We start from the raw sequence: 61,480 nt of genomic DNA, 5'->3' as shown, positions 1-61,480 counted from the left end.
AAGCTGGAGAAGCCACTGAGGTCACTGCAAGCATTGATATTTTGCTCTGAAGATCTGAGGGCAAGATGGCGGCGCTTGTGTTCACGTCACCTCTTTTGTCCTGTGTACCCACTGTACAATGCTATGGAATATGGCGCTATAAAAAACAATAAATAACATGAATGGCTAAAGGCTGGGTTAGCAGGAAGGATGTAAAGATGACTAGAATGTTTAATACAACAATGCTTTGGGGGGTAATTCACTAAATTGGCACATTTGCCAAGCAGTATGGGCTGAGCTGTCTCTGTACAGTGCATAATGAAATGAGAAGACTGGAGAAAACTCACATGTCTGACTATACATTATACAGGGCCAGCCATGCATTTCTTGCAGCAGAACCTCAATGAAGTTGGATCTTCTAATACATAGTGAAGTAAAGGAGATGAAACACAACTGTCTCTTTAGTGTGGTGTTTTTTTCAAAACAAAATGATTCCATGTACCACAACTTTTGAGTTCGCAAGCAAACTGCAATGACATCATCAATTTAAATTTTCATAGTAACCATTTGCTGGGTCTGCCCAACCAGCCTAAGAATGTCCCTGTCTCCATCAAGCAGATCGGTAAATCATGTAGGTCCTCCCCTGTCAACTACCTTTTTACCTTGTCTGGTGATCATTTTCCAGCCTTGAGTATTACACAGTATGATTCACTAAGCAAGCATTGCAGAAGCTGTTTTCCTGTGAGTATCCAGCCTCTGGGTGATGAGCAGCTTACTCATAAACCCCTCCTGTCCAGGGAGGCGCCTGCATTACAGAATAGAGCTTAGTTAGATGCATTTGCTGAACAGAGAAGCTGCTGCTTACACACTGCAGCCTGCACCCTGTAGCTCATCTCCCCAGTGTTACCTACTATACAGCTGTGCACATCAAATAAGAAACATGTGTTTCAATGGATTTCGAACTTTTAAGTGATTCTGTGGAAAAGGATACTATAATAATTTTTCTAGCTGAAATCTACACATGGGTTTCAAAGCCTAAAACTCATCTCATCAAAGAGAAGCTGGGTCAAGTTGAATGCTGCTGAAGGACATCAAGCCACCAAGGACCTGGAAAGATCAATTACCAAATACACTGGTGGGTTTGGACTACATGCTCATAATATACTCTGCAGATGAGTGTACGGGTGTGATGGTCATCAACAGAGGATTTGAAGTATATTTGTGAATAAAAGGAGCATCTCTGAGAGGCAAGATGTCAGTCCAGATTTACTCCCTGCTTCTCCAGTTTGCCATCATTGGTTTTGGTGTCACAGCTTATCCTGCCACAGAGGATCTCTTACACACTGCAGAGGTAAGGCTGACTCATGGGTATAATTGAGTACTTTTACTGATTACATTATTATTATTATTAATGTTTAATAATTATTAAGTACCTGCCTCTCATCACCAACACTGGTGAACAGTGTAAGGTCCATAAAACAGCCATATAAAGCTGTTGGGAGTTAATCAGTTTGGTGATAAAACATAGAGGGCGAGTCAAGAGCTAAAATGGGGTGTTGAGAAGAGTTGAAGTGTACTAGGGTGAAAGTGGGGCAAGGAATGTATCTTAACTGCATGAAGATGCTGTGTGTGTGAACTCTCAGGCTTTCTGCCCCAGTCTCAGGGTGAATGAGCAAATTCTCATGGACATACAGTCATGATAACAGCATTTAAAGGGTTGAAATTTCTACTTGTATGCAGGTGATTCAATTTGGAAATTGTTACCTTCTGCCAAGTTATAATAGTTTACATAAGCACCCTTACTAGAAGCACTGGGTTTTTAAAATTAGCAAGCCATTAACAGCAGGGTCTTTGCAATGAACTATTAAGTAGTTAATTTTTAGTGTATCAGGATCAGCGCATTCCAAAATTTCCAAGATACAGACTATATGATTGGAAAGGGATTCATTTTTAACCAGCACCAAGTTTGCCTTATTTTCCAGAATCTATATAAAAAGTAACATTATGTTTTGCTAATACCGTAATTCCTGTTTTCATATTAAAGATTGTGCCAACAAGTATAATGCATTTGGCTACATATGTATACACTTCTAACAAAATATAGTGCTTTTCCTGGAATTTTGGGTATAATTTATGGATTTTACCATATATTCTAGACAAAGCAGATGTGTGTAGAATCTATCAGAGGTTGGGTGTGACTGATTTCCAGCTGTTTGAGTTAAAGTTACAATGTACACAATTTTCATTGAAACATTCCTGTGCTGCGGATTATGCTGAGAGCCAGCAATGCAAACCCGCAATCCGCATTCTACGATAACAATGGCATTAAGTGCAACCTCCTGTTACTGTCCAGCGTGGCTTTTTAGCTTAAGGCTTTATTCAAATAACAAGGCACTTTGGGGGTAGGGTTTCCAAGGGTCTTGTTCTTGTAACATCTAAGTCCATCTTGAATAAAAGGTAAGCTTTACAGTCATGAAAAGAAAGTAGAGTAATTGGGCAAAGCGACTTTAAAAAAAAAAATACAATGTTCCGTAGAATCCAACTGATTTTTTTTAACATTATTGTTTTTAAAAATCTTGACTTTTAAGTATTTTCAAATGCTAGCAAGTGACATAAAAGAGTTGACGTCCTTTAGTAAAGAAACGTGCTGACCATGCCATATATTCAATAAGAATATGTTTTAATGTGTAAGACCCCATCATAGCATCCTCTCTTCTCCCAGTGTCTCCGTGTTATAGTAGAGCCCTCCAGCTCTCATGATACCCATCTTGAAAACAATGCAGCAGTATTCAAGGTAGGGAAGGGGGACGCACATCACTGTGCAATTGTTGAAGCCCCCAGGGCCCTTCCAGATGCAAGAAGTACCCACTCGATGGCAGGCCTGTTAAATCCTTTTCCTAAGCTAAAATTATATTATATTGGTGATCCTCACATAACTGGATCCTTTGTGTGTCCATTCTTTAGGTTCTACTTCCCTTCTGGAAATATATGTTGGACAGAGCTGGACAGTGTCCATATTGTATGTGGCCACCTGCAAAATGTTAGTTGATGACTTTAGTTGGACAATTTATTGAGTTTGTCCTTCAGCCTGCAAGTTGCTAGCTCTACCCTGTCTTTAGCATTCGAACATCCTAGATTTCAGATTTTGTCAGATGTTATTACCTTAATGAATTTCGCCAATATCCATGCATATCTGTACTTTAAATCTGACACGTGAGTGTAATATACTGGGAAAATCATTTTAGTAGTCCTAGAATTTGTCCAGAGCAGCCATTTTATCTCCTGTGGGCGTACCTGAAGATTTGTTACCATTTCATGTAGACATCAATATGCACATAGTTTAGTCCAGCAAAGCTTCCGTGCAGACTAATGAGCTTTACAAACAAGTCATTATAATGTACAAAACAGGAAATGGGTACAATTGTATGGGAAATATGCTGATTATTCCTCTCAGCACAGTGAAGTCCTTTATTACGGAGTGGAAGAGGCATCACTCCATACAGATATTACCCAAACAAAGCAGGAAACCAGTCCAGGATGTCTGAATCCAACAATGACATTTATAAAATCTGTAAAGATTTTGAGTCACACATCAGACAAAGCCATGCATGAGTGTTCATGCGTACAAAAGACTTTATGAAAGAATAAAGGAAACATTTAAACGGGACAGGGTATTTTTGGCAGACGCACATATACATGCTTATACCAACATACACTTATTCACTCACACGCAGCAACGTTATTGCTGAGGAGCTCTACAATACATTACTAGTAAACAGTCTGTTTCTTAAACAAGAAAACTGGGGTTCAGTTGAATGATTTGGGTCTCAAGGAAGCTTTTTTGCAGGTTAATTTACTGGTACTGAATACCCTAAGCTATTTCAACATTATAATACAAAGTATATACTTATTATGATCTTCTCTCTTCTTTATACTGCATAGGTTGCATTACAATGTTGAGGTTATGTTGCAAGGGTGAATTGTAAGCTAACGGTGTACAAGAGAGGACAGGTAGCTGTGATCTGCAAAGGCTTATATGAATACATAGGGATCTGACCAATATAAAAAATACAATGAAATCCCCCTATTTCCCCCATACTCTAGACAATACATACAACACCAATGCTATTTGAAATTGGCAGGATGTAGTTATAGATAGCAAGGTATATGTATGTATATAAACCTACCTCCCAAGTGTTCCTGTTAAGGAGGGACAATTCATCATAAAATGCTAATCCTAAAACCACAATAAAAGCAAGAAATGTGTTATATTTAAATTGGGTTAATTTACCGGTAATACTTGATTCTTCTTCCAAGTATGTGTATACTGCTACACTTATCAATTGGTCACATTGTCACATAAAAAGTATTCGGAAAGCTCTCCTCTCTCAACACACCCCGACCTAAACACCACTTTGACAATTTCAAATGTTGGACAAATGACTGCATTTGCTACAAGACGGTTTTACTTCATGGCATTTCTCATTCTGTATAGTCTCCAGGTCATCTTACAAGGAGACAGAAGGGATTGTCTCTACAGACGTTCTAGAGAACAATTATTCATGGGAAAGGAGTAATATTTCCACAGATGCCACTGTGTGTGGAACATAATTCCATGCATGCAGCTGTCCAAAACAATATTTTCTGGAACTGACATAAATGAATTAAAAGTGTTGTTCTGTTAGCCGATTGCTACTATAACTATACATTCTCTCACAAGTCCAAATGTGGTCTGCATATGAATTATAAGAAAACAATAAATAATAGCCAAAATCCACAGTATTCACTGGGTACTCAGTGATTTGAGAAGCTGAAACCTGATGAAGCTGAGAGGAAACTTGTGTAGGACTACTGAGCTCACCCAAGATGACCCTCTTATTGTGTTCTCTACAGCTCAAATCAGATGAGCTCTAGTGTTGAGTTGGTGGTAAGTTCAGCTGCTTGGGGCAACTTTCCATGAACATGCAGCTGAACACAACCAGTTCCCCTGGGCAAACCCATCTGGTTTACTACTCAATTCCCTGGTAGATGGACACAGTTTAAAATTAGTGAACATTTCAGCTACATTGTGGGAGCTACAGTTTGACAAAGTGACTTATTAATGCTGAATATTAATGCATAATAAGATTATCTAGTAAAGCACATATGCAGATAAAGTACGGTGAAGACAGAAAAAAAAAAAGTATCCATGATGTTATTTTACGGCCCTCAGTGTGAAACATAACGCAGTTTTGTACTATAGTTAGTATAAGTAAAAAAAAAAAGTGACTCTAGTACAATGGCTTGTGCAATATTCAACTTGTTGCTATAGTGATATGACCACTTTTTAAACTTTGCATCAGAATCACTTTATCCACAACCCCCTGTGAATCTATTCAACGATACATCTAATGCATAAACTTTACAATTCTGTGTGGTTTGTGGCTTTGAGAACATTGGACATAAATGGTGTAGTGCTTTGTTCCCAAAGTAAAAAAATAATAATATGCCTTAAGCATTTACAGCGGTCTCAATTTATATATACTTTTTATCAGTGAAGACAGATTTATTTTTACATGTATTGGTTGCACTCATTGGAAGCAGGATAGTGTGAAATAAATCAGCTGGGAGCTTCTATTTTTCTGTTCATTGATAACATTCACGCTGTGCTTTATATCCTATCCACACAGTCCGGTACTAATCTGCCCCCTCGTTGTATAGCAGAAAGGAATCCTTTCATGTTATGAATCAGTTTGGCATGGATTAAGGATCCTCTACTGCTGCCTTTTCGTTCCTACGAAGAAAGGAATATGAATCATTCCTCTGTTTTCAGCATTGAATACAGAGGCTGGTTGCATGCGGGGTTTCAGCGACATCACTTACTAAGCCATTGTATTCAGTTGTGTATCATCACAGCAGTATATGCAGTATATGTGATGGACAGAGGGACACTAGATTTAGGGAGTATGGTTAGAGGCGTCCCAAGGGGCCGGAGCTTCACAAAGACTTTTTATGTGACTGTGATCTACTGATAACCATCTCTGAGGCATTTAAAAGAATAATGTGTGGTGTATGCACAATTGAATATATAAACACATTATTTGTTGGTTTTTGACATGTTTTTGTGGCTTTTAGGGTTGTAGAGCAACGTGATTCATTCATACCCAGCAAACATTCTGCATACCAACCAGCATTTCCCATTGCCGAAAGATCACTCTTAATTTAGGAGTGTGGTTAGAGCTGTGGTTTGGGCTTGGGGTTATCACCACTTTTTACTTATTGTTGCGACCAATCTATGCCGACTTATGAGACGTTTCTAGGAGATGTAATGTATGTTTCTTAAAATGAAAACGATTTTGGTACTTTTCCAAGTAGCTCTACCATGCATGGTACATACTGGCAGCTGACTAGGAACCCCAGGTGTGCCTGGATATCTGACGCCACGTGTAAATGGTTTTTAAAACACACTATGTTTCTACTAAGTTTTCAAATTTCCATATATGTATGTCTGGGAAATTAAGAAATGGCTTATGTTGAGAGACATTGAGAGCCATCAAGCACAGATTGGTACAACATTGCAAGCCTCTTCTTGCATAAACCTGAAATAAAAGTACATGCTAACAGTGTAGATCACTGTGATAAACTCATACCCAGCAAACGCTATGACCTAATATTAGCCTCATGTGGGAAGAAGACTAACTGGTGTGCTATAGACATGCCTGAGAACTTGCAGGGTGGGGTGGAATGACATCACACTAAACAACCTGGCCAAACATGTCTTTTACCCATCCTAGTGGAGAGACTCTGGGAAAAACCTGTCGAGATCCCAGGTATGCATACATACACACCACTGAATACTGTTGGCCTGTATTCAATTGCCATTGACGCTCTATAAAATAGAATTTTTTTTCTAGAAGCCGGATGCCCACGTAGTCCTCTGAAGCTGAACCTCATCCTCGTCTTCTAAAGTTTCTATTGTATTTCAGTGTATCATGTATGTGTATCACATGTGTATGTAAATGGTCCTTGTCAATATCAAAAATCAGAGCGTGCGATAAGATGACTAACTAAGGTTTTGTAAAAATACATATGAGACCTGGTTTCCAGAGGAAATTCTTTCCTTTGTTTCACTTAAATAGCAAAACAAGAAAATTATATTGAATTGTTTTTTTAGCCCCTTGATTACTCGTCTCTCCATCTCACAGGAAAGGTCTTATTTCCTCTGTCTCTACCAATATCCTGATATGTGGTTGGCAAGACTACTGTGGTCAACAGGGTTTATAATACAGATCTGACAAATATAAACCCTTTGCATTTACTATTTATCTCTTTATCAGAAACAACATAAGAAAAATATTTGGAGTGTAGTAGAAGTGGTGGGGAACCTGTGCTTGGTAGAAGTCCTTTTGTGGTGAACAATGCCCCATAGGTACAGAAGACAAACCTTGTCACAAACATTGACACCCCCAAGAGGACACCCAAATATGGTTGTGTATAATTTCATATCAACTTTGGTTGATACCTACAAACATTTGATGTGTCTATGTGAAGATGGACACCCTTGTTTTAGGGGGTGTGGGTGTGGTTAGAGGTGTGGCCAGGGGGTTGGACGTTTTGACCAATTGACAGCTCTTTAATGCAACTGAGTAAAGGATTTAGTTTAAGCCCAGTTCTTCTGTTTCTACAAACGCTGAGTTCCTCAAAAAATCTGGCATTAGGTAAAAAGGACTAAAGAGGGACTGTCCTTAAAGAGGTATGATTGTGAAAAAAAGATGTCAGACGAGCTAATGCCAGAAGCAAAGTTGGCTGTAGGATCCATTTAGTTGCTTTGGGCAGACAGTTCATAACACTTGTTCTAGAACGTGTGGTACTACCTCTCTTTACTAAATTATTAGATCTTCTGTTCTGATTTGTATATTTGTAATAACATGACTTGACTTTGGACAATTAAATAAAACACAATTTATACATCTATATAGTAAGAAAATATATACTTTATAATTATCTTTTCCTCTGTTTAATACATGTTCTAGGTGTTTCTGGAGAAGTATGGCTACATTAAAGAAGAAAAAAAGGATGCAAGTAAGGCAGAACTTGCTGTAGCATTAAGGTAATGACATCATGTTTTTATATTATGTAAATGAATTTCATAAATTAAATGTTTGTTTTCTGTTTATATATAAATTTTCAGCCCACCATAAGCAGCATAAAGAATCATTGGCGGCACATCAAAAATTAAAAAACAAAATTATATGAATAAAACAAAAACTAATAATAAAATTGTTTGCGGGCAGTGGCGTCCTCCAGTTCAATAGTTCAGCATACAGGTTTTTTTCTTACAGCTTTTTCCCATTTATTGGCTTCTGCAGAGCGCAGGGGTTGGCCGTTGCTGGTCTACCTAAGTCTTCTGACAGTAAGCAGAACCGATTCCTGCTTGGATCGCGTATACTTGTCTTTTAAAATTTAGCGCTAGATTTTTACCAACAGTTTACTTGTCATATTGCGTCAATGAGTTGCGTCATAATGGTTAAGGTCATTGAAATTATCAAGTGCAGCTTTAACTCTGAGGAACCCTGATAATCCCCCCCCTGTACTAATTACCAAAATTCCCATGGTGGCATTACTCCCCCCCCCCACTACTCCACACTATGAGCTACTATCTGAAATATAACGACTTTGTTAATCATTGCTGCGAATACATCCATCCATCATTTACATTCCTCTGGACTGAGCATGGGATCCGCTTCACATTACTTCACGGCCATTATCTGTTTCTTCCAATCAGTCCTGTCCTATCAGTTCTCTATGTCTTTGAGGCTAGTCTGTCTCTTCTGTTTATACTGCGCTCTGAATTCCAGTCTTTAATTCTCCTGGTCTCAAGCATCTCAGACTCCATTTTGTAGACACCTTTGTTATTTTTTTTCATAGTTGTAATTTTTTTTCTTCTGGTGTCAATAAAATGAAGAAAGAATCATTTGGAAACATGTGTAACAGTTTACGACATTTTGCCAGCTCTGGTAATTGCATATATTCTAGTGGTTATTATATTATTTATTTTGACAAAAATGGGGAGCTAAAAATTAAATTATGGGTTAATTTTACCTTTTTATTTATTTTTTTTGCAATTGTACCATTATATCATTTGATGTTTGCTTTGAACTAGGCGTACATGGATAGCCTGTACTAAAAAATATAGATTTCCCTCGCTTAACGGCCGACCAGCATTTCAAAAGGATTCCACATGCTTTAGAGCTTTAATTACTAAGTGCAGTATTAGAAACCTAATTCCTAGTATGGTTGAATGGCCAAACCCTTCCCAGAAATAATTATTTAATCATGTAAAATATTGCCTCAGTCAGAACTTTAGCCTGGAATACTTGTCATGTGACACTGATCAGTTGTCGCCATGGAAACGCAAAAAGCTTCTTAAAAGTTTCTGTGTTGGTTTTCTTTCAGAAGAAAGAATACAATGCCAGACCTGCTATGGTAGATTAGTTTAGCACACTAGAGCGTGGTTAATGGAACAAGACTCACTTTTATAAAGTTCTCTTGAATAAACGCATACATGGCAAACTGTAGCATATATATTTTAATTAAAGAACTAAATGTAAGGGTGATATATGGAAAATAGGAGAGGATGCCATGTACTATGAATATGATCAATGAACAATAAAGTACTATGCACACCCTTTGTAGAAAACAAAATTACTTATTGCTTACAGAATGCCAGCATTTTAACATGCCTAAGAGACATGCCTGCGCCTATCATTTTGTTGTTGGCCCCGATGAAGAACTTTTGGTCAAAACGTTGGCATTATGTAAATGATACAAAATTTAGTATTTTTGTTTTACGTATAACAGTTTGTGTTCGTTGTATTTATATTTTTACTGGATTTCAATAGAGGTTAATCATCAGCTTGGTGCATCTCTGCCTTACTAGTTTTTGGTGTGCTTACCCCTATTTTCTCCTTGCCTATATAAATATGAACCAGTCTGAAGTTGTGAAATAAAGCAGGACTAACATTATTTAAAATATATATATATATATATATATATATACTAAAGTTCCTACAAGAAGATTTATGCTTTGTCCAGAGTTAAACCTTAGATCTTAGAGAAGACATACATCTGTCAGAATAAAGGTGCTTTTCAATCAGCAGCTGGTGGTGTGTGTGGGCAGACAGAGGAGATATTTAATAAGGGTTCATGTACTGATAAGGTAATATCTTCACAGAATTTCCCTGTATTTAGTGCCATCCATCATTCCTTCAATCCTGACCAGTTTCCCAGTCCCTGCTGATGAAAAACATCCCTACAACAATATGCTGCAACCCCCATGCTTCACTGTGTGGATGGTGTTCTCGGGTCATGAGCGTTGTTCAGACATTGCGTTTTACTTGATTGCCAAAAAGTTCAATTTTAGTCTCATCTGACCAGAGTACATTCTTCCATATGTTTGGGGAGTCTCCCACATGTCGTTTGGAGAACAGCAAACATGTTTGCTTATTTTTTGTAAAGCAATGGCTTTTTTCTGGCCACTTTTCCATAAAGCCCGGCACTGTCGAGTGTACAGATTAAATTGGTCATATGGACAGATACTCCAATCTCCGCTATGGAGCTTTGCAGTTCCTTCAGAGTTATCTTTGGACTCTTTCTTGCCTCTCTGATTAATGCCCTTCTTGCCTGGCCTGTGAGTTTTGGTGGGTGGCCTTCTCTTGGCAGGTTTTTTGTGGTGTCATATTCTTTCATTTCTTAATAATGGATTTAATGGTGCTCAGTGGGATGTTCAAAATAGTTTTATAACCTATTCCTGATCTGTACTTGGTCTGCTCAGTGGACTGTATATTGTTTCAAAGAAAGAAGAAAACAAACTAACTATAGGGACATTTATTATTTAAAACTAACTTTAAGACATAGGACCTTAAAACTCCAATTTCAAGTTATGTTTTGCCAGGTAGAGCATTGTATCTTAAAAGGGAAAGTGAGAATGATTAGGTTTCCTACATAATGCCCAAAAGCTTATGGTAGATTGTGAATTGTGAACATCCTTTCCTTTTTCACCATGGTATTGTATAGAATATCTAAATTGGCTCAGACAAAGTGTGAAATTATAAAAATATGTGGGCAAAAGGTTTATAACCCATAGAAAAGTTGGTGGTGTGCAAAAAAAAAAATTTTTAGCTTTGTTTTGATTTAGTGTAGAAATGCATACTTTTTTAAAGAAAAATCTACTTTTTTATTAGATTAAAAATATGATTTGTTTTTAAATAACTTTAATGCAAACTGTAGATCACCAGCTGGAAGCTACCTTATGTCTAGCTCTTTATTTACTTTATATTACCATTCAAGCCAACCATCTATAAACTTACAATTGGTAGCATAGGTGGTGGAACTGATATGGGACTTTCCTCCAGGGCCACCAAGCTCCTGAAATGTCTAATTTATTTTCTTCTCTTTAATCTGTACAATTAGCGCTGTAGATACTTAATTACTCTCACATTTTTCCCATTTTCCAAAATTCATATAACTTCAGAATTTACTTTACTGTTGAATTTTAGAGATTTCCAGAGGTTGTCTAACCTTCCAGTCAGTGGGGATCTAGATGCCACCACATTATTTCAGATGACTGTCCCACGTTGTGGTATGAAGGATACAGGCCACATGCAATGGATGGACCAATTCAACAGACCCCTTTCCGTTCAACAACGCAGTAGACGGTACACAAGCAAAAGTAAGTGAGTAACATTCAGTGCCCCTCAGCAAATAAAGGTAGACAATTATATTATGGATATGTATTCTAAGCATCACTAGGAATGACATGTACAGCTTTACAAGATTATTTCTTGATAAGTACTTGGTAGAAGTATGTCTTTAAGCATAAGTATAAGGAATGAGAATGTAGCTTTATTGGTCCAAGAGAAGAAGGAGTCTCTAGTTGTGAAGGGGATTAATATAAAGTAATAACGAATAGGAAGTATGGATACAGGAGACTCACTGGGACACTGGGTTATTTGACCCAAGGTGAGTGTAACCAAATTAATAGTGGATCTTATTACAAAAGTTTGTACTGTGTTTTAAAACCACAATCTTGGTTTGTTGAAGATATTGATATATTTCAATTTCTTGTTTTTTGGGGTCAAGTGTGTTTATGTCACCCTTTACAATTAATACACTGCAGGAGATGTGTTTGGCCAACTACTGAGCAATAGTGCACATACAAAATTCCAGCCTGGCTCGAGCAAGGGTTTTTTCAATAGCATCACTTTCTTGCCGGTGATCAGCAGCCTCAAGTAGTTTTGGCCAGTAAAAGAATGCATATTAAAGTATTTGTAATGGTTGGGTTGTATGGGACATTAGACTATCCCTTTAAATAATTTGGCTTATTCCAAGATATAACGCCTACCCCTTGTATCATTGGCAAAAGACATGCCTTTCCTTTGAGACTTTGTAATTTATATAACACAAATATTATATGGATCCAGTACAGATCCCTGAGGTACCTTGCTACTACCAAGACTTTCCTCAAAATATTTATCATTAACTATATTTTAATTATTTTATCATCCAATTCATTTTTTAATCTACCTTCCAGCCTGGTAAAGTCTGTTAGTTACTTAGTAAAGAAAAAAATACTGTTTAGGATATTGCATTTAACATTTCGTTTCCTTCAACATGGATTCCATTAGTTTTTCACCTGCTGACAAAAGTCTTACTAGTATGTATGTAGTTGAAGGTTTGCAAACTACTCCTTTCAATAGTGACTGGTTAAATAATTATATTAACTGTTTTATCAGAGGACACCTAAGACCTTTAATAAAGTTGCATGTTTTTCTTTTTTTTTTCTTTTGGGGGGGATACACCCACAGTTATCGGGCCCAATATGATGCTTCTTAATGGCTAATAATAATAATCAGGGTAGACTTGGTTGATTGGGCTTTGCCAACAAGCAAAAATACAAGCAGGCCAGATGTAGTTAACTAGGGCTCCATTCTGCTGGTTGATTACGAATTAAATTCTAACTACAATTAAGACTCTGGTGTCCATATGTTGGAAGCCCTGGTCTCAATATCCTAAGAATATTGAAATGACTAGGAAAATCAAATGTTTTAGATGGAGGTCCATGACGTTTCTTGCTTTCAGAAAAAAAAATGGAATAGAACATAAAAAAAAGTCTTTACAGAGACCAACATATGTCCATGGCACATCCAGTGTATTTTCATAACCTTTTTAACATGTGTTTGGTGGGTTGACAGGAAACACATATATGTCTGTTAAAGAAGAACAGTGCTTGTTTCAGCATAATACTCAATGACCCAAAGCCAGCAATGTCATAAATGGTCAAATAGCAACACGCATTCAAGCTATTAGAGTGCCACAGAACAGGTTCCCAAGGGACTTTATTTAAACCAGGTTTCCATCTGTCATCCAGATAGCATTGCACACTTCTGCAACATGTTGTCTTTGTAGCTTCTTAAGGCACTGTTTCTTTTTAAAAGTAGCAGTGCTAGACTAAAAGTTCAGGGCACACAGTATTTCACAGATGGTCTATGTTACAGTTCTAAACAGTCATAGGCATCTATTGATAAGAACAATTCTGATGCAAAGTGCTAAATGTGAGGCAGTCCTCTTAAGCATTCCATTGATTTCCATGGTGAATGCTTTTTAGAAATATGAATCATTGGCGTTTTGTAACTTTGCTGTTAAAGAAAATGAAATAAAATTTGTAAACATAGAAACATAGAAAGTGATGGCAGATAAGAACCATTAGGCCCATCCAGTCTGCCCAACCTCTGAGTACTTTCCTTGGTCCCTGTCCTTATCCTATATCTAGCTTAGCCTTATGCTTGCTTAAAGGTGTTCACTGTACTAACATCTACCACTTCTGCTGGAAGGTTATTCCATACATCCACTACCCTTTCCGTAAAGTAATATTCCCTTTTGTTACCTTTAAACCGTTGCCCCTCTAGCTTGGTGAGCTTCTTACACCAAGTCTTCTATGTGGCACAGTGTCAAAGGCCTTACTGAAATCCAGATACGTAATGTCTACTGCACCACCTTGATCGATTACTTTAGTCACCCAATCAAAAAAATCAATAAGGTTCGTTTGGCATGATCTTCCTGAGGAAAACCCATGTTGTTTTTGATCTTGAAACCCATGTGACTTCAGATGTTCAACAATCCTGTCCTTTAACATAGTTTCCATTAATTTCCCCCCTACAGATGTAAGACTAACTGGCCTGTAGTTGCCCGACTCCTCCCTACTGCCTTTTTGTGAATGGGCACAACATTCGCTAATTTCCAATCCCCTGGGACGACTCCCGTTACCAATGATTTGTTAAATAAATCTGTTAACCGTTTTGCTAGTACACTACCAAAGCTCTTTTAATAACTAGGGGTGTATCCCATCAGGCCCCATCGACTTATTTGTCTTTACCCTAGACAACTGAAGTAGAACCTCTGTGACTCACATGTGACTCATTTTTTCCTGAGGTCCCTTTCCCTCATTTTCATCTGTAAAAACTGAACAGAAATTCATTGAGGCAGTCAGCTAAACCTTTATCCTCTTCTACATACATTCCTTCTTTTGTTTTTAATCTAACTAATCATTGTTTTACTTTCCTTTTCTCATTTATATATCTAAAAGATGTTTTATCTCCCTTTTTTACTGACAGGGCAATTCTCTCTTCTGCATGTGATTTGGCAGCTCTTATAACTTCCTTTGCTTCTTTCTGGCTTATCTTATAGATCTGCTATCTTCAATAATACAACTTTTAAATAATCACATTTCTCTTGGACTCCATTTAAATTGCCCCAGTCTGATAATGACTCCTCTACACATATTCTCATTTTAGAAAAGTCAGCTTAGATCCCAAACTTTCACCTACAGAAATATCTGTTAACAAATCTCCATTTGTGAACACTAAATCCAATATGGCCTCCTTATGAGTTGGTTCCTCAACTACTTGTTTTAAAGATAATCCTCCGGGCACAACCAGCTACTTTGGTTTCCCAGTTCACATCAGGAAGATTAAAGTCACCCATCTAGTTATTCTACTTGTCCAGGGCGTCCTACCCGAGTTAATTTACTTTTGCCAAATTGTAATGTAACCCAAACTGACTCTATGCTCTCCTCACCAACTTGTGTTAAATTTGATTATATGTTATTTTTCTCATATAGGGCCACCCCTACCCATTCTTGCCCTTTCTGCTTTTCTATATAAAGAGTACCCCGTTATTGATATGTCCCAGTCATTTTTCTCATTATACAATGTCTCAGTAACATTCTCAGTTGCCACTACTGTTACAAGTTCGTGTATCTTATTCCCTAAACTGCGAGCATTTGCATGCATGACCTTTAGCTTGTCATTTAACAAGCTGCAATCGATTTCTGTCCTTGTTTTGTGGGGCAAAATATATGCTTCTCCCTATTATCTGTATAGACCAAGCCCCCAGATCCACCCACCTGGTTAAATCGCCTTCCCTTTCTATACTGTCTAGCCCGGTATTTATTCCCCCCCCATTCCTAGTTTAACATCTCCTTCAACCGTGTAGCCATTCTTTCCCCAAGCACATTGGGCCCTCTTGCATTCAGGTGCAATTCATCGTGACTATCGTACCCCAAAGCAAAATCAGCCCAGTGCTCTAAAAACCCAAAGCCCTCCTTCTTACACCAAAACTTCAGCCATGCATTTAGCTGCCTAATCTCCCGCTGCCTTTCTGGTGTAGCGCATGGCACAGGTAGTATCTCTGAGAATACTATCTTGGAGGTCAGTGGAGACAGTAGGGAGAATCAGCCAGCACAGACTGACCTGGTGCACCCCTGCTATTCAGAGCACTGTGGTATGGTGCAGCCAGTGCACCTGCCTAGGCTTGGCTCTTGTTGTAGATGCAGTTACCGCTGCAGATCTCATGTGGGCCACACCTCGATATCCGGCAGGCCACATTTGGCCGTGGGCTGTATGTTGGATGCCCCTAGATTAAGAGATTTAGAAGAAGGGTATTTTATTTTCATAATGGTGTTCTAGGCACATGCTATTCTGTTTCTATACACTTTTAGGGCTGTAGAACACTGTAATACACTCATACCCTGCAAATATTTTCATCTCCTAGAAGAGAAGGGCATCGGGGGGGGGGGGGTGGAAGTATTTCAATGCAAAAGAAGAACTGTCTTAATAAGGACACTTGGAAGGCATGTGCTGGCAGGGGAGAAAAAAAGGTAACAATTGCCCTGATTTGCATGCAATAAATTGCAAGAATCTGTCTTTAGTGTACAAAACATATATATGAGAATATAAAAACATTTTTTTTTGGCCAGAAACAGCTTAAAATATGTGTATTTTCCGTTTGCATTTACTGTGTTATTTTGGCCTCGCACCACACCTGCTTTTAGACCTGGATAACACTTCCCACACCCTAAGGCTTGGCAGCTCACAAAAATGCCAAGAATTTTATCTGAAGGCCTCTGAAGATCCCAGGTGTCTGTGGTGATGAATGTACAGTAATCATTATCTCAGTGTGAGGAAATGGGTGGATTCAGTTATTGCATTCATCTGCTTGTTATTCCTGCTCAGTAAAGGATTTTACATATGATATGAAAGCAATTTGAAGTAGATTCTAATTACACATTGGTTCTAGGCTCCCCAAAAATTACCCTATGCAATAAAAGGAAACACATTTTGAAAGGGGCTGATACTTTAGCTGAGAAATATGGCTTTTTGTTTGACTTTGGTTGGGGTTCTGTCACCTGTGCTTTTTCAGATCAGCTTATACAAGACAAAAGGACTTCTTATCTCCATATCTTTAATTCTCTCTGGTATTTCTTTCCATTTAACGTAGACTAATTCTTTTTGTTTTGTTAGCTAAAAACAACTTCAAAGTAAAGAACACATAATTATATCTCTTTCTATAAACTGAAGAATGAGCGTATCTGAAATCATTTTGTGAAGGTGGAATGTTGTTCATGTGGCCTCAGTGAACTAATTGAGATACTTGGTTAAGTGGTCTTGCTTCTCCAAGCCTTGTGCGCTTTGGGGCTGTTCTATTACTGTTACTCGCCCTTCTGAAGCAAACTTAAAGCGTAAAGAAGCTTGAGAATACTCAAGCTTCTTTTGGAAGATCTGAGCAGTTGGTTGCCTGAGCTTGTTTTGACATGATTTCTAATTGTCAAGTTATTCACCTAAAATAACACAATGGTTATACTGAGTCAGACATTTTTTTATATTCCTTTGCTGTGCTATGTTACAACTGGTGAATTTGGCATATCATGACGTTCCTTGCCAAAGATGAATATTTCAACTGAGTTTGATAATATTTTCTTGGTGACCACTGGACCAAGTCCCAAGTTCATGGAGCTACTTTTGCAGGTTTTTATACTCTTGTACGTACAATGAGGAATATTCACTTTCCTACTTAATTATTCCTTATGAAGCGCCATTACTAGCAAGTTCGTCCAACAAGAAGGTCTGGCCCTGTATAATGTATAATGACATTTTCAAGAATCTTAACTAATTTGACTATATATATATATATATTATACTGAGCTCACTGCAGTTGGCTCTTCACAACGTATAGTGAAGTCAAGGAGCCAGAACTCTCCTGCATACTCTCCTGTTGAAGCTCCCTTTAGTAGCTAGGCCCCTAGGCTTTTTCACATGACTGACTTGATGGGTGATTATCCCTTACCATATGTTACTTGTATGGTACTAAGTAGCATTAAAAAGTTTTACGTATTCTTGCTCATCTTGCATATCTGTAGTTGTTCCTTGTGTGCTGCACACTTGTCAAGTTTGGTTTCCAGTATGACTGTAACCATATTCAGCCTTTATGTTTTTAATCTTAGGCTTAAACTGGGTTTTGCTCAACTGAAATTATTCTAGGCAATGATTGTTCTTTGATTTGATTGTTCCTGGAGATGTCTGATTAGGAAGGCAGAAGGTAGAAGGTTTCCGTGTCTAGACTTACAGGGCAGGAATGCAGAGGCAGGCTGAGTGTGGTTTTGTGATAATGGTAACTCTCACATAAAAACCTGGGAACAATTAGTGTGTGTGTATTAGTGTGTGTGTTTTAATGTGTGTGTGTATAAGACTGCGGTTGTATGAATAGGAAAGAAAATACTTTTTATTTAAAACAACTTTGTCAATTTGCCAAATCCAGCATTATCCAATACACTAAACAAAAGAGAGAGCCACTATGCTAACTTCCTTTTACCAGGAATAGTAATTATCTGCACAATTTAACCCACCCTCCATTAAATTATTCTTAATTTGTAAATGTTATTCTCATGTTTGCCTTTATAAGGGTTGGTAAGCAGATGGAGCACTGGCATGCGATGTTAGAACCACCTGTATTTTTTTCATTTTAATTTTTTTACTTTTTTAAACTTTATTGAAACAGAGGTGTAATTTGTTTCCACACACATTCTCAATTCTCAAGCACCTTAGGGTTAAATAAAGCACAAGTTGCTGTTGTTTTTCAGCTAAATCATTTCTAGCTTCTAGTGTGAATGCAAGAAGTGAATATGCAGGTTGGACATTGTGTTCAGTTTATGTAAATTTGCTGCTGCAAATCCTCCTTGATTACCAACTCGCATTCTCTCGACTGAATAGAATAGACTCAAATGTGACAACTTAGTAATGAACGAGTTAATATTTAGAGAAAGTTTTGGCTTCACAGATACTAACTTTCCCTGTTAAGAATAGGAAGAGATTAGTTTGTTTTTATACCCCACCCAATTGAAAGGTCACAGTAATTGACCATTTGGAGAAATTTATCACAACGCTATTTTTATACAGCGAGTCTTTGCTAGTTTTCTATTAGTCTGACCAGATATTGGAAGAAATTCAGGAGACTTTTACTTTCATTTGAGGAAGTGAAGTGAAAATATACAAGAATATCTGAACATGCTTTATGTGCACATATTTATGAAGCATGGTTAATGATATATATATATATATATATATATATATGTGTAAATGGGTGAAGCCATATTAGTCCAGTAGACGCGATGTCCCACTCATTCAATAGAGAATTTGTGAGGTCAGACACTGATGTTGGACCTGAAGTCCTGGCTCTCAAGCTCCATTCCAGTTCATCCCAAAGGTGTTGAATGGGGTTGAGGTCAGGGCTCTCTGTAGGCCAGTCAAGTTCATCCAACCATGTCTTTATAGACCTTGCATTGTGCACTGGGCCACAGTCCCCTTCAGTATACCAAGACATTTTGGACAATGCTATGCTTCCAACTTTGTGGGAACAGTTTGGGGAAGGCATTTTCTATTCCAGCATGACTGTGCACGCACATAGCCTTAATCTCATTAAACACCTTTGGGATAAACTGGAATGAGATTACGAGCCAGGCCTTCTCGTCCAACATCAGTGCCTGACCTCACAAATGCTCTACTGGATGAACGGGCAGAAATCTCCGAAATCATGTGGAAAACCTTCCCAGAAGAGTGGTAGCCGTTATAGCTGCAAGAAGGGAACTACCTCATATTAATATCTATGTGTCTAGATGTGATGTCATAAAAGTCTCTGTTGGTGTAGTGGTCAGGTGTCCCGATACTTTTGTCCATGTGTACATGTGTTTATGCCACTAAGGAGCCTTAAGATTTTTTACAAGTTCCTTTAAAAGTAAATTGGTATAGAACACCATACAGGTCTACTGTCACTTAGAAACCAGTGACAAAGGATACCACTTGGAAGCGTGATTGTGCAGTACTACATGGTTTAATCATCAGCAAAGGGAAACACTGAGAATTGTTCCACTTCTAAGTACATGCTTTCTATTGACTTTTATGTAAATACTAACAGAAACGTTAAAGCTTGTTCCATTTTGAAAACTCTATGCCTTTGACACATTTAGAATTGTGATCAATTCTTATTTTATGTCCCACAGATAAATGGTACAAACGCCATCTGACATATCATATTGTCAATTGGCCATGGTATTTGTCCCAGCACCAAGTGAGACAAGCAGTGAAAACTGCATTCCAGCTGTGGGGCAATGTCTCGTCTCTGACATTTTCTGAAGCTACAACAGGACCAGCAGACATTCGCTTGGCTTTCTATGATGGAGATCACAATGACGGAGTCACAAATGCTTTTGACGGACCAGGTGCTAAAAATATCTCCTCGTAAGCTTTTCTTTCTTGTTTTTTTAGCATTAATAAATACTTTATTTTATACAACAGTCAAATCTGTTTAACACTAGGTATGTCATGAAAAGATGTCCCTAGAGGACCAATGATATACCTGGTAAGTCATAAGTAAAATCTGGTCCCACGTTGTGATTGAGGGGTCACTGCTGTAGCTGAGCACTCTGTGACCAGAAAGGTCAACCTACAGCAGATAATCTGCCCTTCTGTACATGTGATCGCTGCTACACATCACATGCACTGATACAGTCTGTCTTTTCTGCCACTCACTGGGATTGTGATTTGGAGGGAGACAGAGAACAGTAAGTAACATACATATAGATAGGGATAGGGTTAGGTAGGGGTTAAATAAAAATAAAAATAAACTTAAAAACTAAAATGGGAATATTGCGTAATAAATATATTTTGGGTATTTTTTTCACATTTATGCAACTGTAAATAATTTTTTTAAATCTCATTTTTATTTATTTTTTCATAAAAAATAACATCTTACATATATTAGTATGGTTTTAAAAAACTAGCTCTACTTTTCCCCAAAAATATTGTATTTGTGTGAGTAGCAAAAACACAAATATCGCAATGGTCAACGTCTGGTCAACGTAAAAGCCCTGATCCTGAATCGGTTCATATTTTAGTTTCATTAACCAATTATTGATCACCTAAAGGAAAGTTCAACATTTTAATTTAGAAAGACTCATACAGAATGTATCTTTACTTACCTCACACATTGACCCTGATTTACAGGCATTCATGCTGTCAGCATGCTGAAACGGTTACTGGGAAGGCAAATTCATTGTAAATGTACACTTCTGCCTGGCAGATGTGCACCATGCATGCTCAAATAGCTGGGCCTGATTGACAAGACTCAAGAATTAAAGCTGTGATATTAATAGAGAGGTGGACATACAATAAGTCAGGGCTGTCCAACGTATACGGTGCATAACGATGGATAAAAGCAGTCAACAAAACTGGCTATTATCTCTATTACCGTATTTGCTCGATTATAAGACGACCCTGATTATAAGACGACCCCCCAAATCTTAATATTAATTTAGGAAAAAAAGAAAAAGCCTGAATATAAGACGACCCTATAGGAAAAAAGTTTTACCAGTAAATGTTAATTCATTTAAACACTTTTTTTAATAAAAGGTATGCTTGAGAAAAATATTTTGGTTTTATTTCCTTCTATTTTTCAACCTGCACCCCAGTTATGCACATCTGCCCCAGAAGTGCCTTATACCCCCTATATGCCACTGTGCCCCATGATATGCCTTTTAACCCTATATGCCACTGTGCCCCATGATATGCCTTTTAACCCTATATGCCACAGAGGGTTAAAAGGCATATTATGGGGAAGAGTGGCATATAGGGAGGTTTAAGGCATTTCAGGAGGCAGAGTGGCATTAAAGGGGTTAAAAGGCATTTCACAGAGCACTCTGCCTCCAGAAATGCCTTACACCCCCCATTTAACACTCCCCCTCCCTCCTCCAAACTTACCGGTGCTTCTGAGTTGGGGGGGCGCATAACAGGAGGGTCCAGGTCCCCTGCATCTGAGCCCCAGGTGCTTAGTCCGGACAGCATGTAGAGCTCCACGCGAATCACGTAGAGCTCTACACGCTGCCCGGACTAAGCACCGGGGACTCAGAAGCACCGGTAAGTTGGAGGGGGCATAACACAGGAGGATGCAGGTCCCCTGCATCTGGGTCCCCAGTGCTTAGTCCGGGAAGCGTGTAGAGCTCTACGCGATTGTATCGTGTAGAGCTCTACGCGATTATATCGCGTAGAGCTCTACACGCAGCCCGGACTAAGCACCGGGGACTCAGAAGCACCGGTAAGTTGGGGGGGGGTTAACACAGGAGGATCCAGGTCCTCTGCATCGCTGCAGGGGATCTGGAGCTTAGTCTCATAATCAGACCTATTTGAGGTCTGATTATAAGACGACCCTGATTATAAGACGAGGGGTATTTTTCAGAGCATTTGCTCTGGAAAAAACCTCGTCTTATAATCGAGCAAATACGGTATTATCATGACTATTATGCTGTCAAATATTGTGAGTATAAATAAAAAGTAAGGATGTTGGACCAATCATATTTGGAGGATCTGTTAAATCAGAGCAATGGGCTTATTGCATTAAAGTATTTTATTTCTTTTGTAGACGAGTCTTTGTGGGGGGGTTCTGTCTTCCCATTTATAGCCCCCCCCACCAAGTCTTGGTTAACTAAGGGCTACTTTGACTGTGGTGTAGTCCCAAGAGGAAACTTTGCATTTTGGGTATTCTCTGATAGAGCCAGTCCAACCCTAGTCACAAGGGAAACTCTCCAGGGTCACTCACTATCCCAGACACCAACCAGGTCCATAGAAAATTAATGGGCTTTTCTACATTGTTTTTTAACTTATGGGGAAATGGCAACATTGCCCACCCCTTGAGATTCCAGCTAGGCATTCGCATTTCAGGCCCCAGGTACAGTAATCCAGCAGAGATTGAACATTAGGGAAATTAAAAAATCCTGGAGTAAATGGGTAAATCATAGCACAGTTTGGCGTTTGTAAGTTTCGGCATGCTAGCCTGAGCTAAACATGGTGGTTTGTAAATAGAATTTACGAAATAAAAAGTAAAAGATGGAATAAGTATCTTGTGATAATACCGTATTTGCTCGATTATAAGACGAGGTTTTTTTCAGAGCAAATGCTCTGAAAAATACCCCTCGTCTTCTAATCGGGGTCGTCTTCTAATCAGACCTCAAATAGAGGTCTGATTAGGAGACTAAGATCCAGATCCCCCGCACCGCTGCAGGGGATCTGGATCCTCCTGTCTCACCCCCCCCCCATCCTACACACACTTACCGGTGCTTCCTTGCTTCCTGCTGTGTTGCCGGGGCAGCGGGTTGACGTCTACGCGATCCGCGTAGACAACGTCCGCTGCAGCCGGAAGGAGGTGTGGCTAGCAGCGGGGGTTGTCTGCGTCCGTCGCATAGACCTTCCCCGACTGTCAGAGATCAGAGTTCCCCGCACCGGTGCCGCACCGGTGCGGGGAACTTTGATCTCTGACAGCCGGGGAAAGTATACGCGACGGACGCATACAAACCCCCGCTGCTAGCCACACCTCCTTCGGGCTGAAGCAGAAGGCGACGTCAACCCGCTGCCCCGGCTGGAAGCACCGGTAAGAGAGGGGGGAGAGCGGGGGAAGGGAGGGGGGAGAGAGAGAGAGAGAGAGAGTGTGTGTGTGTGTGAGTTAAATGGTGGTATAGGGTGTGTGTGTGTTAAATGGGGGCATAGGGCATTTCTGGAGTGGCGTTAAGGGGGGATTTAATAGAGCACTCTGCCTCCTGAAATGCCTTATACCTCCCTATATGCCACTCTGCCCCATAATATGCCTTTTAACCCCCTAAATGGCAGAGTGGCATATAGGGGTATAAGGCATTTCTGGAGGCAGAGTGCTCTATACAATGCCTTTTAACTCCCTTAATGCCACTCTGCCTCCTAAAATGCCTTATACCTCCCTATATGCCACTCTGCCCCATAATATGCATTTTAACCCCCTAAATGCCAGAATGGGATATAGGGGTATAAGGCATTTCTGGAGGCAGAGTGGCACATAGGGGGTCAAAAGGCATACCATGGGGCACAGTGGCATATAGAGGGTTAAAAGGCATATCATGGGCCACAGTGTCATATTGGAGTGGCAAGCCTGGAGGCAGATGTGCGTAACTGGGGGACAGGTTGGAAAATACAAGAAATAAAAACAAAAAAAATCTTTTTCTCAATCATAGCTTTTATTAAAAAAAATAGTTTACATGAATTAACATTTACTGGTAAAACTTTTTTCCTTTGGGGTCGTCTTATATTCAGGCTTTTTCTTTTTTTCCTAAGTTAATATTCAGATTTTGGGGGGTCGTCTTATAATCAGGGTCGTCTTATAATCGAGCAAATACGGTACCTTTTTTTATTGGACTAACAGAATTTTGGAATGAGAAAAAAACATTTCCTGAGAAAGGGAGAAGAGCTCCCGAAAGCTTGTCATTCCAAAATTCTGTTAGTCCAATAAAAAAGGTATTATCACAAGATACTTATTCCATCTGTAATTTGATATTGACACCACTGGACTAATACGGCTACAACCTCTACTCTACTACTTCGGAATAATAAGTAAAGAGTTAGTCAGCTACAGTTGTCCTAATGTATGACCATATTTTAATTCCTAACAGGAGGCGCTCTTGCACATGCCTTTTTCCCAAGACGAGGGGAAGCTCATTTTGACAATGCGGAGCATTGGTCATTAAGTGGAAGGGGCAGGAACCTCTTTATTGTCATGGCGCATGAAATTGGGCACACCTTGGGGCTTCAGCACTCACCCTTCAAAAATGCCCTCATGTCTCCCTACTACAAGAAACTAGGCAAAGAATATGTGCTGAATTTTGATGACATCCTAGCCATCCAAAATCTGTATGGTAAGGCACAATGGGAAATTTAGTTGTAATTCAGTTGCAGGCACTGTGTTGTCCATGTGTTTTTTTATAGTATGGGAATGGAATATATATTCCATATATATATATATATATATATATATATATATATAAATATATAATATATATTATTATATATATAATGTCTCCTGATATTTCGAAAATATTGTCCTCTCTGCTGGATATTTAGTGCTCTGCCATCATACAGTGCTGCAGGATATGATGGCGGTGTATAAATCAATAATATAAGCTGGAGGTTCCGCTGATGGCATTTATCAATGAGTCTTAATACCCATTGCGTTGTGTTTTTGTACCAGGGGCTCCACCAAGTGGCAAGACAGTGCAGCTCTCAGGAAAGGAGTTTACATTTTTTCAGGACTGGAATCCAGAAAATAATGAAGGTTTCGAAAAGGGGAACAGGGTGCCACCCTATTGCCAGTCTGTCTTTGATGCCATCACATGGGGTAAGAGCTTTCCTCGAATCAGTGTATGCGATAACATTCTTGAGCATGGATTTCAACTTTTTATTGTATTAGTCTGCATCCCTGATATTAGAGGGTTCAACAGGAACCATTAACACCCCATTTAGACGCAGCCATGCCAGTTGAGGCATCTCCTTTACCCTATATGTAAGCAGACACGCATACAAAGGAAATAAATGCTTATGTAGGGTACTTTTCTCAGAACTACCAAAAACACAGGGTTTCTTTTGTTGCAGACAACATGAATGTCAATGCAAACAGCTCTCTCCTCTACTATCTGTCAACTCACAATCTCCATTTTTACAACATTTCCTATTTATCATGGCCAAATAGATACACATAACTATTTGTTCATACAGATAAGAAAAATACATTGCACATCTTCAAAGGCAGTTACTTCTGGACAGTCTCACAGAATGGAAATGTCTCTAAGCCCCATCTTCTGCGACAGCGATGGAAGAAGCTCCCAGCTTATGTTGAAGCTGCAGCCGTGTCTGGTTCAACTGGAAAGTTCTACTTCTTTAAAGGTGAAACGTAGTTGGTAAAAATGATATCCTACTGTGCCCCGCTGAAGCTGATATCTTTCTTATTGTGCTTTCCTTCTTTAAACAGTAGCTCAATAGATGTGAACTATGTTATCCCAGTATTTGAAATAATATGAGCTGCCAGTTTCTTTCTGTAAGATCTCTATGCCTTATTCTAAAAGATTTGATAAAATACAGATTTCCTGGTCTTAGCGTGACCTCTTTTTTTGGTGGGTTACAAAGCTGTTATAAGAAGAATATAAGGAGACAAGACTGTTGTAATTACCAATGTTGTAACATAACATAATAGTCTCATTGCTAACTACGTCTTTGGCTGTATATGATTTGAATAAAAAAGTCTGGGTGTGAGTATTATGCAAAAGCGTACGAAGAAGGTGCTATTAACACCTATTTTCTCACTGAGATTTTGTAGTCCCGTTGACATTTTTTGTACACAGTTTGTATAGTGGCAAAACTGGATGCTAGAATTAACATGCAATAAAGTAATATTTTGTAAACTTTGTTTACATTAACCAAATAATAATTTATTTCCATAAAAAGTTACATTGTGAAATACACAGAAGACAAACAGGATTATTTTAAACAAATCTCCTTCAGACTCTAATTATCACAATCACTATCCTGTTTTCATACTTCTGTCTAAGGGTTAGGGAGGTGTCACTGTTACCCAGGGATGAGCAAAGCATCTGTGACAAGCCACTGATGCCCAATGGAGAGTCCAAGTGCCATCATTGGGCCTTGGGTAGGGTGACCACACTGGCCATGTTTTCTAGGACACATATCATTTTCACGTGTGGTTGACCGGCATGTGTAAAGTGCTACCATGTAGTATGTGTAAAGGCAATCAGTTACTTGGTTATACACCTCCAGCACTGCAGGGCATCCCTTTACCTGAGCTGTAGTTTATAGAGCATTTAGTCATAAGCTGAAGTCCCAGTACACATTCACTCATCTGGTGTTAACTTTAATTAAGCTATTTAAACTAATAAAACCTTACAACCAAAATACTCTCAACAGCTCAGCTATCATGTTATTAGTCGTGTTATGAACATATAACATCCATGCCATAGTTTTGCTGAAAGCAAAACCAGGCAACTTAGCTAATAATTCTTAACGAGAAAAACAAATAACCCATTTTCTGTAGGTAAGTGGTGTTGCCAATTAAGTCTGGTTCCCATGGCATTTCATGTTTGTTCCCTGGCATTAATGAACTGGAATAGAGTCACACTTGGACAATGTGTGTGGCCAGTATCTGGTGGTGATCTGCTTGAGTGATTTAGTCTGACACTGTAGCTTCCACATTGCTGAGACATGCGGAGTACGGACCACTAATAGCTGTTTCCCGAAGGGGTTTCTATGACTGCAAGTTTACTATATACCGTCTAGTGCTTCTTGTTACTCCTAACCTTACCAATATCAGAGATGAAAAGGTTTGGGGTGCCAATTAATCCAATTAGTGATATCACTTTTTGCTGTGCAACAAAGTTGTTGTTCTCAACCAGAAGTTAGTACAAAGAGGGAATTATCTATTTAAGTGGGGATTTGCAGAAGAATTATATTTTTCAACATCTTTGAAGAATAAAATTGTCCCTGGCACTTTAACAAGTACGTTAAGTTGCTGGCTAAATAGAAGTGACTGTGGTCGTACACTCTCACAGTGTGTGGTTGTGTGCATCCTGCCAATGACAGGGAAAACTTTGATTATAGCTCAATTTCGGCGTTGTATTTTATTAGTTAATAAGCTAATTGGCTCTCTACCTGGGCTCGGAAGCCTGGCATAATTTTGTTATGCATGAAGCATCTATGAGATATTAGGTCTTTCTGTAATTTTATGGGGTTTCTTTTATATTTTAATGCAATTGCTAATAAAAGTTACGTTTTAGTTGTTAGCATTTTTTGGGCATACATTTCATTTAGGGGGTCAATCACCACTGAGCAATAACAAGGGGAATCCATTGGTAGCTTTATCAGGGAGGGAATTAAGTTTTAATGTGTTCTAATTGTTGATAATGCAAGCAAAGGTAATTGGAATGATGGTACTGGCATTTAACACTAGATGCTGATCTGTCATTGTTTGTTTTTACTTTATATTGTTATGGAAAACTGTTTTAACATCTGATTTGGTTCCTGTTGCAGGTGGGAAATGTTGGAGATACAAAGACTCTAAACTGGATGGTGGTTTTCCTCGAAAGTGCAGCACTAATGGGCTTCCCCGTCACCCTGACACAGTCCTATACTTTCAGCCCCTCGGGCAACTAGTACTTTTTAAGGGGGGCAAGTATTATGTGATAAACGAGGAATCAATGACTGTGGAGCCTTACTACCCACGTAGTTTGAAGGACTGGAAAGGCATACCATCGGCGACTAATGGAGTGTTAACCCATCTGGATGGGTCTGTCTACTTTTTCAAAGGTGACAGCTACTGGAAGTTTGACCAGAATGATTTGAGAGTTACTGCTTCTGGAAGGTGGGCTGAGGATTTGTCTTGGATTGGATGCAAAAGGTTCTGAGTTTGAAATTTATGGACATGGTGGATTTATCATTGTCTTGTCTTAAGTCAAGACAATCACATTGCTAAATTTGCAGGAAATATAAATTAAGGAGGGGATAAGCATTCACAATATGTGTTATTTAGTAGCACATGCAGCATTCTCATTGTTGAAATGTGATGCTGTTGCTGCTGTTTGAATTGTATTGAGTAGTAGGTAGCGTGTCTTGGATATGCCTGACCTGTTTCCTTGATTTCTTAACATTTTGGGCTAAGTGTTTTTCCTGGGCTTAATATCCCAACTGGATTACTCTTTTAAAGTTTCGTTCTCCCTTAGAGTGAGCTGTAAACTGGGACCTTGGAGTCAAATCACTAAGGGGAGATTGCAGGAGCTCTCAATAATTGTCAAAGCACGCCCTAAACAATGTCAAGATTTTCGGTGAGGGTGCAAATAGCAGCACAGCTCCACAACACTGTTCAATATCACAACTTAACAAATAAGAGTTGCGACACCTGAAAGCCTTTTAATGTGTCTTTATGAAAAATAATATAGTTGTACTGTATCATTAGTGACATGATATATTTTGTATCCCTATGACTTTATCTTTTTTGTTTGTACTAGTAACCATAGGGATTCATGATTTGCCGTTTCCTGTCACATGATCACATTTGTACCCTAGATATTGCTTTATTAGTCACATTATCAGGCTGGAAAAAGACGGATGTAGGCATACCTAGGACCTTGACGAGATAGGCTGCCCAATACTCTCCCTCTGCAAGGGGCAGGTTTGAGGTGTGTGATGTACACAGATGAAACCATTTCCATTAAGGTCAGGACACCTCTATTTGTTGGATGTCTTACAGGTAAATTTAAGATTTGGCTCACGATAACATGCCACATATTATCACCCTTAATAGGCAAAAATGGACAAAGGAAATACCGTATTTTCCACCGTTGGCTGATCATTGGAATGCATGCGTAAACAACTGTTAATCTATTATTGCGCAACACACATTACACATATTGACTTTTACTTGGCATGTTATTTAATCACTTTTTGAAAACAAGCTTTTGAACTGAAGGGAAGTCTAATGTCCAGTCACTCTTTTGTTAGAGAATATTGTGTGTTGACTGCAACACAAATATGTAATTGCCCAAGAGGCAGGCATGGATCTTTAATGCTTTGAACCTATTGATTTCTTAGGCCAAAGGCAAAATATTGACTTGACATGTTAGGTGTTTAACTGTCAGGTCTATAAATCTCTGTTCTGTGTTACTTGTTACCTTCTGATTCATTTGACTCCGCGTAGTGTTTGTCAAACATCTTACCCTAGAACCTTTTCACTTAGAGATGGACTATCAGCTGTCAGGACTAGTGCAACATACAAGAGGATTTGTTGTGACATCACAGCCGCCATGTGACAAGTTTGCCATTTTTTTCTGTAGATCATTTTAATTGAACCAAGTACTTAACAGTAACTAGTTATTCAAAATCCAAATGAATATTAAAAACAGTGTACATATTGTCACAGTAACCCCCTGAGGCTGAGATCTCATGGGGGTAGGTTTGAGTTTGATATCTGATGTCCTTCCACGTTACTTTTTTGGGGTTACACAATGCTTATGGTGGGCAAATCTCAGAGGTGCTCATTTGGGAACTCTTAGGAATACTGGTTTTATTACCCATCTTTAGGACTGGGGTTTACCTTGCCTCGGCTATGAAACTCGGACTATTCCTGGGGACATTTCCGACATTGACGCTCAGGGTCCCGACGTCAAATCAAGTCGCTTTTTGGAAGATAACATCCTCTGACCCTGAGTTCTCCATTGGTACCCTGGGATTGATGTCACTCCCTTGAGATCACCCTGAAATTGCTGGCCATAGAACTGTATGGAGGCGCTGGGCTGTCTGGTAGTTTATACTAGATTGTTCTCCTGATCCAGTTATGTTGTATGTACAAATATCTTTGCTGTTCCCAATAAAGTCAGTTCCTGTTTTACCTCAATATGAGTTCTGTCTTGTTATTGGGGTAAGTCGTGGTGCTGACCTTGTCAGGACAGTAAAGCACTGTATTGCCATCCTACAGTGCCACCGATGTTCCTGAGAAGCGGTGTTTCCTGCTGTCTTCGACGCTAGTTCCACCTGACGATTGAAGTCTTGTATTCCTGGTGGCTATGAGAAGGAAGCAGCATCGGGTGGGTGTACCAAGTTGGTCCTGTCACAAATATATATTCGCCAAGAACAATATTAAAGTGGATGCTAAGAACAAGAAAGATAGGATGTCAGCAAAGAAATAACAGCTAGGTCATCATACCCTTTCACCTATTTAAGCCGTTAGCCAAATTAGTGATAGGATAAGATGGACAGCCTTGCCTGACTTATCTGAAGCAACTTGAGACCTGTACAACTCGAAATAGAGGTTCTAGTAAAATGTAATATATGAGGCGCTAAATCCTTAAGGAACATGTTTTTCTACATGTCAGTCTTTGAGTTGTGCACAATTATATTCTGAAAATTTAGTTTTAGAATAATCACACCCACAAGGGCAGTCCAGAACGGAAATGTTAGACAAATTCCCTTATGCAAGCCATCAATCCCAGATGTACGTTACAAACCATCCTGCAACTCATCAGTATAGTTCAACTAGGAGCAGTGGGCAAGGACATCCCCTTTATCGTCTTTTTCTCTAAAGAACAGCTCCTAACGGTATAAACTTTGCACAACAGAGTGTTAAACAGACAAAGCTGCTATACTATTAGCTTACAAGTGCCATTATATGATGTTACACATAGTATGACAGATGTAGAGAGAGTTAGGTTACCAGGTCTCCAATACTCTATAGGCACAATTTACAAAGTGCTAAATTGCAGCAGCAGAAGCAGAGTCAATGGGCTCCCAGGATTTGTAAAAGTGAGTTACATTGAAAAATGATATATGTTTTCTTCATGGGTTTGAAACAGAAAGTCTATATGAAAATTCTCCTTTAGTATGAGATACAGTGCAAAAAACATAGCTATAAAACATGGATACAAAAATATTAATAAAAATGTCATATAAACCCCCTACATGTCCAGAACACAATTAAAAAAAATAATAACCTATAAACTTAGAAAAACTTGTTTTTAACCTGATTCTAGCAAAAAATTTGAAAAATTCCTTTTACAGGTGTTCCACTTGTGGATTTGTAATTTTATTCTTTACTCTGAAGGTTTATCTGCATAGAAACACAGACACCTTGAAGACGTTCTTGCAGACGTTTTTTTGGTTTACCAGGGTATCAGCTTTACATATCAATTAGATGTTCCTGGCAAAGAAAAATGAACAAGGCTAAATTTTACATGGTACTGAGTATTTAACAGTACTAGGAATAAGTGTTAAATGAATATTAAATTCAACTGGGCAGCACCTTCAAGCAGCACATACCATGGTTATCTCTTAAATCATTTGTTGCTATATTACGCCTATATTGTCATGGCTTTGAATTGGCCTATGGCACAACAGCAAGGTAAATAATCACATGTACAATGACTTTGTGTTTGAAGTAGTCAGCTACACTGTCTTCTATTGCTGGTTTGGCATTCACCCAGCAGAAATAGTTGAAATTCTCCTATGGTATTTAAAACCCTTCACTGGAGTCTCAGACTAGACGCACAACTTTATTGACCACCACGGATACTGTTTAAACTCTCTGAAAACTATGAGAGACATTCAGGGCTGGACTGGTGATCACAAGGGGGCCCTAGAGGTTTACGCTCAGCATCCACCTGATGGCCGGTGGCTGGATCTGCTTGGCTACACGCTACATTTTTAGGTTCGTGTAGAGTGAGGCTGGGCCTAGAGACATGTCTTCTCTGGTATTTATATCATAATAGGATGACTGAGGCTGATTGTACTCAACTTTTCCAGATTTTTGTTAGTTGCTCCATTCTAATTCACAGAGAATCACTGCTGTGTACCAGTGGCAGGGAGGAACTGTTCTCTAGCTGGATTGTTGAGGTTGTAGGCGCCTGAGGTTCTGTCCGGGCCTTTAGGAGATACATATGGGGCACATGCCCCAATGAATGAGAAATGCTTGCAGGGTAATGCTTTGATAATAACCATGAACACTTCAGCCAAACCTTTTATTTTCACTCTCCTGTCCTGGCTCTATGGGTAACAGATGTTGGATATTCTATTTCATAACAGATGTGAGCATTTGTGCTGATTTTATTAGTTTACTTACAAGCTCATGCATTAATATACTTAACAGTAGTAACATGTTGAAGTCTATCAACATCTATCAACATTAAATCAGCTTTCAGAAATCCTTAAACAGACAGAAAAAATTAAGATTAACAAAAACTTGTTAAAATAGATGAATAGTTTAATTCAAACTGTAAAAGACATCCCAGGAATGCAAGGTGTTCAGGGCACCACGTTGTACATGTTAGCCAACATCCCTTCACAGACACAGCTGAGAATCATGATTACTACAGTAAAGTTTAATCTTATGTGGAAAGTTGCAAACTCTTGTTTGCAGAACTGCACTGGCATCCAGGGTCATCTTTAGTCATAATGAGGGCTGGTAAAAGCCTATCCCAGGAGCCAGTCACCCAGTTTCACCAGCTGGTGGCATAGTGTGGTGGCAATCTGTGCAGCCAGCGGGACAGATCTCTGCACTGTTGATCCCACCTTCATAGCCTGTGTACCTCGTGACGATGGGTTCTTGGATATGATAAAATTGGCGAACAAACGCTAAAGAGCAGTAGTGTAGAGGTCTATGCTTTCGGCTGCATAGACCTTTGTCATGCCTTAGAGGCCTCTAGTTCCTGTCAAGTATTTAATGGGCAATCGGACTGCTGCTGTGGGACCCTAACATAAGCTTGAGCCGAGTTTTACCGTTTAATCCATTCGTCAGAACAATGAACGAATAAATGCAACATTGGACGAAAGAAACAAAAAACGAATGTGCGCAATATGATAATCTTAGTTAATTCGTTCTCCATCCTGGCTGCCTTTTTAGTTACACTAAGAAGAGGAGAATCTCGCCATTTTAATTCAACTTCTTCTACGCGTTTATATCTTGTTTCCATGGCAACCCAGAGGGATGAATGGGATTTCTGGGGAAAAAAAATATGAATTTCGTTGGAACAGAAGACAGAGTTGGACAATTTTGTCAAATACGAAGATTTTTTTTTTCCAAGAACACAAACTTTCTTCTGGCACCCACGTCTACCCACAACTGGCACCCAGGGCCGGCCCGACAATGGAGCCGAGTGGGGCAACCGCTCCAGGCGGCACTTTTGAAGGGGCGGCACTTTGCCGCCCCAAGCCCTTTATTTTTATTTTTTTGAAGCGAAAGAGAGAGAAAGGGGCGCCGAGTGGTTTTCGCTTACCAAGCTGTAAGTACCCGCTCAGCGCCCCTCTCTCTCTCCTCTGCGGCGAGTCTCCCTGTTCGGTCTCGGTGCCGGCTTGTAATGCTGAGTGCTGTAAGATTACCTTATTTCCGGCGCTCAGCATTACAAGCCGGCACCAAGACCGAACAGGGAGACTCGCCGCAGGACTGCTGAAAGGTAAGTACAAGGGGGGGGGTAAGGGTAGATAATAGAGAGGGAGGGTAGATAATGGGGGGGGCATCAGGGACGGAGGGAGAGGAAGGGTAGATAAGGGGGGGGCGGCATTTTAAAATTCGCCCAGGCGGCATTTTGCCTTGGGCCGGCCCTGCTGGCACCTGAGTTTTATTTATTTTTTATATGGAAAAAAATCTGATATAGAAATATATATATATATATATTATAATATTATATATCATGTTTAAGTAAGTTACTTCTGTACAAAGCTTTGCAAGTGACATGTGTAATTAAGAAAGAGATGCATAAGAAAAAAATTTAACTACTGCACAGAGGTGTGCTGGCACACTTTGACCTGGGCAAATACAGCCAAGCGGCCCCCACGGCAATTACCCCCTAGGCCAGCCTGCCCCAGTTTCTACACATTATTTAACATTTTGGGCTGAAGAACACAGTGATACACAGCAAACATTCTGAACTTCTAGAAAAGAGGAGCAGAATGATTTAGGTCTCAAAGTGGGAGATTTACAAAAGGCATGTGTGTGAGGCTATATAAACTGCTGTCGAGTTGCCTCCATGAGAATTACTAATGGCTAGATGGCCACAGATTTAGTCACCCTTGATCCTTGATTAAGTAGTGAGGTGAGAGTACATTGGGATCAACTGTTCCACTATACCTTCTAATGTGCGGGTCGCACCTTGCCAATACATCATCAGTCACTGTGTGCGTGTGTTGGGGCAGTTGCTGCTATTTGCATTCCTCTACAATTAAGCATAAAGCATTTTACAAGGCAGAAAATGTTGCCATGTTATTTGGGGATTAATGCAATTTTGAGCAATGTGTTGCTAATCATTATGGATTACTAATCCCATTTTATTATGGTCAATCCTGTTGGATGTATTGACAAACTGCATATTAAAATTATGTTTTCCTGCAAATATACAGAGTTTGACGATGAATGCATGCAGAGATCGGTGATATTCTAAAATATAACCTCTTTATTCCTCCACTTAGCAGACATTGGAAATCGATGAGTTACTTTTTGCCAAGTTTCCTTTTGTCATTGAGAAATAAGCCTGTGGTTTGAAGTTTGGGGAGGGTTAATAGGGAGTGTTTGTAGCAAGCTTTTTGTCACCAAGGAGAAGAGTGTAAGCTATTGGTAAGGAAACAAAACACTAGGCAGGTCTCTCAGAATAGGCATTTTTAATACAGGTTTTTACTTGGGTGAGAGTGATTTGCTTCCTGTGTCTGGAGGACTAACTGATGAAAAAAGAGTTACTGTCACGCTCAACAAAGAATGACACAAGACCACAACAACACAAGGAGGTCTTCGATATAGAAGTTTGGAGGGGTGGATGTAAGTTTCTTTTTTTTTTTTTTTAAATGTTGACTTTGTGTTTTGGGATTTAAGTGCATAACAGGGGGGGGGGTTAAGAAAACAAACAAAAAAAAAGAAATATAGAGAATTATAGGTAAGTATGGAGAGATGCATTTTCTGATATATTGGAATCTTTTTTTTTGTTTTCAAAATATTTAGGATAGTTAAAAAAAGACTGGTTGTACCTTTCACTGGGGTGGATGTTAACTAAATAAATCAATAAAGGGATCTGTGGATATAAATGGAGGGTTTTTGGTTGTGTTTGTTAACAGGAATCAGAAATAGGGCTGATCTCAGGTGACTCAGGCAGCCCCCTTTGGCATCTGGACCAAGGAGGGCACCGACTGTCACCAAAATTTCCCCAATGTGTAAAAATAGGCTTGGTACTCAAATCCATGTAATGCTGGGGGGTCATACACAGGAGGTCTGTGTCTATGTTATCATTCTAAATGTAAACAAGAGGACATTGTGTGTGGTGTGGGGACAAAGAGCCTTTCTATGCTATTTGGCAAAGGACCAGTTATGATCAAGTATGAGAAGTGTCTTTTTGGTTTCACCAATGGTGTTTAATTGTAAGGGTAAAGTCACTCAGGAATAAAATGTGGGATTTCCGAGGCAAGGATTATTGTAATTATAAGTCTTTGAAGGAGCAATACAAAAAAGCAAGTGTGCATGAATGTCATATGTACATGTAGTCTATTATTTTGTTACAATATAGTGAGAATAGATAGATAGATAGATAGATAGATAGATAGATAGATAGATAGATAGATAGATAGATAGATAGATAGATATAGATATATCATTAGAAATTACCTTTTGAGAGGGGCTGGCCTAGGACAAACTATTTATTTTGGTCTACCCTTTTATATTTTGGTCTTGGCTTTTTTTTTAAACTTGAGTTTGGGACCCAGTACTGGGTCAAAATATGTCAGACACTAGGTCATGCCAAGGCTCTCTCGATTGACCACTGTATTCACTGTTACAAGGAATTTCTGGGGTAATGTAGTACAAATAATAACTGGGCTTTTCTGTGTTCCAAGTGTGTGCACCACTATGTTATTGGCCACTTGGCTGGGCTGCCCCTTGGATGAAAAATTGCCTACCCATTAACAGGGCCCTAAGAGTATGTGGAATTAGTAGTCTAGTCTAGACAGTAAATATAAGCAGTCAATATTTTTTTTTTTCGAATTGTATTGTAACTTCCCTGTGGAATCAGTATGTAGAAGTGTATGAATTATGAGCTACATTTGTCTGTTAACTGCTCCTCCCATCATTGTCTCAATATTAGCCTGAGACAATAGTTCTTTATGACTTTTATAAAAAGGAGCCCTTTTGCATAACATGGAGAATCCACCTGTTGATTGTCTAACTATGAGTTCAGAGTTTGAACAGCGGTCAGCAGAATGAGCCCTTGGCGTCTCAGGGCATTTTAGGTGAACACAGACCTGTAATTTTACAGGCATTTTCTTATGTGTCTGTTACAAAAGAAATTCAGCTTCTTCAAAAATCTGCAAAAACAGAAACAGAAATCTTTTGTTTTGTGTGCACTAATCAATATGTAAGCCAGTGGGAATTATGTAATATATATACAGTATATATATATATAATAAAATATACTTTTATTTCTTATTACAGGTGATGCTCCTTCTGCTCAAAAATACTTTTTTGGCAGCACAACTATGATTTGGAACTACTGCAGTAGTGGGAAGTCTATGAAAGGCCTCTGTGTGTGAGTGTATTCTCTCTCAGTTGGTTCTCATCCAAGTTACTTTATTTTATTGTCATCATGTCAGCCCACCAGGGGGGCAGTGTCCGCAGTATCCGGCCATTTAGGTCCAGTGAGCAGTACCTGTTTGCCATGAAAGAGGACTTGGCTGAATGGCTGACGGAGCTATACAACTTGGATATTACAATTGATAACTTTACTGAGGTCCTGGAGACTGGTTCTGTACTCTGTCAGCATGCCAATCATGTGACTCAGGTGGCCAGGGAATTTTCTGTGGAGTACCCTGTCCAAGCACGGAAACTCCAGCTACCAAACTCAGGAGTGAAATTCAATGCTTTGGCCCAGCCTGGGACATTCTTAGCTAGAGATAATGTGTCCAACTTCATTCAATGGTGCAGAAAGGAAATGGACATTAAAGGTACGAAATATTTTTATTTCTTTTTTTAAAGAAATTTGCTCTTTATGTTCCACAAAAATATGTTCATCTGTCAGGTTGCCTATTTTTTAGATGTTCAGTGAAAAGTTTTTAGTAAAATGTCCAGCATAAGGTAGACCAATAATAGATGCCCACCGTAGTTTAACACTTGATTGCAGAGAGATGGAAATGAGAGATATGAAGATGTAATGCCTCCATCAACTTGCAATGGCTAACTATTAGATACAAGTCTCTGGGCACTGATAATCTATACTATAATCAGAAAACTGATCATCCATTCCTAACATTACCATGTCTTTACTGTTCTGACCCTTCAGACGTCTTGATGTTTGAGACAGAAGACCTGGTTCTGAGGAAGAATGAAAAGAACTTTGTTCTGTGCTTGTTAGAACTGGCCCGCCGGGCGTCTCGTTTTGGCATGAGTGCTCCCATGCTCATACAAATGGAGGAACAGATAGAGGAGGAGATTCGCGAGGAGCTGGACTTGCCTCCAGTGGAAATTCCAATTCCTAAACCCCAAAAAAAACTCTGTGACTTCAAAAACCTGGATCAAATGGTGAGTCATATTTCAGTGGTGAAAGGAAAACATGAAAAAAATAATTTGTGTATAATCAAGGGTCCAAAAATGTTAAACTTTTGCTGTAATAAGCTGCTTTTACTATATATTTCCCTACACTTCAAAACAACAAAGAGCACTATTTATAAATAACTGCTGCTCCATTACACATTATTGTGATACATTATAACCTCCAAACAATCTGAGCTCCTCGAAACCTGAGACATTTGGAGAGAAAGGGGGAAACTGGGATTAAAATTCTGCCCTGGACATAATTGAATATCAATCCCATATATCATAGTGTCATTATTGTTCACATGACATATTAGGGAAGTCGTGGCCCCATCTACTACCTTCATTTCCCCAACATCATCATATTTCTCCAGCCATCATTTGCACTTTAATACATATGCTAATAGTCCCCTTTAAATGATCATTTCTCCCCCCGGAAACGCATGGAAGCATTCAGCAGAATCTCCTATGCATTTGCCTCTTTCCCTGCACTCCTTCTCCTTGGCTTGCGGGAGACATGTTTGACTTACCACCAGCCAACATCTTGATAAGATACAAATTTATACTGTCCAAGTTTCAGCACACTGATGTAAACGTAAAACAAAAAGCTTAAGAAAAAATGCTGTCCTTTGCATGGAAATTAATGTAACCTAAAATACCACAATTTCAAACAACCACTGAAGGGCAAGTTTATTTTAGTGCGTATGGTTAGAGGTGGGCCTAGGGATCTTTTTAGGTGACTTTTTGACCTATTCGTAGATACTTATGTAACAAAGTAAGGCTGGTAGAGAAAATGTATTTTCTTTCTTTATTTATTTTGCTGCTGATATGTATATAACCTAAGGCTCACATTTTTTAAATTAAATGTAATGTATTTGTATAAATTGTCAGTATAATAAATGTTTAGAGCTCTTCAAATTATTGTAAATTATCAATGGAGATTGTCTTGTCAATCATAATTTAGTGAAGGAGAATCAATTTCCAGGCTTCAAAATCCCAGGTGCCTGGCACTGTGTGAAACTGTGAATATCATCTGGTTTGAACAATCACGCTGTGCCATTAAGTGCGCTATCATGAATAGCTGATGTAAAAATAAATGGAGCTTATTACTGAAATACAGGTACCGCCAATCTGAGCTTTTGATAAAACATATACATAGAACTCACAAGGGGATTCAATTTCCTTACATCTACATTTACAAGTTACATTAGCATATACTGTATTATAGTGCTGATGAACCATTGACTGTTTGTTATACTCAATAGTGAGCCCATGGTTAGTGGTGTCTGTGTGCAGTATTTCATTGGGTCCCCATAACAAACACACACTAACATGCAAACTCATTCTAAAACCCAGTCACTCTAATGTGTACACATTCCCATACACACACATTCTTTCTCCTGTTCCTCCTCTCCATTTCTCAGACGCCACTAACCCTAGGCTAACCTCTGACACTCCAGATGCTGATACATACAGTCATAACACTGTATGTGACACCCACACATGTGCTAACACTGTACACGAATACACACACTCTAGCACTATATGCTGACACACACACTCACAGTTATGCGGTACGGTAACCCACACACCATATGCTCACAGACGTCTCGGTATGTCCCCTTCAGCATACCAAGACATATTGAACGATGCAATTCTATTCCAGCATGACGGTTCCCCAATGCACAAAGCAAGGTCCATAAAGACATGGTTGGATGAGTGTGGAAGAACTTGATTGGCCCTCACATAGCCCTGACCTCAACCCCATTGAATACGTTTGGGATGAACTGGAATGGAGATTCCAAAGATCTGTGATGTGTTTGTAACTGTTTGATATCCATGAGAGCAAAGTATCTTTGTGTATTTTTTGAAGAAACAATCAAAATTGTTAAACAATAAAGACACATTTTCACAGCCTTCTTCGCTCATATTTATCAAGGGCCACTATTAGTAGAGGGCACTGCATTATATTGTAACTAAACCCTGTAGCTAAGGGTCATAAATATCACGTCCAAGGATTGTAAGCATGGCCTTTAAGGGCAATAAGGCTTAGGAACAAAGTATTTCAAGTTCCTAAAGTGCATAAAAATCAAAAAATAAAAAGCCTAGGTCCCAATTGGACCCCTGTCTGGGTTGTAAGTTGCTGCCATCCCAACTACTCACTGACTGCCCAAACAGACCGACCTGAGCCAGATTCTGGAAATCTCCCCCAGACAAAATCCACAGGCCCAGGCAGGTAGTGCCACATCTCGCTAAGGAATAGTATCCTCTCGCACTGGGGAACTCCCTCCTACACAGAAACTATCTACGGCACAGCACAGTACACACACAAACACACACACTACTCCCCATCTATTTTAACTTACAGAGTAAGTGCAGCTTGCACTCCTCATGGGTGCACGGGTTGAGCGCACCCCTGGTTATGCTGTAGGAGTTTCAAGGCCTGTAAGTGAAAGTAATCATGGCCCCTGGCTCACAGAATGATGAGGACAGAGACCTGGTTTCGATGGGAGACACTTGTCAGTTGTCCTAAGATTGCAAGAGGGGAGCTGCAACTGTGGAGCTGCAGTTTCTACCAGGTCCTTTTTGGTGAGGGTCTTGGTCAGGGCCAATGGACATTGAATATTTTGTTGTAGCCTGTGTGTTAAGTGTGATTTAGGCTACTATATTATTGTGTTGCTTGGATAGGCTTGTTCCTGGGTTTATTAAACTGTAAGTAGGCATAACAATTTCTTGTTACTTCAACAGGTGCAGCACTTGGTGAGCAGGTGTACTTGTCCCATGCAGTTTTCCATGGTCAAAGTCTCTGAGGGAAAGTACAAAGTTGGAGAGTCAAATACACTCATTTTCGTTAGGGTCAGTATTAAGAAGCATTGCTAACTTAATCTTTTTTTAAATCAGTGCATTTATACCCCATTTGTCATGTGTTTTTTTTAGAGATGGCTGCAGTTTATGGTATAAGATCTTTCAAACGCACCCACACTTATTTAAAATAAATTTTGTGTTGAGAGAAACACCCTAATAAGCAACTAACAATATTTCCAATACAAAATAATAAAAAATATATAAAAATATAAAATGCAGCAGGTATTGTAACAAAATGTTGCCATCTAGTGACAATTGTTGATTCTTCAGTTGTTAATAATACAGGATCTATTGATGCTCGCTCATTTATAGCAATGTTAAACAAAAAAGGGTAGAGGAGAATTACATATCACATCACTATAATAGAAAATACAACTTGCATTACTCCAAAGTTACACCCTACACACAGGCTTAAACTATGTGTCTGAAAATGAAACACTCTTTCTATATCATTCAAACCCCCCCCCCCCCCCCCGGCAACACCTGGAATATCTACAAAGTTAGACTTTCCTTGTAGTTCCACATATAGTCACTTGGTTTCTAGCACAAAAAATACTTTAGGAAGAATTTACATTCTTGCTGGATCTTTACCAGCTCTGTTATAGGATTTCTTTGAAGCTCTTCTTGTGAAATCCATGTACAAAGGGCCCATATGAGTGCATTGTTTCTAAAATTTGTTGAGCCACCTTGTGGGACCCACGGTAGAATGTTACCAACCCTCCTCTGCTGCCCTCCCCTATCTAAATTATTCCCCAAATATCACACACAGCATCAAGTCGTGTAGCCGTATGAAGCCACCTCCTGTATATTAAGGTGTTTTCTTTGATACTGGGATTCAATCACCATCTTGCTCAGCCAACAACAACCTAGACATTTTTTTTCTTTCTATGCACGACTGTGTTTTTCATGTTAACGGGTTGATTTTTTTCTTACAGATCCTCCGCAACCACGTGATGGTCAGAGTAGGGGGAGGCTGGGATACCCTAGAGCATTATCTGGATAAACACGACCCCTGTCGCTGCACATCTCTTTGTATGTATACCCCAAAGTCACAAGTGTCATTAGCTTTCTCTACAGTGCATGATGTCAGCCTTTTGTATATCGTGTGTTATGTAATCAGCTTTCAATATGTTGCTTATGAGTATGCGATATAAGTACATTGCTTACAAGCAGAGGTAATGCTACATTATAAGCAGATTTAGTAGCCCCCGCTGGGCTAAGGATCTCCCCAGAGGATGTGGGAGGGGTGAGGCACAAATTTCACTTATATTTTTATCATTAGAATTTTGTTTAACTAACTTGGAATCCTTTGTTTGTGTAATTGACATTTTTTACCAAGTTTACTTAAGGTGAGGGCTTAATCTTTTTGCCTGGATCCCTAAAACCATAACGCCACCCTTTTATTCATTGCTTGTCAAATGATAGAGCTGCCAGTCTTGCTTGCTTTGCATGCAATCTGTTGTCTAACAAGCACAGGGCTGGAAGAGTGATGGTGTTCCGTCTTTAGCAAGGTCAATGGGAAAGCTTATTTTAGCAATCCAGTCTGTTACCATCCAGGGCCAAGCTTTTGCAAATGCATTCTTCAGTGTAACATTGCGTAGAAGACGACAAAGAAGAGATGTTATGCTGACAAATTATTTAATTTGAAGTTCAATTAACCAAAGTGACCTTCTCTAACGTATTGTACATCACTGTCAAACTAAATTATGAAGATATTTCCCAATTAACAAAATCAAATGTGTGTGGAATTTATGAGCTCATACATTGTTAAATTATGGGCTTGAATGTATACTTTAATGAATGTTCCATAGTATGCAGATATTTAATTAGCAAACAAAAATGTGTACAGAGATACCGTGTGCCAGAAAATAGACAATAAAAAAAGTAATTAATGGTGCTGCTGGAAAAGGTATTGGCGGATACCACGTATCGTCATGATCTTCCCATTGTTAAAGCATGCTGTAGATTCTCTTAGTAACATTCTGTTCATATCACCTTATGTTATAAGAGCATTATCTACCAGTTCACAACCAAGTTCATGAGCAATCCTGGTGGATCTTGATGCATGAGCTTTTAAAACACAGATTTTCCGAAAATAATTTTTACAGCAGAACCTCTTGGTTCTTTTGGGCATGTCAGGTACAATTTAATAAAGCCACTTCTATTGTAATATGCATGTCTAAAAATATGTAGTAAGGTAAAGATGCATCAGGTAGATGATCGATATATACAATAAAATAAAATTAAGAATATTTTTATATCTAAAACACACACTTACTGTTTACATAATGCATTTTAGGTGGCCTGTATGGTCTCACTTTTTATTTACTAGCATCATTTATCTTCTAAAACAATAGGATCGAATTGGAAGGGTTGATAATGGGGTTATTTGTGGTACTTTTAAAAAAGAGCAGTATGGACCTAATGAGTACAGTAGGCAATACAGATTAGCAATTGAACCACACCTGATGTTTGAAAAAAGCTATCACAAGACAAGCACTGTGAGTATATAGCCAATGCTACACAAAAGCGGAACACCACTACACTGATGGGAAACCAGAAACTAAAAAGGTGTTAATAAGAAATGTATATCTAATAGGAAAGGCTTGCTTAATATGACTCCTACACTGAATAAAGGTAACCTTACACCGTCTACAATGTAAACTTCTACCTGTCTCAAGACGTAAAACAGCTGAGGCATAAACCTACATAACTTTGTGCTTACAGAAAAGGTTTAAAATGATTGTTCCTTACATACTAATAAATGTTTGTGTCTTACAGCTCATAAACAAGCTTTGAAACTGGGGGTTCCACAGAGGCAAGCCACCCCAGTTCACGAGATCAAAACCCATTTAACATCAAGACCTGACAACGCCAACAAATCCTACACAACACTGATCGTGAACAGGTCCCAGAGTCCATTACCACCCGTGGACTGGAATACCTACACCCCTGGCATCAATAATAAATCACTTTTATCTTCAACATCTCCAGAAGGTCTAAACAAGACAACAGGGTTTAGGACTCATCTTTTACCAGATCACAAGACCAATATTCCAGCCAGGTACACAAAAATCCTAACCACAACGTGTTTATATGGCCTGTGACTGGGTTATATATAAGTCCTAGCTGAGGGTAAGGGAGACATGTATCAGTTGTCCAATTGGCATCAACATTTTTTAAATTTGATTTTCGTGGTAGGGTTTATAGTGTATTTTATTTCACTTGCAATTATACTAAAACTTGCTTTTTACGAGAACAATTCTTCAACCAGGAGGGAAAAATGGGACAATTATAGCTGTATAAGCTTTCTCAAGCTCAACTTTTTGGTTCAAAAAAAGTAAGGAAAGCCAACTAAAGACTGTAGCATAACATATTACATTAAATGAAGTGAAACAACCCAAAAATTAATTTGTCAGATAGAATGTGCAATCCAGTTGTATGCAACTCAAATGCGTCAATAGGAATCAACTCCGGTGGTCGGAAGTAAAACACAAACAAAGACTGCTGACCATGACCCAAAACCATCTAGTCATAGAAACAGGATATATTTATTGTTTGGATATATTATTTTGCTACTTTTAGCTGCCCTTCTTATTAAGACTTTCTCTTTCAAATCATATCTTTTTAAAAGTGCCCGTTATTTTTTCAGGGCTCAGTACTGATTTTGCTTTTCTGGTAACCATTTCAGTGAACATTAACATTTAGTAAGACCTGTATTAGTAACGTGGTTAGAGATAAATGGAGTGTTGTAGAGATTGTTTCTGTGTAATTAAGTGATATAAGGGCGACTTAATTTTTTTCCCACCTACTTATGGCTTACTGAACTTAATCCTGACTAATACAAAGTTTAAATGTCCACTGGCGTTTTCAATGAATATTCACTGTATCCTACTTCCAACAGTATTTGAAAGCAATACAAAATAATCCCCAGAACTACTTTGAATATATCATTATGCTAGAAGCAAAGGATGTATAATCTTTAATACATTATGCTTTTGCTACTGGAAATATTCAGCCAGGTAAAACAATTCAGTAGGGTCCATTGATTCCACATATGTGTTGCCAAGTGTGTTAAATTAGGGATTTTTTATGGATTACCCAAGCTTTATTGGGGTTTTACAGCTAGCAACTCAAATTATGCCAAGGTAAATAAACTTCTAACTTCCCCATTAACTAGCGGTAATATGCAAAAAAAGACCCTAACACCAGCTACCCTCTAAAGATTTAACATTTTTAATCTTGATTCCCCATGTTTCAGAATGTTTTTCTCCACTCCCCAATCCAACCCTTTTAATATTCTTACACAGTTTTCCTAATTTGATGGATGAATAGATAGATAGATAGATAGATAGATAGATAGAGGGTGCAGCTGGGATTGTGAGGCTGCACCTTGCCTTCGCTGTTTCCTTGTGGACTAGAACTATATTCACGAGCAGTGTTTGGTAAAGGACTTGCATAATTGGAGTGAACTCTGTTAGTTCCCATGGTTTACAAATATCCCAGACAGTATATTACAGCCTCTTCATCAGCCTCCTAAGAGTGTAGGTTTTCTGACTCTTCTCATGTTCATCAATGTTTAACAACTGACAGAAATGACATGACTTATGAAACAGTCACAACTGTTGAAGTTAGGAGATCCCTAGCTATATGAATGTAAGAACTAATGTTGGAAACAACTAGAACAACAAAAAACCCATGGAAAGGCCACTTTTTGTTGAACATCACACATGCTACATATCCACTGTGAAATAAATTGGATGTTTTACTAGAAAACAGCACCGCTTGAAACATTAAAAGCATCATATGCATAAATTTCCAAACATACTGGTGGTATTGATTTCTGTATTCACTGTTTTACATTATAAAGGCGAGCAATAATTATGCCAACAAATCTCTTTCTTATCTGTTACAGGGCACGCTCAACCACTCCTTCCAGAAGACATCTGTTCAGTGAGGAGGGTCAAGCTGGATATCTACACCTCTCTTCAAAGTTTGTGCAAGACAGGAATAACCTCTCCACATCTTTTTTGAGTTCCCAAATTACTGGAAATGAAGATGAAAACTCTGAAGCTTTGGAACATTCTTCTGCATTTCAGCAAGAGAGGCAGATGGTAAAAAGTCAGGCCCGGAGTCTAAAGGAACCTCCGACAGAGGATGTTCATATTGGCCATTTACGCAATTCACACAGTAGAGTTCAGTCTGCAATAGATAAGGACAACACCCAGATGTCAAAGACTGTCCAGCAGTCTGCAACTTCTCAGGAGTTACGACCTAAGACACCTTCTCGATTCATAAGGCCACCAAGCCCTTCCAAGCAGATACATATGGCTCACAGTCAGCAAAGCAAAGTCACAGACTATAAGTTTAAAACGAATTCAGGAAATGCAGAGCGACCACCTTCTCCAACCAAACAACCAAGCTATTCAGCAAAACAGGAGTTACATACAAGGAATGGTGTGGTATCCACACCAATTTACAACAGGCCTCCTACACCAAGCAGAGGCTACCAAAGTGATTCACAAAACAGGGACAGAAGCAAGTCTATGAGCAGTGAACACATCACAAATCATGAGAAGCTTAGTGCAAGAAGTATACCTGAAAAAGATGCCCACCACTGTAATGTACGATCTGGTCGGTCTACCCCGATAATCCAGCTTCATAAGAATGGAACAACACAGTTAAAGGACAAGGATGTCAGCTATACTTTAAGAACACAACCCAAGCAAACAAATACCAATTTAGGAGCTACAAAGGTTTTAAATAACATAGAGCGAGATATACAATATACACCTTTACCCATCAATCCAGAACAAGAGAAAGCAATGTATCAGAGTTTGGAAGATGAAATCTTATCAAATATCAAAGTTTTAGAAGAAGATTCAGATGAAAACAACTTAGAAAGCAGACTTGATGATTTTACCCCTGAATGCAGTATAGCTAGTGATTCTGCTGTTCATGATTTTAAAATGAATAGATCATCCATATCTTCTGTGCCATCTATTACAAATGCATTGAAGACACCATGCGGAGAAAAGGAAGTGCCAAGAAGTGGGGTTTACATAAACACCAAATGGCAGGGTGCAAACTATGATGATGTGATCTCAGAACTTGCCACAGGGCGGTTGAAACTAAACAGGGTAGATGTTGAAAACTGGATTTCCAAAATACCATCAAAAGACGCAATGTGTGATGTTACAGAAACTGATTTGCCTTCTGCACATGTAACACATAAGAAGAAACAACCAGGATCAGGACCACAGAAAGGTTTTGTTAGAAAGAAATCACCTTTATCCGAAGCCAAAGTAAACAAAGTGAAACAATTGCCTTCTCAAAGAGCTCGACAACTGGCAATGGAAGCCAGAATGAAAACTTCTGAGCCTTCAGGTAATAATGAAACGTCATCTGTCAACTGTCCTAACGATGAAGCTAGTGTTGAACAATCCAAGTCATTACAAACATCCAAACCAAAAAGAAGCCTGAAAAAACCAGAAAGGGTTCCGTCAATTTTTAAACTTAAGCTACGACCAAAAATACGCCCTCGTCGGGACAACAGACCTGAAAAAAAGCCATCCAGAATCCCCACTCCCATTACATATAGGCAAACACAAACGAAAACCAAGGCACAAGAAGCAGGGAGCTCACAAAACAATATTCAAAATTCGACAGGGGCCAGGAGTCGGAATGTGTCACAGAGCACGGTGGTCAGTGGAGAAGACCTGGATTCTGATGGTGGAGCCTGGTCTTCAGAACACTCTGCTTCTACAAAGGTTACAAATTCCCATAACAATCAAAGCAGCAGTGTACAAAATCCAAACAGAACTGATGAGGATGAAGAATCCTGGGTATAAGACATTTGTATAAGACATGTTTCTTTGTATTCAATGCAACGTATATGCAATCTGGTGTGCCTTTAAGAAACACCATATTTGTTGGTGTGAAGATCAAGCATTGATCAGGGTTCTCTATTAAAAACCTTGTTGTATAAGAGATTGCAGACATACTTAACATATTGTATGAATGAGAAACAGAAAAGCAGCTTCACATGATGTGCCTTATAACACACAAACCATTTTAAATGTAGACATGTGTGGGTACATGTAGTAAGAGTTCCTTCACACAAACACCCTAATATGCTGCAGCAATTAATTCATGACCTACAGTATAGAAACATCACATGACAGGACATGGAGAACAATGTCTGATCGCACTGGTATTTACTACTAGGTTGGATTTTCACTTTACCACAAAGTAAACCATACAATGGGCAGTGATGTGAGATACTAGAAATTATTTCAGCTCTTACTAAACAGGCATCACAGTATAAACTGGCTTCTGGTACTTAAAACAATCCTCTTCTCAAGAAATAAGTAAGAAAGGATTGACCTTTATAATCCAGTTTGTGCTGAGCAGCAACATAACATCTCATAACAGACAACTTAGTTATTTAAAAACGTATATAACATATATAAACATTAAACAGTGAGAAGAAATATGGCTTCCCAAGAATGATCGCGTGTGCATCTTTTGGTATAATCTGGAGTCTTCTGGTTGATATGACAATTTGATTTACAGCATGTGTGATTGGATGCAAATACTCCTAATGTACATTCCCTGGATTTAAATTGAAATTGATTTATAAAAAGCACAGAAATGTATGTTTATATACGGTAATTCCATTTTGTGTAAATATTCAGTGCACAGAGAAAATATTTTCACCTATGATGTCATGCAGCATGATGTCATGCACGAAAATCAAAACTCAACATTAATCAGACTTTTTAAAGCTCTTTTGTATTTTATTGACTCAAATAACCTGGGAAAAAAATATATATTCTTTTTCACAACTCTGAACTTGGTTTTATTTTCTGTCCTACTAAATATTTTTTTTTTTGCTTCAAGCAGTCACAGAGGCAGTTTCAACTTCATAATGGCATGGCAAAGAGATACATATGAATTCATACACATTAATGTAAAATGGATGGAATATACATAGACTGTGGCAAATCCATTTCACAACACAAATTAAGTAATAGCCATTTTTTTAAAATAATAGTAAACAATGAATCATTTGATTTTAACTAGTCCATATTTAAAGGATGTGCATTTATTTTCATTTTCTCATTTTCAATTGAAGTTGCATATCAGTCAGTGTTTTGTGCCAACTTTTGTGCAAACCCTACTCCATTAAAAAAGTGTCAACCCCTTTTTTTATAAAACAAAATCCTAATAAACCTTAGAACAATAAAACTAAAAATACTAATGCGGTTCAAAACTGGATACAATAAAGTAAATTGAACTGTCAGGTTAATTCACTGTTGACTTACAGAGATAACTCATCTGACCTCAACAAATCAAACATAGACTGTAACTTGTCTAATAGGAATTGAGATGTTGTTGAGCTTAAATGTCAAATTGCTCTCTAAGATTCTGTTGAATATAGCAGATACGTTGGTCAGTCTATTATGACCAGTTCTGGTCAACCAACCTCTTCCTGTGGAGTTGCTTTTGGTTGGGTTTGTTGCACTCTAAGCCATATTCAACTCGCATTTATGAGACGTGATGCTATGCTTTCTACTACAACCCAGTCAAGTTGGCTGAAAATATAAACTGAGTTGATATCAGTGAACGATGTCACTTAATTTAAGCCAATAGTCATGTAGGCCTCAGCATCTTAACTGGCCACTCAAGTCATCTCAGCCTTTCACAAATAGACACCAGGAACTTAAGAAAGACGTGGGTTGTTGAAGTGGTTAATAAATTGTAGCCAAAAATACCTCACAAACGTACTGTTTAGTAATTATAGCTATTTATAAGGACAGATAATTCATTAAGGTATATTCACCGAATGGGGGTTTGCAGGAACACTGAACATGTCAGCTCCTTGATATCACTATGCATTTTCATGGTAAACTCCAGTGGTGAGATTCTGGGTTTAACTTTCATAAATCATAGTGGTATCTCCAAGCTGAAATGTTCAACCCTTCTGCAAACTCCCAGTTTAGTTAGCAGATACCACATTTAATAACAATAAATGAATGAAAAGAAAAAAACGGTACTAACAAATGGTGGAGTCATAAATCTGTGTCTCACTTTTAGTTACATGTAAATATCTTTTTAAATGTGGTGTTTCTACTCAGGTGAGCACAGAGAGCTGATCAATATTATGTTCCTAAAAAGTAAATCTTATTACTGTTTCTTCCAGACACTCACATATGTAGTACATAACCTAACATTTATATGTAAGTTCAATTCGCTAAAATGGTAATATTTTGTTGTAAAAATAACAAATGCAGTATAGCTACATAATCTGCAGTACTAAACTACACCACCAGAGGTAGCTGTTCGAATTCAACCTAAATTGAGATAACAGCCAGAATTATTCCATCTGCATTTGTTCCATAGTTCCACATATTCTTTCTTTAGCGTGAATATATTATTTGTCTTGATTTTAAGCAGTCATTGAATTTACTCTCTGCAGTGACATATATAAAAGACAAATAAAGGGGCCCCATTTGGTGAGACAGAAAACGGTTTTTAGTTTACCATGCACACTAGAAAAATGCTATCCATACTACTAATATAATTCCTCAATTTACAAAAGCATTACTTTGAGCTATATATGTACATCTATAATAGCAACATCATCTGAACATGAAATTGAAGAACACCCAAATTTTAATTACTCACGTAAGGTCTTAAACCCACTTTTTTTATTTGTCAATCCCAACAATCTGAACAAGAACAAAGATGGCTAGAGGATAAAGACAAAACATTGAAATGAACACCATGGCAACAAAAATATGTATACTGAACTGGAAATAAGCATTAAGGTTAAACTTGGTTATGGACTAAGTTAGAATTTTTAGTCTGTATTATTTGACAGGGGCACAATCGGATCTTGAGGGATCAGACTGCTTATTCGTGATATCCTGCAAATCTCATCTCCCGGGCTTGCTCTCCAGCTGCAAAAATACATCTGCGATGGCCAGATGGTCTTCAGAAGTATAACATTTGTATAATGGGAGTTGTACTTTTACAAATATGCTTTGAGGACTATGGGTTCCTATTGCACTTAGATACCTTGATTTTATCCCAAGGAACAATTAACTGTGTATAAAAGTAACTGCGTTGAAAATACATAGACAGACACAAAAAAGTAAATTTTTGGCTGGTTTAACAATCGATTTGGATTCAGAGTCAAATCCACTCTGTGTAGATGAAGTTTCAAGAACCTGCTTATTTAGACTGTTCCCTGGTAATGGCTGTCACACCACAGTTATTGTTGAAATGATAAATTATTTCTAAAGTGCGGGAGATGAAAGGGGATGGCTCAATAAAAGCCTTCAGATGAGGAGGAGGATGAAGAAGAGCAAAGTACAACCATGATTTTTATAATGGAGCACTAGGCACGTGAACCTCGCTTTAATAGTTTCTTTTTTATTTTACTAAATACAAAAAGGGTCTTTTGCACTTTGGAGTGTATTGATTCTGCAGGTTTTTCTTGCCAGGAGAGCAGAGCTGGCCCAACATAATGCATAGTTAGAGCAGCAATAAACTTTTTTTGAGCCTTAAAAAACAGTTAAGCAAATCTTAACATAAAACTAATGTTTGCAGAATCTTTCAATTGAGAGTTTGTTTGAAAAAATGTCATTTACATGCAGGTGGTCACTTCCACCTGCCACCTTATCCTTGGTCTTTAATGTAGAAGCTGGTCTCTGGCAGCACGGGAGCCTGCTGTGTCCATAATGTGCAATTGGATCCTCATAGTTAAGTATGGATCCAACTGTGCTTTATGGACACTAGATTAGTTGCATTTAACAACTTCATAATAAACCTTTAATAATAAATAAATCGTTAAATAACAAATTGTAAAACCAGTGTGATTAAATGTTTTATCTCACCTCAACTCATTGTAAATTGTGCGCAAACCTTCTGTTGTTCAAACAGTAAACCAGGTACCCAAAGGAAGAAGGACAAGCTATAAATGTTACAGTTACGTAGGCCATACAGTGCCTTTAGCTAGAGTGCTTGGTGATACACAGCAATGTTTAGTGATTCCATGTATTGCCTGCCAAATGGTTGGAGAAGAACCTAAGCCAGACACGCACAGTAGTCTTCGTAGATCAAAATAAAAGTGGCACTCCCAAAAGTAAAGTGATTTTATTAGTGCCATAGCAACATTGTATCTATGTATGAAATATATCTTGGCAAAGTCAAGTTATTACAGTGCAAAAGCTGATACTGAAGAAGCAGTTGTTTCATACATAGGCAGAAGAAAAGAATGTCACTGGCAAGGTCACTTTAACATTTGGTGAACTACTTATACTTTGATACATACCCTGTAATGAATAGTGGAAGAGTGTGATCAGAAGAACAGCACAGGTAGCCAAAAGTAATCGCAATACCCTTCTCTTAGAGAGGGCACACAGGGGGTCCATCTGCCTGAGAGGTTTAGTATTTTGCTGCAATTGGCTCTACTACCCAACAATCCATTCTAGAATGTTTGAAGACGCTAGTTAGATTTAAATCAAAGCCAACAAAACATGAAAGAGACCACACAGGTCCCAGTTTCCAGTAGAAATGGATGCTCCGTGAGCCGTGAGCCGAAATTATACTGCAGATCAGTTTCTTTAAGACTACCTAAATTGCTAGGTAGCTGCTGTGCTATCAAATGAGCCAGGTGTTATATATAAAGCAAGTCACTCTTTTCCATAGGTACTGGTGGAAGGTCATTTGACATCTGATGGAAATACCTATGAACCTATGAAATTGGGATCATGTGGCAGATCCTGTATCATCACATAGCAGGTGTTCATTTGTTGAAGCAAACTCTGTCAAACCAAGTAATTTTGTACTGTTGTGTCAGAAGCTAAAGAGGCATCAGCCTTCTCATCTGAACACAGGAGGTCTTCACATGACAGAGCAGCGATTGCGGCGAAGGGCCCCTTGGAAGCGTATTGCAGCATGAACATGTTTGCAACGCGCACAGCCCACGCTCTTTAGCAGTTCACTGAAAAGTAGCAATATGTGCCAATTATACTTGGCTGAACACTCAATATAACCACATTTCCATGTCTTTTTCACCAGGTGGGACACGTTCCAGCGTGGGATGACCCGGCCTCGCTGTAGGTCACGCTTGTTACCCACTATAATGATGGGGGTCTCAGAAGTTCCAATGACTCTGCAGTACGACAAAAAAATAGTGTAAGCAATTAATCTGGCAGACATAGTAACATAGTTCATAAGGTTGAAAAAACACCAAAGTCCATCAAGTTCAACCTATATACCTATTGTGTCCCTACTGTGTTGATCCAGAGGAAGGCAAAAACCCTTATGAAGCAGATGCCAATTGCCCCATACCAGGGGGAAAATTCTTTCCCGACGCCAATAAATCCCTGGATCAATGTTAGAGAACAATACTAATTGGACTAGATATTTTTGCCCAAAACTCAGCAACTGACCAACTCATTATTGGGGTCCATCTTTAAATGTTCCAGTCTTCCAGTCTAGTGTAAAATTGAAAAAGTTGCACAGGAACCAAAGAAATGTTCCTACTGCTTGGACCTCAACTGGTTACTATGGTGAACAGATCATATCTGTTTCTAATCCATACTGTTTCTAGCTCGGGAGACATAAGAAAGCCCATCTATGAAACAGCTATGTAGGCATGATTATACTCTCGATGTGTGTGTAAAAAAACTGTACAAAATAAACTGTATCCTTTAAATCATGAACAAACTAATTCAATACATACTATAAACCAGGTCACAGCTGGACTCCAAAAATGGCTCAGACAGCAACGTAGATAAATCTACTTTAAATCACTACATAGCTACATAGTTTATTCTTCTCCATTATATGATTTATTATTCTTTTCCATTTTACTCTGAAGAAAGTAAGGAGGACCATCAGCTAAGTATTAATTTCGTTTTGGCCCTTGTGTACTACACAAAGAACAGCTACCTGCACTATTTCAGGGCAGACTGTGTCATCTACTGCACAGAAGGTCCCTGGGTGTTTGTTACATACCTTGTTTCCAGGATCTGTTGCCTTAGGGTCTTGATGTATTCAAAGCTGTCAAAGCAACAGATGTCATACACGAGTATGTAGGCATGTGCGCTCCTGAGCCCCCGGCAACATGAGTCTGCCCACTCCTGTAACAAAGGAACAACGTTAGCACCACCATTGTACCACGCAGGGTCACACAGGTAAGTTAATCTTGATCACAGCAATCTTTCAGGACGGAATGGCAGAAACTGTTAATCAAACACTTACAGTTGTTTCAATTTACTAATCCAGGTATTCTTGATGCGCACCTTCTTGTGCTCAGACTCTTTTAAATCCTGTATACAGCTGTTGCGCCATAAATGAAACTGCTCATTGATCCTTACAGCTATACCATAGCCTGACATTTGTTTGTAGAACTTGGGAATAGGCCCAATATTCTCAGGAGCTCTAAACGAAGTATGTCCACAGACCTATACAATAATTACAGGGACCACTGTGGGAGCCATGGCTAACCTATTTCTCTCCGTACAAAGTACTGATCTACTTTTCCTAAACGGAGTGACCTGGTTTTGAGTTTAGTGAACTGGAAGGGCTATTTATTCTTGTGTATAAAGTTCTTTTCACTTGAGTCTGGAGCGGGAACAACTGTTCTGAAAATTAACCAAAGCTAGACAGACAGGTGCTTTTGGACTACAATACAAATAATCCACAGCCAATTAAAACTCTAACCTAGGTCAAAGACAAGTCAGATGCGCCATGTGAGCCTTAACCAGACTCTACTGTCACCTACTCCAATGTGGCTCTACAGTGTGGTAATGAATCTCTATGTACTCTCTCCCTTTAAAATAGAAATAAGTGCTGTTTCATTTGATTCTCATCCTCACTCGTTCTTCCTGTCACCATAAACCACACATAGCTCCTTATCGTGGGTGATAAGGAGGGGAGAATGAGAAAGGGTCACCCCTCGTGCCTCCAGGGGTTAAAGCTTTCACATCTCAGCGTGGGAAGATGCTGTGGGATAGGAGTCCGGGGGAAGACAACTTCAAAAGACAGTGTAGCGACAGGATTTCCCCTGCCTGGAGAAGCGGTGGTTATGTAACCAGCAACATCACAGAAAGAATAAAATATTCCAGAGGGAGGTGGGAAGGAAAAATGATTGGAGTGAACGCACAGCAAGAAAAAGTACTATTATTATTATTATTATTATAAAAATGATGCAGGGGAGAACAAGATTACCCACCATCCAGTAAAGATATACGGTAAAGTGCAGTAATGACCTTTATTTATGTTTTCGTATATAGGGACTTTACTTACAGAACACTAATATCTTACAGTTGTCGTATAAAGGAACGACAACGGGATATTAGACATGGCAAAATACGTATGGCTGCCTGCAACATTTTCCCACGGGTTTAATGTATATTGGGGCTGACTTTATCTGATCGCTCTCCTGTACCAAATAAATGCTTAATTTAATCAAGTCAAATCAAGGTCACGGCAACATAAAACATGAGTGTCATCCTTGAACCAGCAATCGGAAAAACATGGTTATCGATAATAAGGGGAAGGCAGAAGGTTTAAAATACATTTTTTTCCCTCTGTGTATACCAATAAAGAACCAACGTCTACATGTTTACAAATCAATGCAGGACAGGACAATGTGATCAAACCGTTAAGTAAACTTAAAATAGACAAAGCTCCAGGGCCAGATGGTATACATCCCCAGGTGGTAAGAGAACTTGGCCAAGAAATATCCAGACCATTGCTTTTTATCTTGTGTCTGGTGCGGTGCCAGAAGTGGTAACAATTTTCAAAGAGGGATCAAAATCTCAGCTGGGTAATTACAGACCTGTGAGCCTGACATCTGTGGTGGTGAAGTTGTTTAAATGCTTGTTAAGGGATAATATTTATGAAGACACTTTTTATCCAATAACACCATTGGTAAATTAGTCAATGGTTTTACAAAGGGCAAATGGTATCAGACTAATTGCATTTTGTGAAAAGGTGAGCAAAACTTAAGATCAGAGTCTTTCATTATTTAGATTTTGGAAAAGCATTTGATACAGTTCCTCATAAAAAGTTACAGTAAAAATTAAAAGATATAGACATAGGCTACATTTTTGCACCTGGATTGAAAACCAGACAAGACTTCAGAGATGTTGTTAATGGAAAATTATCTAACTGGTAAATGGCATTCCTCAGGGATCTGTTCTAGGTCCACTGGTATTTAATGTATTTATTAATGATCTTGTAGTGGACATTGAAAGCCAGGTATCAGTGTCTGGTAAGTTAATACGGTCTGAACTAGACATTACTTCCCTGAAAGGAGATTGGAGGACCGGGCATCCAAGTGGCAGATGAGATTTAATAATGACAAATGCAAAGTTATGCATTTTGGGAAAAATAAATAAATGTATAAATTATAGCTCAAATGAGGTTGTGTTAGAGAAATCGTTAAATGGAAACAACCTGGTAATAATTGCAGACAGCAGTGTTCAATACCAGCAACTTTCTGGCGCTCTGTTCATGAATAGCTCTGTTTAGATTTGATGAAACAAATTTCCACTTAAAGCATCGAAAAGGGTACTTTAAAGTAAGAGCGATAAATATATGGAATTCACTACAAGCTATAAAGTTCAAAAGACCGCTTTAAATTTAGGCTGGATGTTTTATTTTTAGCAAAGAATACACAGGATAACCTGGACCCTTTTTGTGGCACAATTGGATATTGCTTCAATGTGGGTGGTTTTTTGTGTTCTTTTGGATGAACAGAAAGGTTCATTATGTTACTCTAAATATTTAAAAAAATAGCTGTGACTGGGAACTGAACCTTCCACAATACCAATGACATTTACAGCCTCATCTGTAAAACAGGTCCAGGGAGGAGGGCAAGCAAAAGGAAATTGTATGGTAACTGCACCTACTCTAAGCATCTTTCAATATACCTAATGTTCTCTACAGTTCCTACTCTGTGTAAGTAACTCAATATATTGGGGAATTTGACCTATTGATATCTCATGATCACCCACATTACCACAGCTGTGTATTTCAATTAACAAGACTTGTGTGAAGCTTTGGCCCCAAAGTCAAAGATGCAACATTGTGTTCAAAAAGTGGTGAAGGTCCATTCATGAATTTTTCAGAAACAGATAATTTTCAATAACCTACTGAATGTCCATCATCCACTCACTTGTAGGGTATTGACTGGAAAAGAAGAAATGGGAGGGAAGTCCATGATCTGTAGTTCGTGGACGTGGCCATTCATGACAACAGCTGGCAGGAAGACACGGCGAGTCTTGGTGGGGACACAGGTCTCGTTGAACTCGTTGTACAGGAACTGGCGAACAATGGCGCTCTTCCCCACCCCTTGGGCCCCGAGCACCGCAATCTTGAAGGTCGTCACCATGCCTCCCTGGGCCGGTGCTGGGTGGTTCCCTCACACGGTCCCTGGCGTTGGCAGAACAGCCCCCCTGCGGCATATTCCGGCGGCTGCGGTCTCAGCCACGTTCAGGAAGCATCTCCTTGCCGAGCAGGAGGCTGGAAAACATATTGCACAAAAAAAAACATAATAAATGTAAAAAATGTTGTTCTGTATAATGTTACTCATCAAGACCCAAATAATTTGTGGGACATCATTTAAATTTCGCCTGTTGTATTTTCTTATGCTTAATGCCATTTAGCACTGATATGGCTATTCATGGTAATGTTAGTTTTCCATTTTTACAGTTTTTTTTAGTTTTGTTTATAACTGTTAAAAGAGTTGCAATATTTGGATATATTCAACACAAACGTATGACAAACATGACGTAAGATTGACATCATTCTGTAGCACCGGGATGTTAGTATTACTGGAGTCTTGAATAGTAAATGTATAATATTATTCAAATCAGCAGTTCCCATTTTAGTGCAGCGTGTGTTTTTCCCAAGGTAACCACATTTGCTGGTATTTATTTAAATCAGACAAACATCTTTCCATAGCCGGTTGATATTCGATCTGTTCTAAGAGCTCTTTCCAAACATCCACTATGTTTTGTAACTGATGTCTATACACATGCCCTAGGATAACCAAAGATTATTGTGTCTATTCAGCACCATTCACAAAATGTGTTTTAGGCAGGACTGGATAGTATGCATTGAGTGCCAAATGTATTTTGGATTGGTTTATTACTGGCTCACTTAGACTAACCTACCTACCGGACTTCATATTGCCAGCCCTCCCCTGCCCCAGAAGCTGAACTTTATGAAATAGTCTATTTTAACTCCTATGGGTGTTTACCCTCCCGAAGCCTTTGGAGCAAGCACAGCTTAGCGGAGGGGGTCCTGACAGAGCTAGTGGGTGGGCCTAGGTGAGAGTTTTATTTAATTTTATTGGTGGTTAATGTTAGGGGTTGGGTTGGATAAATAAGGGTTAGCTCAGTATAATCTGTTTCTCTAACCTGTTGATGTCCCTCCCTATTTATGTATTTTTTGGAGGGGGGTTCGCCGTTTTGTCACAGGGGCGGGATGGAGACCTCTATTTGAGGAGTATCTGAAAAAAACTTGTCTTATAATCAAGCAAATATGGTATATATATATATATATATATATATATACATACACAGTATATACAGACATACAATATATATATATATATATATATATATATATAAATATATATATATATATATATAAATATATATATATATATATATATATATAGATATATATATAGTGTATGTGCAAAAGTTTTGGGCAAGTGTGAGAAAATGCTTCCAAAAATAAATGTGTTTATAGTTTATTTTTATCATTTAACAAAATGCAAAGTGAGAAGAAAAATCTAAACCAAATCAATATTTGGTGTGACCACCCGTTGTCTTAAAAATAGCAACAATTCTTCTATGTACACTTGCACAAAGTCAGTGATTTTCTAGGCATTGTGGTAAAGTGTATGGGGAAAGTGGTGGATGGGGTATATATCTCACCTGGTTTCCTCAGCCAGGCACGGTAGCAAACCCAGGAGCCCTCAGGTGAGGCTTCCTATGCTCATTACTGGGGAGGAAGTCTTAAAAGCGAGGGCTGTTAGGTTTGCAGGGTGTAGGAGAGCCCACCAGGTATGAAGTAGAGCCCTGCGCGGGACTACTTTTTTAATCCCGCTCCCGCCCGCTCCTGCAGATTTTAATCCCGCTCCCGCAATGTGGGTGTTCCGCTCCCGCCCGCTCCCGCCACATTTGTGGCCAATCCCGCCCGCTCCCGCCACATTTGTGGCCAATCATGTCTGCCTCCTTACCTGATTTCCCACGCAGTCCCGCGCGGCCGCCCTCAAATTGTTCCCTCACGGCGTCTCTTCTCTTGCTCCGCCCAGGAACAAGGCGGAGTCACAGGAAGTGACGTCACATCACGTGACTCTGTTTTGTTCCTGGGCGGCGCAAGCTAGGAGACACTGTAAGGGAGCAGCAAGAAGGCAGCCTTGCGGGACTGCGCGGGATTACCGGGACCCGCAGGTACAGTGCCTGACCGCCCACTCCCGCCCGCAGCCCCAGCAAGACCGCCCGCGCCCGCAAGTTTTTTCCCAGTGCAGTCCTCTAGTATGAAGCATTACCTATGGAAAACCTGTTACTTTGCTTTGTGCCAGACCTTAGGCTTGTAGAGAGGTATCCGGATGTTTAGTTAGAGCTGGAAAGGCTTAGAGTTTGTTTTATTTGCAAGGTGCTCTGTGCCTACATCGTCTAAATAAACACGCTTGACTTTGGAAACCTGTGTGAATACTGTCATTGCCGCCCCATGTGTGAGCTGTCCCCTACAGCATATAGTTACAGTATGTGTATGATTAAACAATTATACAGGTGCTAATGATCAGCAATTTAGGATGTAGGTTGAAACACAATCATTAAGCGAAACAAAAACAGCTGTGTAGGAAGAGTAAAGCTGGATGAGGAACAGCATAAACTCACTAACAAGGTGAGATTGCTGAAGACAGTTTAATGTCAGACGTCATACACCATGGCAAGACTGAGCATGGCAACAAGACACAAGATAGTTATACCGCATCAGCAAGATCTCTCCTAGGCAGAAATTTAAAGGCAGACAGGGGTTTCCAGATGTTCTGTCCAAGCTCAAAGAAAGAGGCAATGTTGAGGGCTATAGACACAGTGCTTGGCCAAGAAAAAAGTGCAGCAGATGAAGGACACATCATACTTATTTCCTTTCGCAATCAGAAGATGTCCAGCAGTGCCATCTGATCAGCATTGGCAGAAAACAGTGGGACCTTGATACACAGATCTACTCTCCAGTTAGTTCTCCAAGATGTTTGGAACAACCTAGCTGCTGAGTTCCTTAAAAATCTGTGTGCAAGTGTACCTAGAAGAATTGATGCTGTTTTGGAGGAAAAGGGTGGCCACACCTAATATTTTGTTTTGATTTTGTTAAATGATGAAAGGTAAACTATTAAAATGTTTCTTTTTGAAAGCATTCTTACCTACAGCATTTCTTCTCACCTGCCTGAAACCTTCGCACAGTACTGTATATGCAAGAAGCAAGCATTGAGGGTCACCTTTTTAAATCTTCACCTTACAGCAAGCAACATAACATGCAACACAGTAACACTAGCACACCCAGACACTCAAACAAACAAACACAGACACTCATACTAACACACACATCCAAAGACTAACACAACCAGATATTAACATTAACACAATCGGCACACTAACACACACTCCCATACACACGCTACACTAATACACATGTACACATACTGTACTCACATTTACCCAAATGCAGAGACATACTCTGACACTCAAACTAACACACACAACCAAACACACTTGCACAACTAGACATTCAACACTAACACACAGTAACTAGGTCCCAGACACTAATACAATCAGACACTCACACACACAGGCACTCAGACCAATATACCCAGACACTCAAACTAACAAAACCACTCAGACTAACATGCATGTGCACGAATACTCACACTAACACAACCAGAAACTCACACTAACTCATGCACACTAACATACCCAGACACAAAAATACACTTACCCAGACACACATATGCACTATGCACACACAAAGGCTAACATACTCAGATGCACACACAAAGGCTAACATACCCAGGCACACACAGACGCACACACCCAGACACACACAGATGCACACACCCAGACACACACAGACGCACACACCCAGACACACATGCACACATACCCAGGCAAATATATTCAAGCAGACACACACAACTCACTTGTCATCAGCTTATCTTCAATGCCTCTAAAGAGGTAAATCCGGGACGGTTAGGAACATGAATGGCACAAGAAATATAAAAATGCTATGCAATTTTGTTACCATCAATTTTGTTTGTTTTTTTTTTTACAAATATTCAGGAAAAAACATTGAATACTGTCAGGAAAATAGATTTAGAAACAAATGAGATGGCTGACATAACTCTAAATACTACAGAGCAATGCTAGAAACATTACATTACAACTCTATTTATAGAGTACCAGCAGGTTCCGTTATGTAGTTTCTGTAATGCTCATAAAGCTATAAACACATTCATTATCTTTTGGGATGCTAGCTGAGCATTATGTTTATACAAGGACAGTCTGGCCCTGGGAGAGGGCAGTCCAAGTTCTTCAAACAGGACTGATGTTGAATTGGGCCAACAAGCAATGGGGCCATGTAATGTTGGTAGTGCCATTAGTGAGGTAAGCTTTCACTTTGTGTGAGCAACTATGAAGACAGGCTCCACTATTGGCAAGAGTGTGTGTGTGTGTGTGTGTGTGTGTGCGCGCAGTTTAATTATTAGAGGGTGGGGGGCTTGGCTTTACACTTGCTGCCTGGGCGAGAATGTTCCAGCATTTCGCTATCC

At 39.0% G+C, this 61,480-nt stretch overlaps 3 protein-coding genes across 3 annotated transcripts; 2 read left to right on the top strand and 1 right to left on the bottom strand.

Annotated features, from left to right (window-relative positions):
* The first annotated feature begins 802 nt into the window (after positions 1 to 802).
* Positions 803 to 30,093, top strand: MMP28 (matrix metallopeptidase 28). The gene is made up of 9 exons (XM_053454826.1): positions 803 to 1,330; positions 7,992 to 8,068; positions 11,517 to 11,689; positions 19,850 to 20,068; positions 24,314 to 24,556; positions 24,889 to 25,035; positions 25,413 to 25,580; positions 27,735 to 28,128; positions 29,781 to 30,093. Exons 1-8 carry the CDS (start codon positions 1,232 to 1,234, stop codon positions 28,106 to 28,108), a joined length of 1,500 nt encoding a protein of 499 aa, XP_053310801.1. The 5' UTR covers positions 803 to 1,231; the 3' UTR covers positions 28,109 to 28,128; positions 29,781 to 30,093.
* Positions 30,094 to 36,660: 6,567 nt separating this feature from the next.
* GAS2L2 (growth arrest specific 2 like 2) lies at positions 36,661 to 47,489 on the top strand. Its single transcript, XM_053454833.1, has 6 exons — positions 36,661 to 37,163; positions 37,499 to 37,737; positions 40,498 to 40,605; positions 41,550 to 41,646; positions 43,396 to 43,678; positions 45,530 to 47,489. The coding sequence occupies exons 1-6, from the start codon at positions 36,806 to 36,808 to the stop codon at positions 47,463 to 47,465; spliced, it is 3,021 nt and encodes a 1,006-aa protein (XP_053310808.1). The 5' UTR covers positions 36,661 to 36,805; the 3' UTR covers positions 47,466 to 47,489.
* Positions 47,490 to 51,069: 3,580 nt separating this feature from the next.
* Positions 51,070 to 57,144, bottom strand: RASL10B (RAS like family 10 member B). Its single transcript, XM_053454832.1, has 3 exons — positions 56,816 to 57,144; positions 53,647 to 53,771; positions 51,070 to 52,798 (listed from the first exon to the last, which is right to left on the bottom strand). Exons 1-3 carry the CDS (start codon positions 57,029 to 57,031, stop codon positions 52,528 to 52,530), a joined length of 612 nt encoding a protein of 203 aa, XP_053310807.1. The 5' UTR covers positions 57,032 to 57,144; the 3' UTR covers positions 51,070 to 52,527.
* Positions 57,145 to 61,480: the final 4,336 nt, after the last annotated feature.

The sequence above is a fragment of the Spea bombifrons genome, chromosome 2 (assembly GCF_027358695.1).
Source record: "Spea bombifrons isolate aSpeBom1 chromosome 2, aSpeBom1.2.pri, whole genome shotgun sequence".
NCBI classification, from domain to species: Eukaryota; Metazoa; Chordata; class Amphibia; order Anura; family Pelobatidae; genus Spea; species Spea bombifrons.
Note: the sequence above shows the minus strand (reverse complement) of the source record. Positions and strands in the feature narration are given on the sequence as shown.

Coding starts and splice junctions, on each gene's coding strand:
- MMP28 (XM_053454826.1), top strand. CDS start 1,232: ATGTCAGTCCAGATTTACTCCCTGCTTCTCCAGTTTGCCATCATTGGT. Junction 1,331..7,991: donor ATCTCTTACACACTGCAGAG/GTAAGGCTGACT, acceptor TACATGTTCTAG/GTGTTTCTGGAGAAGTATGG. Junction 24,557..24,888: donor AGCCATCCAAAATCTGTATG/GTAAGGCACAAT, acceptor TTTTTGTACCAG/GGGCTCCACCAAGTGGCAAG.
- GAS2L2 (XM_053454833.1), top strand. CDS start 36,806: ATGTCAGCCCACCAGGGGGGCAGTGTCCGCAGTATCCGGCCATTTAGG. Junction 37,738..40,497: donor TCAAAAACCTGGATCAAATG/GTGAGTCATATT, acceptor TTACTTCAACAG/GTGCAGCACTTGGTGAGCAG. Junction 43,679..45,529: donor AAGACCAATATTCCAGCCAG/GTACACAAAAAT, acceptor TATCTGTTACAG/GGCACGCTCAACCACTCCTT.
- RASL10B (XM_053454832.1), bottom strand. CDS start 57,031: ATGGTGACGACCTTCAAGATTGCGGTGCTCGGGGCCCAAGGGGTGGGG. Junction 53,772..56,815: donor TTCCAGTCAATACCCTACAA/GTGAGTGGATGA, acceptor CCTTTGTTACAG/GAGTGGGCAGACTCATGTTG. Junction 52,799..53,646: donor CAACAGATCCTGGAAACAAG/GTATGTAACAAA, acceptor GTCGTACTGCAG/AGTCATTGGAACTTCTGAGA.